At 39.1% G+C, this 72089-nt stretch overlaps 1 protein-coding gene and 1 non-coding gene across 2 annotated transcripts; both read left to right on the forward strand.

The window, feature by feature from the left end:
• Window positions 1-7189: 7189 nt before the first annotated feature.
• Window positions 7190-38915, forward strand: CD53 (CD53 molecule). Its single transcript, XM_068538123.1, has 8 exons — window positions 7190-7272; window positions 24998-25077; window positions 25969-26157; window positions 28221-28295; window positions 28870-28965; window positions 36173-36253; window positions 37299-37382; window positions 38242-38915. Exons 2-8 carry the CDS (start codon window positions 25015-25017, stop codon window positions 38311-38313), a joined length of 660 nt encoding a protein of 219 aa, XP_068394224.1. The 5' UTR covers window positions 7190-7272; window positions 24998-25014; the 3' UTR covers window positions 38314-38915.
• A 10213-nt stretch (window positions 38916-49128) lies between these two features.
• LOC137763110 (U6 spliceosomal RNA) lies at window positions 49129-49233 on the forward strand. The gene has a single exon (XR_011073676.1). It is a non-coding gene; the product is annotated as a U6 spliceosomal RNA (small nuclear RNA).
• The last annotated feature ends 22856 nt before the right edge of the window (window positions 49234-72089 follow it).

Here is a 72089-nt window from a genome sequence, read left to right on the forward strand (position 1 = left end):
GTCTCTTGCCTAAACTTTCTTCTGAAGCCTTCTTCTTTTTTTGAGTTAAGCAAAGAGATTATGTTCACCATGCGTAGGGGTTACTCAAAACCCTGGATGGGAAACAGCACATACAAGACTATGATGGGTATCTGAAAACATTCTCAGACCTTGCTTTATGAAGAGAGAATTGCCCTCTTCTTGCTCCTCTTGTAAACTAGGAAAATATTGTGTGATCATCTTAGGGTACTCCCGGTAAAAGTAAAACTTGTCAGGTTTCATTTATCCACAGGTGGCTCATTGGGAGCAAGGGTTAATGTCAGACTAGCTCTGCAGGAAATTGGATAGGAGAGCAGGCTTTTGTGTCATGGGAAAGTTTTTAATTTTAGCTCTGCCACTTTCTTGTAATGTGCTTTGGGCAAGTTACCTAAACTCACCAATTTTAGCCTTTCTCATCTGTAAAGGAGGACAAGCCATGCCCATCTCACACTGTCCCTAAGTGAGAACATGCACTGTCTGTCTGGCCCATAGCAAGTCCTCAGTAAATGGTAGCTCTTGTAACGCTTCTTCTAGGTTCCACCTTCTGTACCAAATCCCAGTCAAAACTATTATGTAGTCAAAATTCATTTTTGATATTACAAAGTAATAAATATTCAGAATGTTTAAGGCCCAGAGAGAATGTATGGATTACACAATATCTTCTTCACAAGAAGTGATCCCCTAGGGGATTAAGTGGACTTTCCCCAGGTAACACAGACTAGAATCCAGAAATTCTATATCTGAGTCCTGTCCTCTACCCTATACCATACCACCTACAAACTCAGTAGGTATTCTCCTTGCCTAGGGACACATAAGGAACATTCCTGTATATGCCAGCATCACTGTTTGGTTATACTTGGCTAGGAGAGAGTGTAGTGTGTCACAGCACATGCCAGAGCCATGGAACTTCCCCTCCAACCTCAAGCCTTACATTCCATCTCCTACAAGCCTGCAGCTCTACTCAGGTAACAAAGCCTCAGAATGTTTATGGCCAGCACAATTGCCAGCAACTGGGAGAAACTTCTCCACTACTCTTTCTGCAGGAAGCCACAGCTCTCAACCTCTCAAATGGGGAAGCGGACATGATGGGGATAGAACTAGCTTCCTATTTCCATTGAGACATGGCAATGAAACATGAAGCCTGGGGAGTCTCTTCCAAGTTAGTGAGGGCTGCAGGAATGGAAAAGCCACAGCCCTGCTCCCACAACTGAAAATAAGCCCCAACACTGGCAAAGAACCAGGGGTCTCATCTCACCCAAACCAGTGGTTTTCTGACCTTACATTTGGGCAAAGGTGCCTGAGAAGCCACCAAAGGCGAGGAAGAGGTTAAGCAGTCTCTGAGCCCCACCCTTGCACTCACTGAGCAATTCTGTTTTGATGTATCTTATTTATTCCATTTAAAACTTCATTTGAATAAAGACTTTTGCTGCTATGTGTACACACACACACAAACACACACCAATTTTTTTTACTAGACCTTTCCTTTCATTATAGCTTCCCTTATTTTCCCTGCTGGAAAAACATACAAAAACATGAAGGTCATGTTTGGATTAGTTTACGTCCCATAAAGTCAAGGACAGTTGGTGCGCCCTGACTGAGAGGACAAGACAGAGACAGTATTTAGAGAAGACCACAGCTTCTAGGATGATGATTTCTGCAGGAAATTTTGTATGTCAATTACCTGCACTGTATTTTTTAAGCCTCTGAATCTCTGTAACTGACTTCTACCAGGTTGAAGCAACACTTGCCAGTGACTTTCCCAGGTTTATCAGAGATGCCTGTCCTTGCGGGACACTGGACACCTCCAGGTAGCATGACTACACCCTGACATATTTGTGCCTTTAGGCTCAGGAGTAGGTTGGTCTGCAAAAGAAGCCTCTTGTCACTCACAGACTTAGATTCCTTCTGAGGAGAAGTGAAGGGAAGGTTACACGATGACCTGTAAGTTTCTGATTCTTGTCCCAGGGCTGTGCAGGCCTTTACTGGTAGATGAGAGGGATATAGATGTACAACCAACTAGATGGAGTCAGGAGAGAAAGTCATAGCCACTCCTGCCATCGTAGGGAGTAGCTGTGTTTTCACAGAGACCTGTCACCCTGCTCTCCCTGATCTCAGGCAGGAGGGCAAGAAAGCCCACATACAATCTTGGTGGTTTCTCACTGGTCCACACCTGCTCGAGCTCAAAGAATATGGGACCTTAGTAAGAGAGAGTCACAACTTTCAGGCAGAAATCAAGAGTCTTCAGCACAAGAGGTCCACTCCTTGTGCATGCTCCTGGGGTCTGACCACCCCGCTAACCACTGAGAGAGTGGAGGGTTGTGGTATCTGCTTAGTTCTTTCTTAGCTGAGAGACCTGAGGCAAGTCTCTTCAGCACTTTAGGTTTTAGGCTCTGAATCTGAAAAATCGGGAAGGTTGGCTAAATGTTTTCTAAGGAATATGCTGAAGATAACAAGTAACATTCATATCATACTTTAAATTTTATAAAGCTCTTTCACATAGTTTCTCATTTGGCTATAAAGTAGAAATGATCCCCACAGCACAAATGAAGAAACTAAGATTCAAAGATGTTAAATGACTTCCTTAAAGTATCTCTCTGGGGCTTCCCTGGTGGTGCAGTGGTTGAGAATCTGCCTGCCAATGCAGGGAACACAGGTTCGAGCCCTGGTCTGGGAAGATCCCATATGCCGCGGAGCAACTGGGCCCGTGAGCCACAATTACGGAGCCTGCGCGTCTGGAGCCTGTGCTCCGCAACAAGAGAGGCTGCGATAATGAGAGGCCTGCGCACCGCGATGAAGAGTGGCCCCCACTTGCCGCAACTAGAGAAAGCCCTCGCACAGAAACGAAGACCCAACACAGCCATAAATAAATAAATAAAACCCAAAAAAGTTAAAAAAAAAAAAAAGTATCTCTCTGAATGCCTTTTGGTTTCCAACCTTCTGTTATTTCCTTTACAGTGTACTCCTAGCTCTGAGTTCCATAATTCGGTTATTCTTTTCCGGGTATGTGCTATAAACCGAAAGTGTTCCCCAAATTCATATGTTGAAACATAATCCTCAATGTGATGGTATTAGTAGGTGGGGCCTTTGGGAAATAATTAGGTCATAAGGGTGGAGCACTCATGAATGGAATCAGTGTCCTTATAAAAGAGACCCCAGAGCTCTCCATCTCTCCTCTGTGCCTTGTGAGGACACAGCAAGAAAACGACCTTCTATCAACTAGGAAGCAGGCTCTCACCAGACACCAAACCTGCTGGCACCTTGATCTCAGACTTCCCAGTCTCCAGAACTATGAGAAATTAATTTCTGTTGTTTATAAGCTACCCAATCTATGGTATTTTTGTCATAGCAGACTGAACATACTAAGACAGTACTTTTTAAATTTATTTTTTATTGAGATAACATTGATTTATAACGCTATAAGTTTCAGTGTACAACACTGTATTTCTACTTCTACAGCCCGTATCACTCCTAGGGCCTAAATCAGGTAGGCATACTATATCATAGACATTACATTAAAAAGTGCCAGGCACTTCCCTGGTGGCACAGTGGTTAAGAATCCGCCTGCCAATGCAGGGGACACGGGTTTGAGCCCTGGTCTGGGAAGATCCCATAAGCCGTGGAGCAACTAAGCCCGTGGGTAACAACTGCTGAGCCTGCACTCTAGAGCCCACGAGCCACAGCTACTAAGCCCGTGTGCCACAACTACTGAAGCCCACGTGCCTAAAGCCCATGCTCTGCAACGAGAAGCCACCACAATGAGAAACCTGTGCACCACAACGAAGAGTAGCACCCCCTCGCCACAATTAGAGAAAGCCTGCGTGCAACAACGAAGACTCAACACAGCCAAAAAAAAAGAAGTGCCAAACTTTTTGGCAGTATGTCATCTGGGACAATGATGCCAGTAGGGGGCTGCTTTGGATGCAAGTTTCCCAATCCCAGTGTCACATTGGATTATGCCTTAAAAGCAAGGCAGTATCATTGTTGGTTATTATAGCTGGAATTTAAAAAAAAAATGCTCTCTACCCTCAGCTTGGGATTCTATCTGTATTCTTCTCATATTTCAATATTTTCCAATAATAAAAACAGACTCATTCATCTTAAAAAAAAAAAAAAAAAAAAAGGCCTAAATGGGAACCCAGTGATTTCTCCATGTCTATGTGAGGTTTTGTCCATTCAGGAGGCATTTTGGCAGGTACTACTGCATGATAATGCAGCATCAATATTTTGTGTTCCCACTCCTTATCTGGCCAACTTTAAGTCTCCTAAACACCCAGGTTCTGTTATCACCTATGATGCTTGATCAATAACATGAACTGAGAAAACCAAACCATGAGTCTGACCTTCTGCTATATCCTTTTTCTAATTTAGTTTTTTTCATAGTTTTTGAGCATTCTTCTGGATTATTCAACAACATGGGCTGCCCTGACATTGTCTTATTCTCCATTTTTTTTTTCTTGTTCCTCCAAATGGATTGTAAACATCTAATGGTCAGAAACAACATTAAGTTCTCAATGAAACCTTGTAGGATTGGGTCTGAGTGGGTGTACAGTTCTCTACCCTTCCCTGACTCCCAGGCCACAGCTGCCTCTGGTTGTCGAGCACCTGGATCAGCACTTGGGATGATGGAGAGGAGTACATTAAAGAAAACATTTTCTCCATCAAAATGATCATCCATTTCTGCTATGAGGAACTCTTGTCTTGAGATATTCTTCCTGATATTCCTAAAATCCTCTCTCTAATAACCACTTCTCTCTCCATAGATGTTCACTCTACTTATCTCTCTCTCCTTCTCTTACTTTCTCCTCCCTTCCAAAATCTCCAGTTCTCCTAACTTTCAGGCCTGAAGTTATTCAAACATTTATAGAGCACCTCTTATGTGCCAGACACAATTGTTCAACATACACAGAGCAACACAGAGGTTTACAGAGCTTTGAGTCTAGAGGTGAGAGAATATTCCAAAGACAAGAGGGGAGGGAGGGAGGGCGAGTGAGAGAGAGAAGGAAAGAGAACTAGAGTGATTTGTTCAAGCAATTCAAAGGAATTCAATAACCAGTATGGCAGTACAGTGGGGGTGGGAGTGGGGAAGGACTGGACAGCTGAGTGTTAGGAGTTAATAGGACCTGCTTAAAACCTATGGGAAGCCATTGAAGAGTTTTAAACTGGGGAGTGACATGATTAAATATGCATTTTTAGAAGGTGCTCTTCGGGACTGAGGCAGAAAACATCCAAGCTGATCTTGAAGGAGGCTGGTATCCAGTGACCCAGGTGAGAGACAAGGATTAGTGTAATGGCCCTGGAGTGATAAGAAGTAACTTGATTTGAAAAACATTTAGGCAAAGGTATAATTTAAAAGACTTGGTGGTTGATAGCATTGACATAACTCTTTAGGCCCAGGAGGGAGCTGCTCCTGCCCCAGGTGCCATGTCAGCAAACTGAAATTTTTTATAACTTTTGTGTCCTTGTAAATGCTTTGCTTGACTGGTCAACACATCAACTCTAGGCACTATACTTACATCCTTGTTCCTTCTCACCCCAAACAAGTTTGACTATGTGGCCCCAGTCAACCAGATATTTTTCTCTTTATCTCTTCTTTGCTCTTTATTTTCTATTCTATAAAAGCTTCCTGCTTTCTGCCCCACTTTCTGAATAGAGACTCTGAATAGAGACTGTCTACTTCAAGAAGTGTTAAATAAAATTTGCTCCTGTCACCAAAATTGTCTTCTTTAATCATTTTTTAGCAATAATATGTGGTAGTGTGGGAGAGAGTGTAGCCTAAAAGGATGCTTTGAATCTGACTTGGGCAACTGAGAGTTTAGTCAAGCTTTCCCTGAGATGGTAATGGGGGTGAGGGGGTGGAAATCAGGCTGAGTGGGAGGAAGCTGAGTTTACTAAGCTGAATTTTGGATACTGTACTTGAGGTGCCTGTGTGGCACTCAAGTGAGAGACCAGGTTGCACATAGAGATGTGCATCTTTGACACAGAGAGATAGTAATCAAACTCATCAAGAAGTCTTCCTTCAATTACTCCACTTCAGGGGACTGTCAGTGTGACAGCAGCCTCGGATGAGGGGCAGTGATTTCTCAGAGTGATGCCAGCTGAAGAGAGGAGAGTTTATAACAGCATTTCCTGAAGTATAGTTACACTGAAAAATTGTTCCCTGAGAAATACCTCACACACACACACACACACTGTTCTATGATCAAACAAGTTTGGGAAAAGCTACATATTTAGGGAATGTTAAGAGAATATTAAGGACTGACACAACACAGTCTGCAGTAAAGAACCTTTTCTTCTTTGTTTAACTCAGCTTTCCCCATGAGCCAACCCTGGCCAGAAGTTATTCCAGAGTCTTTATGTCTCAGGGCAAAGGAAGATAGCAGAATTATTATTGGATGTTACTATTAATAAACTGAAGCTGAGAGGTTGAGAGTTTCTCAGTATCTCACAGCTAACAGAAATAAAGCTGGGACTGAAACCCAGATCTTGGGACTCTAAACCTTGAGCTCCCTCTACTAACCAAATCATTTCTACTAGTGCCCGCTGGATTGTGCCTTGGAGTTTGCCCCTGACAATACCCTTACATAAGGACAGTCCAGATTTTGAGACATGGAAATCTGAAAATAGTGACCCAATCAAACTGGAGACTACAGATCTTCTGGAAGGTAGTTGGAGGGAAGGTGGAGAGAAGGTGGAGTGGCTTAAGAGACATTCCTAAGTCTCAGTCCTAGAAAACTTCTTAAAATATTGATTCTTGGGTTCCACTCCAGTCTGTCTACCTGAATGGGACTGAAGAAGTATGGTGGGGTCAGGCATACTTATTCTTGAACAGATCCACAGGTAATTCTGAGATGTCACCTTGACTGAGAAGCACTGCCCTTTTTTAGACAAAAATCAATGCCAAAATCTCCCCAGAACCCACCAGTTCTCATAGATTCCTGCCTGAACCAACTTGGACTTCGAGTTTTTCCTGAGTTGCAGAGAAGCTGGTTTAGACATTTGGGTGGGTTGTAGAGTAAGCTTCTAAAACCCACAGGGGAAGGATTGTATCTTTGAGGCTAAAGAGGGCGGGCCCAGCCCCACTTCCTCCGTCTCCTCATCTGGGCTTCCTGTCGTCACAGTGTGATCACATTTATTCCCCCTTCACTTCTCCTTTTACACAAATAGCCCCGACATCCGTGTTACCAGCCTTGTCTCGGCGCCTCGTTGATAATCACCAATTCTGCCTAAAGGACTGAGGAAAAGAGTCTGCAAAAGGTAAGATTGGTGATATTTTAATCTGGTTTGAGAGCAGAGACCTGAACCATATTATGTGGGCTAGGGTATCTTCTTAGGAGTCTCTATATACCTCTCTAGTAACTTTACAATTTCCTGAAACTTTTGCAAATATTTACTGCAGGTAGTAAAATTATGAACAAGATTCTAGTGACCCTCAAAAGGCAATCAGGCCGGAAGGAGTTTCAATTAACCGGATTCCCATTATCTGATATCTCTTTGGGTCAGGGCATTTATGTGCTTAAATTGCTTCCGAACTTGAATTTCTCTGTCTGGTCATTTCTGTTGACCAGAGCCATCTGTACAAGATGAAGCTGGGGAGATTTCCTACATGCGCTGGTCTTCAGAAGATTTGTCTTGTGATTTTAAAGTGAGCAGAGAACCAACTATTTTAAATGGCAGCTGGGAGATGCAGATCTTCTTCATTTGAGAAATTTTCAAAAGTAAAGTTAGTGACTCCCACTGTGATTCCTAGAGACACTAAACAGAAGGACTGCTATAAATCATAATACCCAGCTCAGAGTCAAGGACACAGGATATGCTCAGAACCTGTATTTTGAGAAGTAAAAGCTAGACACCACTAAGAGTTGCTTAGATTGGTTGTTTTTAAAGGGCAGGAAGACCACTGTGATCCTCAGGTTTCCCCCAAATAAAATTATCCTTAGTATTCAAAACAAGAATATTGATAAATATAATATGACATGCACCAACTTTGCATGACTTGCAAAACAAACTTGATATTGCAATGATTTCTAATTCAGGCCCCATAACTAATAACTGAGGTCTTATGGACTCAGAAAGTGATAGCTAAGCTTTGGTCCTGGCTTTCTGTAACCACTATAGTCACTGGGGGTAAGGTTACCACAGGGAACTCTAGATGAAAACTTTCTCCTTCCAATATTTGCAAGGATCTTACTGGGAATGGAGAGGAAAGTCCCCTAGAACCATACTCACCCACCTAACAATGAGGCATGGGAATGGGGAAAAGGGCTCTAGATTCCCAAAGCACCTCAGGGGTTATTGCGCTTTGAATTTAAAAAATGAAGACTAGACTTTTTAATGAATTAATTTAATAATCAGATGTTAAGTACCTCCTAGGGCCAGGCACTGTGCCTGGGAGGAAGGGGGCAAAGTAGAAGGAAGATATTTGTCCAGCAAACAATCTTGCCTTTAAGGAACTCCCTTGGGAGATAAGAAATATCAGATATGTATGCAAGGGCTTTGGAAGAGAACTGAGCAAAAGCAGAATCTTAGCTGCTGGCTAAACAAAGAAGTTTTGCTTTCTCAATCTCTACCAGAATCTGCACTATTTTGAAATTGTGGTTGAATTAGAGCAGAGGCTGAACTGAAACATGATTTCCTGTGATGTTTCCTGTGTGGGCCAATTAGAGTATTTAACCTTTAAATGAAAGGATTGGACATCTTTATACCAGCAAGGAATGATTCAAAGCCCAGCCTTTTACATCTACTACTATCTAAGTGACCTTGCATTTGGTAATTGACAAGAGACACACACTGGAAACCTCAAACTCTGTTGGTCTGTAGTTTCTTATGTCTTCAGGTTGACTTCTGACCGTGCAGAGGGCTTCAGACTAGGATCTGAGGTCTGTTTAACCTTCCTCACTCCTACTTTGTAACATGCCAGCAGCTAGGCATATGCTAAGCACTGGAGACCCAAGGATAACTGACGTGGTTAACAATTTCAAAGCATTTGTAGAGTAACATGAAGGACAGACACAGCAATACACAAATATGACACAATGTGATCTTTTCTATAATGGAGCAAGCGTGTGCACAAAATGTAGGAGTTCAGGAGTGTGCCAAAGACTCCCTGGGAGAGGTGACTGCTTGGGTACATTTTCAAGGAAGGATGAGTTTGCTATGGAGACTGGGGGTAATGGCATTTCAGACAAGACACAGTGTATGCAAACTCAAAGAAATGTGAACACCCAGGCATGCTAGAAATGAGAGTAAGCAAATGAGGTTGGACTATAACAAACCATGGTTGCAGGACCACAGGAAGTAGGAAATTTCTCCTACTTGGTTCTAGAACCCCAACACCTGAAAGTGGAAGGCAAGATCTCTAACCAGGAGGGTCCCAAGCCCAGCCCTGGACGGAGCTATGCCTGAAACCTCCACTTGACAGGCTTGATGGAATGTGGCTTGAAATGAGGGTGAGAGTCAGATTTCTTCTTCTTCAACCTAGGTTTTCCCCCTAGAATTAAGTGAAAGGTGGAGCTTTTTGCAAGGTTGCAGCCATTCTCTTTCTCTCAGCTTCTGTTTCCGGAAATGCTGTGTTGATTTAGTTAGGATGGTTTGGTTTATGTTCCTGAATTAGTCAGTCTACAGTACTTCCTGTACCGAGTGAGCGTCCAATTTGTGCAGATCACCATGGGCCTAGAGACTGGACACCTGCCTTCAGGAACCTCCAGGACCCAGCTGCCACTGCAGGTGCAGAGCACTGAAGCAGAGTAATGCAGAGACATTAGACAGCTCTGCAGAGTGGGCCTCCAGGGTGGCTGCTAGGACAGAGGAGGAGAGGATTGCAACTGGAGGTTGGGTGGTCAGTTTGGGAAGGCCATCTGGAAGTAGGCCTTCAGAAAGAGGAAGATAACGTTTTTCCAAAGCCAGTGGGTGAGCCCTCAGGCTGTCCATCTCTGTGTTGGGATATAGAGGCAATTCCTCTATTCATTTCCCATTTCACAGTAGAGTTCCTCCCCAAGCAGTAGCAACAATACATCCTAGCTATGGCCAAAAGTTGTTCAGCCACAATGATACATTTCCATAACCATTTAAAATAAATGCACTATATTCCAAGTGTTAGAATGTTGATACTTAAAGGGAACTTAGAGATTATTTAAGCTTAAATAAAATGTCCAACTCATAGTGGGAGCCCTGTTTTGCTATTATAATGTTCCAATTTGTGTATTTTTCAGGTCAGGTGACTTGTCCAAAGTCATAAAATTACTTAACTAGTTATCTAGAATGTTTCCTGAGTCTCTGTGAAATGTTCTTTTCTCCACACTACACTATACACCTTTTTCTTATAGACTTCTTTTTAAATAGGCATCATTAAACTGTGTTATTTGTTCACGTAAAGAAGTTTCCAGTGCTTTTTAACATAGGTAGACATGAAAATACAACTTAACTATAAATCCAGATGATCTGAAATCAATATGCTAACAAATCAAGTATTTAATATTTATTTAATTTGTCAAACTTTTGTTTGACATTTTATATTTCAGGAGAACTAGATTGAAGAATAAAGGTGAGAAATGATTTTGATAACTCACATCTTTTAAAATTTGTTCAAGTAAATTTGAACTCATGGCTTAATATTTACTCTATATTAGGAACAAATAGAGGCCTTAAAGAATTATCCCATGGTTTATTCTTCTAAAAATAGTTATTGTAGAATCGCAGTATTTATACCATGAGGGACTTAAATCGTAATGATTTCAAGATAGGAATCCTTCAGATCATTTACTTATGTTCAACTTTCTTTTTTATTTTTACCTTTTATTTTGACAAAAATTTGTACTTACAGAAAAGTTACAAAAACAATACCAAGAATTTCTGAACCCCCTTCATTCAGATTTCTCAAATATTAACGTTTTATCGCATTTTCTTTATCCTTCTCCAGCTTTCTCATTTGCTGACATGATATCTTTTCCCCTTAAGTGTTTTAGTGTGTATTTTCTACAAACGAAAACATCCTCTTATATATCCACTTTACAATGATCAAAATCAAGATTTTAACACTGATACAATACTATTACCACTCTATAGATTTTATTCAGATTCCACCAATTGCCCACTAATATTTTTTACAGCAAAGGGAAATCTCTGATCATACATTGTTTTTCACCGTCGTCTCTCTAGTCTCCTATCTGGAACGGTTCCTTTGTCTTTCTTTGTGTTTCATGACGTTGATATTCTTGAAGAGTACAGGCAAGTATTTTCTAGACTGTCTCTCCATTTTGGTATTTCTGATGTTTCCTTGTGACTAGATTCAGGCTCTTCCAACTTTTGATAGGAATATCACAGAAACGGCTTTCATTATCCCACAGAGAGCCTTGTCCACCGTGGGCAGAGCTTGCCTGAACACACCATGGACAGGTCTCTAGGACAGGGACCCTCCACAGCAAAATTCTACACATTTTATGCTAAGGAAAGAGAACCACTAGTCCACTGACTCTGGAACAATGGTAACTGTTTTGTGGAACTGTTCCTGATTTACAGAGAGGCCTTGTTATATAAGTCCCTGTCTCAGCTCAGCTGCTAGGAACATCTATGATTTTTCTGTTGAGTGATCATCTTCCTAAGCTCTCAAATGGAGGAAAATGAGACCCCCCAAGATCATCTGGATTTGTTTTTCCTCATTTTTTCTCTTCTCTTTGCTTCTTCCTTCTTTCTTTTATAAATCACCAGTCCCTCTCCCTTGAGAACAGCCTTGAAAGGAAATTTTCACCGGAACACAATTTCAGGGAAGAATAAGATGACAGACACATTCCTTTGACAAAGTTATGGAGAGGTGAGAGGAAACTAATGCATGAAAGTTGATGGTTTGATTTGGTTTAATTTTAGTATCACCCTTCCCCCTGTAACTGCTTATTACTCCATGAATAGACATACATGCAAAACCCACATCCTACCTCAGCCACTGCTCACAGGGGTTCAAACTGTGAAAGATGGAAGGAGTCCTCCTGGAGGCTCATCACATTGCAGTGGGGGGAGTTGAGTTGGGAAGTGGGAGGTAAGAACTCGGAGCCTGGGACAATGGAAGGAATGTAGGCTTGGGAGACTGAAAGACCTTGGCCTGTGCCCTGTCGTTGCTGATTATTAGCTGGGTGATCTTGTGCCAGTTACATAGGCTGTCTGTGTCTTGGACTTCCTGTTTGAAAAGTGGGGCTATTGACACCTAAGTTACGAGGTTGATATGAGGATTATAAATAAAATTTATTTATGAAGAGCTTGGCATTTTGCAGAGTTCAGTGAACTATATCATTTATCTAAATTTATTTTGTCAAGACGGACATAATTTGGGAGCCCTCATGGAGAACAGATTTCCTTTCCTATTTAGAAAAAACTTATGTTAATAATGGTCCCAATATTGTTCAGCAATGAATTAAAGACCTCCACAGATTCTGTGTAGGAATAAATGGGAAGCCAATAATTACCTTGCTGGATGTAAGAACATTACATGTTCTTCTATGTAAATTAGCAAATAGATCTGTATATCAAGAAATGTCTGGAAAGATGTTCACCAAAAATGTTAATGGTGGTTATCTCTGGGATGTGGAGTTTCAGAAGATTTTATGCTTTCTTCTTTGTACTCTCTTTATGGTTTAAATTTTTTCACAAGAACACACGAAACTTTTTTTAAAAGATATTTACAAAAAATGAAACAAGCAAAGGATACTAAAAAGGCCTTCTGGCACCTAATGTATTTTATTCCTGAAAATCTAGCAGAAATTTCAGAGTCACCCTTAAGAATGGACTGTTAGGGAGGCTCTGAACTTGATCTTTTCCTCAGTTTTCACTGAACCAGGCACCCTGATACTGAACCATCCAGGAAATATTATCTCATTTAACTTTCAGAACAACCTATGAGGTATGTATTAATGAATCACCATTTTAAAGATGAGGAAATTGGAAAAGTTAGAGAGATTAAGGAAGCTGATATTCTTGAAGAGTACAGGCAAGTATTTTCTAGACTGTCTGTCCATTTTGGTATTTCAGATTTCTCAAATATTAACGTTTTATCACATTTTCCACTGCTAGAATTCAAAACTAAACCTGCCCGCGTCCATTACTAGTGTTTGTCAAACTGTTTTCCATGGAACACTATGTTCTCTGAGCTGTTAATAAGTAATCTGTAATATATGAATAGGTTTGTAGTTATATAAGTAGACTTTTCTCTTAGACACCCACAATGTACGTTAGTATATATCAGTTTTCACAGAAGTCACTCATTAAAAAAACTGTTTATTATTTTATGTTTTATTTTTATTTAATCTCACTTCCAAAATTATTGACCATGGATTCCCCTCACTCCCTATGGTTTTGTTTGGGTTTTTTTGTTTGAGGAATATTTATTAACATCTCATAAATCTAATAGTCCGTGTAACACCAAAGCTGTCTTGCTGTGGCTCCAAATCTAAAAGTGGATCATATAAGGCTGGAGAGCAAGAATTGATAGTTTCTTGGAACTTCTGTCCAACTTTAGCCACTTCTAAGCTTGATTACCTTCAAGACTGTATTAGATGACCTGCAAGTATGGGTTAAAGAAAAGAAAGAGATTGAACTAGAAATCCATGAGACAGCTTATCAGCCTGAGCTCTTTGCTTGGAGGAAAATTAGTAAAGGGTGAACTTCCTCCCTGGCCTCCACGTCGGGTGTGGGAGGTGCTGCAATTAACTGCAGTTCAGTCACAGAGGTTTCCTGGAAGCTGACGTCAGGGACTTTCTTCACAGGGCCACATGAGTCACAGATTTTGACTGCAGAGGGGTGTCAGTTTTTCCAGTGGGGTTGGAAGGGGTGGGAACTCAATAACTGACCAGCTACAGTGAAGAAAGGAAAGGGGAATTCTCTCTTGATTTATGTGGCGTTCTCTCTTGATTTATGTAAAAGCTGGGTTAATTGTTGTATATGGTAAAAGTAATAATAATCTTCACAAAACGGGCGGCTTTTCTCCTTCAGTTTGGTGCAAGTCTAAGTGGAAAATCAGGAAGGAGAAAGAGGTTCTTTTTCCTGTCTGTGAAGGAAAGAATCAGTGGGGATATCTGCAGATTTGTGGGCACCTCAGTAGTTGATGCTCTGTGGACAATAGATTACAAGGTCCTGAACAGGATCTGAAGATATTGGACATGAGGTGACTCTAGGAGGCATCTGGTCCAATTTTCTTCTGGGTTGGTTATTTTCCATGTCTAAAAAATTAGTTTAATGGCACAATAAATCTCAAGCCCAAAGCTCCTCACTCTGCAGTGTCATGTTCATTCCACTACACCAGATTATTTAGAGTTAATGAGCAAAGTTCCAGTCATTTGTTCATTCAACCATCTTACTTTTTTAGTGTAATTAGGTACTGTGTTAGGCCTCGAGGATTCAAAGTTGAATCCCTCAAGAAGCTGACAGTCTAGGGAGCTGAGTCTCAGGATGATTAGTAGCTAACCTAATTAAGGGGTCAGAGGGAAAGAAAGGGGCAAATTCCAGCAAAGGACTGCTGAGCAAAGGTAAGGAAGGAAGCATGGAGAAAAGTATTCAATGTTACTTGCTAGATTTTAAAGTATAAGACTGACAACGTTGCAATGAATTTGGAGAGATGGACAGGAGCAAATTAGGAAGGACCTTTTAACATATGTATACATGCATAAAACCATAACTACAAACACTGTAAATTAACAATACTTTAATACAAAAAAATAAAATAAAATAAAGTTGTAAATTTTCCTCTAAAAAAAAAAAAAACTGAAGAGCAACAGTCAGCTCTACCCACCACCATTACCTCCCATCAGGAAACTTGCATGAGCCTCTTAGATAGCCTCATCCACCAGAGGGCAGACAGCAGAAGCAAGAAGAACTACAATCCTGCAGCCTGTGAAATTAAAACCACATTCACAGAAAGATAGACAAGATGAAAATGCAGAGGGCTATGCACAAGATGAAGGAACAAGATAAAACCCCAGAAAAACAACCAAATGAAGTGGAGATAGGCAACCTTCCAGAAAAAGAATTCAGAATAATGATAGTGAAGATGATCCAGGACCTCAGAAAAAGAATGGAGGCAAAGGTCGAGAAGATGCCAGAAATGTTTAACAAAGACCTAGAAGAATTAAAGAACAAACAAACAGAGATGAATAATACAATAACTGAAAGGAAAACTACACTAGAAGGAATCAATAGCAGAATAACTGAGGCAGAAGAATGGAGAAGTGACCTGGAAGACAGAATGGTGGAATTCACTGCTGAGAAACAGAATAAAGAAAAAAGAATGAAAAGAAATGAAGACAGCCTAAGAGACCTCTGGGACAACATTAAACACAACAACATTCACATTATAGGGGTCCCAGAAGGAGAAGAGAGAGAGAAAGGACCAGAGAAAATATGTGAAGAGATTATAGTCGAAAACTTCCCTAACATGGGAAAGGAAATAACCACCCAAGTCCAGGAAGCGCAGCAAGCCCCATACAGGATAAACCCAAGGAGAAACATGCCAAGACACATAGTAATCAAATTGGCAAAAATTAAAGACAAAGAAAAATTATTGAAAGCAGCAAGGGAAAAACGACAAATAACATACAAGGGAACTCCCATAAGGTTAACAGCTGATTTCTCAGCAGAAACTCTACAAGCCAGAAGGGAGTGGCATAATATACTTAAAGTGATGAAAAGGAAGAACCTACAACCAAGATTACTCTACCCGGCAAGGATCTCATTCAGATTCGATGGAGAAATCAAAAGCTTTACAGACAAGCAAAAGCTACGAGAATTCAGCACCACCAAACCAGTTCTACAACAAATGCTAAAGGAACTTCTCTAAGTGGGAAACACAAGAGAAGAAAAGGACCTACAAAAACAAACCCAAAATAATTAAGAAAATGATCATAGGAACATACATATCGATAATTACCTTAAACGTGAATGGATTAAAGGCTCCAACCAAAAGACACAGGCTTGCTGAATGGATGCAAAAACAAGACCCATATATATGCTGTCTACAAGAGACCCACTTCAGACCTAGGGGCACATACAGACTGAAAAGGAAGGGATGGAAAAAGATATTCCATGCAAATGGAAATCAAAAGAGAGCTGGAGTAGCAATACTCATATCAGATAAAATAGACTTTAAAATAAAGAATGTTACAAGAGACAAGGAAGGACACTACATAATGATCAAGGAGTCAATCCAAGAAGAAGATATAGCAATTATAAATATATATGCACCCAACATAGGAGCACCTCAATACATAAGGCAACTGTTAACCACTGTAAAAGAGGAAATTGACAGTAACACAATAATAGTGGGGGACTTTAACACCTCACTTACACCAATGGACAGATCATCCAAAATGAAAATAAATAAGGAAACAGAAGCTTTAAATGACACAATAGACCAGATAGATTTAATTGATATTTATAGGACATTCCATCCAAAAACAGCAGATTACACTTTCTTCTCAAGTGAGCATGGAACATTATCCAGGATAGATCACATCCTGGGTAACAAATCAAGCCTCAGTAAATTTAAGAAAATTGAAATCATATCAAGCATCTTTTCTGACCACAACACTATGAGATTAGAAATCAGTTACAGGGGAAAAAACATAAAAAACACAAACACATGGAGGCTAAAAACTATGTTACTAAATAACCAAGAGATCACTGAAGAAATCAAAGAGGAAATCAAAAAATACCTAGAGACAAATGACAATGAAAACACGATGATCCAAAACCTATGGGATACAGCAAAAGCAGTTCTAAGAGGGAAGTTTATAGCTATACAAGCCTACCTCAAGAAAAAAGAAAAATCTCAAATAAACAATCTAACCTTACACCTAACGGAACTAGAGAAAGAAGAACAAACAAAACCCAAAGTTAGCAGAAGGAAAGAAATCATAAAGATCAAAGCAGAAATAAATGAAGTAGAAACAAAGAAAACAATAGCAAAGATCAATAAAACTAAAAGCTGGTTCTTTGAGAAGCTAAACAAAATTGATAAACCATTAGCAAGACTCATCAAGAAAAAGAGGGAGAGGACTCAAATCAAAAATATCAGAAATGAAAAAGGAGAAGTTACAACAGACACCACAGGAATACAAAGCATCCTAAGACACTACTACCAGCAACTCTATGCCAATAAAATGGACAACCTGGAAGAAATGGACAAATTCTTAGAATGATATAACCCTCCAAGACTGAACCAGGAAGAAATAGAAAATATGAACAGACCAATCACAAGTAATAAAATTTAAATTGCGATTAAAAATCTTCCAACAAACCAAAGTCCAGGCCCAGATGGCTTCACAGGTGAATTCTATCAAACATTTAGAGAAGAGCTAACACTCATCCTTCTCAAACTCTTCCAAAAAATTGCAGAGGAAGGAACACTCTCAAACTCATTCTATGAGGCCACAATAACCCTGATACCAAAACCAGGCAAAGATACTACAAAAAAAGAAAATTACAGACCAATATCACTGATGAATATAGATGCAAAAATCCTCAACAAAATACTAGCAAACAGAATCCAACAACACATTAAAAGGATCATACACCATGATCAAGTGGGATTTATCCCAGCAATGCAAGGCTCTTCAATATATGCAAATCAATCAATGTGATACACCGTATTAATAAATTGAAGAATAAAAACCATATGATCATCTCAATAGATGCAGAAAAAGCTTTTGACAAAATTCAACACACATTTATGATAAAAACTTTCCAGAAAGTGGGCATAGAGGGAACCGACCTCAACATAATAAAGGGCATGGACGACAAACCCACAGCAAACATCATTCTCAATGGTGAAAAACTGAAAGCACTTCCTCTAAGATCAGGAACAAGACAAGGATATCCACTCTCACAGCTATTATTCAACATACTTTTGGAAGTCCTAGCCACAGCAATCAGAGAAGAAAAAGAAATAAAAGGAATACAAATTGGAAAAAAAGAAGTAAAACTGTCACTGTTTGCAGATGACATGATACTATACGTAGAGAATCCTAAAGATGCCACCAGAAAACTACTAGAGCTAATCCATGAATTTGGTAAAGTTGCAGGATACAAAATTAATGCACAGAAATCTCTTGCATTCCTATGCACTAATGATGACAAATCTGAAAGAGAAATTAAGGAAACACTCCCATTTACTATTGTGACAAAAAGAATAAAATACCTAGGAATAAACCTTCCTAGGGAGACAAAAGACCTATATGCAGAAAACTATAAGACACTGATGAAAGAAATTAAAGATGATACCAACAGATGGAGAGATATGCCATGTTCTTGGATTGGAAGAATCAATATTATGAAAATGACTATACTACCCAAAGCAATCTACAGATTCAGTGCAATCCCTATCAAATTACCAATGGCATTTTTTATGGAACTAGAATAAAAAATCTTAAAATGTGTATGGAGACACAAAAGACTCCGAATAGCCAAAGCAGTCTTCAGGGAAAACAACGGAGCTGGAGGAATCAGACTCCCTGACTTCAGACCATACTATAAAGTTACAGTAATCAAGACAATATGGTACTGGCACAAAAACAGAAATATAGATCAATGGAACAAGATAGAAAGCCTAGAGGTAAACCCACGCACCTATGGTCAACTAATCTATGACAAAGGAGGCAAGGATATACAATGGAGAAAAGACAGTCTTTTCAACAAGTGGTGCTGGGAAAACTGGACAGCTACATGTAAAAGAATGAAATTAGAACACTCCCTAACACCATACACAAAAATAAACTCAAAATGGATTAGAAACCTAAATGTAAGACTGGATACTATAAAACTCTTAGAGGAAAACATAGGAAGAACACTCTTTGACATAAATCACAGCAGGATCTTTTTTGATCCACCTCCTAGAGTAATGGAAATAAAAACAGAAATAAGCAAATGGGACCTAATGAAACTTCAAAGCTTTTGCACAACAAAGGAAACCATAAAAAGATGAAAAGACAACTGTCAGAATGGGAGAAAATATTTGCAAATGAATCAACGGACAAAGGATTAATCTCCAAAATATATAAACAGCTCATGTAGCTCAATATTAAAAAAACAAACAACCCAATCCAAAAATGTGCAGAGGACCTTAATACACATTTCTCCAAAGAAGACATACAGATGGCCAAGAAGCACATGAAAACCTGCTCAACATCAGTAATTATTAGAGAAATGCAAATCAAAACTACAATGAGGTATCACCTCACACCAGTTAGAATCGGCTTCATCAGAAAATCTACAACCAACAAATGCTGGAGAGGGTGTGGAGAAAAGGGAACCCTCTTGCACTGTTGGTGGGAATGTAAATTGATACAGCCACTATGGAGAACAGTATGGAGGTTCCTTAAAAAACTAAAAATAGAATTACCATATGATCCAGCAATCCCACTACTGGGCATATACCCAGAGAAAACCACAATTCAAAAATACACATGCACCCCAATGTTCATTGCAGCACTATTTACAATAGCAAGGTCATGGAAGCAACCTAAATGCCCATCAACAGACGAATGGATAAAGAAGTTGTGGTACATATATACAATGGAATATTACTCAGCCATAAAAAGGAACGAAATTGGGTCATTTGTTGAGACGTGGATGGATCTAGAGACTGTCATACAGAGTGAAGTAAGTCAGAAAGAGAAAAACAAATATCGTATATTAACACATGTATGTGGAACCTAGAAAAATGGTACAGATGAAACAGTTTGCAGGGCAGAAATTGAGACACAGATGTAGAGAACAAATGTATGGACACCAAGGGGGGAAAGTTGTGGGGGGGTGGGTGTGGTGGTGTGATGAATTGGGCGATTGGGATTGACATGTATACACTGATGTGTATAACATTGATGACTAATAAGAACCTGCTATATAAAAAAAAAGTTTTTTTTAATTAAAATAAAAAGATGCTAAGTTGTGAAAGCAATAGAAAAAGAATACAGACTGCACGCAGTAGCTACCTAAAAAAATTTTAAAAATAACCGTCACTACAGTCAAGGTAACAAACATATTCATCACTCACAAAAGATTATTCACAGTCTTTTGTGATCTCTTCTTCCTGTCCTTCCCTGCTCCCCCTCTATTTACCCCACCCCATACTCCTCTACCCCAGTCCCCAGGCAGTCATCCATCTGCTTTCTGTTGCTATAGTTTTCATTTTCTAAAATGTTATATAACTGTAATCACACATTAGGTACTCCTGTTTTGTCTCACTTCTTTCACTCACTTTAATCATTTGGAGATTCATCTATGCTCTAGAGTGTACCAACAGTTCATTCCTTTTTATTCCTGAGTAGTATACCATTATATAGTTATACCACTGTTTATTTATCCATTCACCTGTTGTTAGAGCTCTAGGTTGTAAATTAGCTTCCTGGACCTAATTCCAATATATGTGTGTGTGGCGGCTTCCCCACACTAACAAGCAATCCTTGGAGACCAGCAGAGTGTCCAAGAATTCAACTCAATTCTGACACTGTCTACCCAGAAATAGAATCAGATTCCATTAGTAAAGGGCTCAGTCCCACAAGACTTCCTTCCACTTAAGATACCAGTCCCAAGCCCAGGTTGTTACCTGTGCTTCTGACCTACATCCTATAAGTCAGAAGTTCCCATAACCTCTTTTTGAAATCTGGATAGAAGCCTTTTATCTCATATGTGATTTGGAAATATTTTCTCCTCATCTGTGGCTTGTCTTTTCATTCTCTTAACAGTATCTTTTGAAGAGCAGAAGTTTTTAAAAATTTTATGGAAGTCCAATTTATCAGTTTTTTTATGGATTTTGCTTTTGGCACCTTATCGGAGAATTCTTTGCCTAACGAGGTTGCAAATATTTTCTCCTATATTTTCTTCTGGAGTATTATAGTTGTAGGTTTTATGTTTAGGTCTATGATCTATTTTTTTTTTACTTAATTTTTGAGATATATGTATCCAAATTAATTTTTTTTGCATATTTGCAATATCCAATTGTTCCAGTATCATGTTGAAAAAATATCCTTTCTCTGTTGTATTAACTTTGTATCTTAGTTGCAAATCAGTTGTTCACATATCTCTAGTTCTCTATTCTGTTCCATTAATCTATTTGTTTATCTTCATGCCAATACTATGCCTTCTTTATTGTAACTTCATAGAAAGTAGCAAAGTCAGGTAGTGCTTGTCCTCCACCTTTGTTCTTTATCAAATTTGTTTCTGCTATTCTAAGACCTTTGCATTCCCAAGTGAATTTTAGAATCAATATTCAAACGTCTACAAAGAAGTCTGCTGTGACATTGATTGCAATTACAATGAATCTATAGATAAATTTGGGAAGGATCGACATTTTAACAGCACTGTCTCTTAGCCCATGTACATGGTATATCTCTCCATTTATTTATATCTTTCTCAATTTCTCTCAGCAATGTTTTTTTGTTTATTTATGTTTGTTTTTGTTTTTTAGTTTTCAGTGTGTAGGTGTTTCACATCTTTTGTAAGATTAATTCCTAAATATTTCATAGTTTGATGCTATTGTAAATGTATTTTTTAAAAATTGACTTCTGATTATTTGTTGCTAATGTACAGAAGTAGTATGGATTTTCTTTCTTTATTTAAGTATAGTTGATTTATAATATTGTGTTATTTCAGGTGTACAGCATAGTGATTCAGTATTTTTGCAGAATGTACTCCATTATAGGTTATTACAAGATGATGGATATAATTCCCTGTGCTATACAGTATATCCTTGCTGCTTATCTATTTTATATATAGTAATTTGTATCTGTTATCCCATACCTTTAATTTGTTCCTCCGTCTTCCCTCTCCCATTTGGTAATCACAAGTTTATTTTCTATATCTATGAATCTGTTTCTGTTCTGCATATACATTCATTTGTATTATTTTTTAGATTCCACATGCAAGCAATATCATATAGTATTTGACTTTCTCTGACTTATTTAACTATGCACAGTATTCTCTAGGTCCATCCACATTGTTGCAAATGGCAGTATTTCATTCTTTTTTATGGCTAATATATATATATATATAATATATATATTTCTTTATTCAATTCAATATCTCCTTTATTCAATCGTCTGTTGATAGGCACTTGGGTTGCTTCCATGTCTTGGCTATTTTCAATAGTGCTGCTATGAACATTAAGGTGCAATTATCTTTTTGGATTAGAGTTTTTGGTTTTTCTGGGTATATAACCATGAGTAGAACTGCTATATAATATGGTAGTTCTATTTTTAGTTTTGTGAGGAACATCCATAGTTCCTTAGTGGTTGCACCAATTTACATTCCCACCAACAGTGTACAAGGGTTCCCTTTTCTCCACATCCTCGCCAACATTTGTTATTTGTAGACTTTTTGATAACAGCCATTCTGACAGATGTGAGGTGATACCTCACTGTGGTTTTGATTTGCATTTCTCTAATAATTAGTGATGCTGAGTATCTTTTCATGTGCCTGTTAGCCATCTATCTGCATGTCTTCTTTGGAAAAATGTCTGTTCAAGTCTTCTGCCCATTTTTGATTGGATTATCTGTTTTTTGATATTGAGTTGTATGAGCTGTTTATATATTTTGGATACTAACCCCTTGTTGGTTTCATAATTTGCAAATATTTTCTCCCATACCATAGGTTGTTTTTTTATTTTGTTGATGGTTTCCTTTGCTGTGCAAAAACTTTTAACTTCAATTAGGTCTCATTTGTTTATCTTTGCTTTTATTTCTTTTGCCTTAGGAGACTGATGCAAGAAAATATTGCTATGATTTATGTTGAGAGTGTTCAGCCTATGTTCTGCTCTAGGAGTTTTATAGTTTCCGGTCTTACATTTAGGTCATTAAACCATTTTGCATTTATTTTTGTATATGGTGTAAGAGAATGTTCTAACCTCTCTATTTTACATGTGGCTGTCCAGTTTTCCCAGCACAAGTTTTTGAAGAGACTGTCTTTTCTCCATTGTGTATTCTTGCCTCTTTTGCCATATATTAATTGACCATAGGTGCATAGGTTTATTTCTGGGCTCTCTATTCAGTTCCATTGATCTATGTATCTGTTTTTGGGCCGATACCATGCTGTTTTGATTACTGTAAGTTTGCATTGATCTTATGGATAAGATCTTATAGAAAACCCCGAAAGAACTTTTTGGCCAACCCAATAGTACATGTGACGTCTGGGTTATAATCCCAGCTTTGTTCTTTTTTCTCTGTACATTGACCAAGTATCTCCCAGACTAAGGTATATCTATGGATAAATATTTGTTTAGCTAGAATTTTTAATTAATTTAACTCTTAAGATGTGAAATTTACCAGTCCTTATCTCCAAATTTTTGAGATTCCTTATGATAGCTCTTTGCACAGGCAATATCAAGTAATGAAAGATGAATTTGTCAAGTCCCAAAGAACAGTACTAACTGCCATGGAAATACAAAGATTTTCAGCTGGATTGATGAAGGAGGTGACATTCAAGTGAACACATTCAAATGAGTGTAGTCTTTTTGAGCAGCTAACCCTTGACTATGAGGCCTGGGAAATACTCAAATCCATCTAAATAAACTTGGGTTCCATTTATTGAGTACTGGTCATATATCAGTCTCTGTGGTATGATTTAACCTTTACTTCTACCCTATAATGTATAAGTATTACCCCATTTTACACAGGGATAAATTGTAACTGGAAATGTTAAGTAGGTTTACAAATCTCACACACCTGTTCAGTGGCATATGTGAAAGTTGACTTCAAGTTTGACTTCAAAGCTTATGTAATAAATCACCATACTTTTATTTTTTTTTACCTCCTAAGCATTTCCAAATAAAATTAAAATCCACCTTTATTTTAACTTGGTTTAAGTAATTATTAACAATTAAGAATAATTCTGAGGGTCAAGATAAGAAGGAAGGGAAAAGAGAAGGACAAGATAAAGAAATAGGAAAATGGTATGAGATAGATATAAGTATTTGACCTTTTTAACAGAGAAGATTACTCTATTATGTAACATAAGTAGCTCATCAGGCTTATTTATAGCCTGAATGAACCATCCCTTAAGACCATCTGATTTCTGGGTATCTTGACACTGTAACAAGGGTATGATGGATTATAAAAGCAATCTATGCACTAGAAAAAGCATAGTTCTAATGGGAGAAAAAACAATAAATTTACTTTCTTGCTTTGTATATCAGTTTTATGTGCAGTTTTAAAATATGAGTCATGCTACAGAAACTCATTACTTCTGAGAGAAAATTCAAAACTGTGTATCTGGATCTCTAGAATTGAGGACCAGACTTTGGATACTGATGTCCTCACTGAAAAACAAAATTCTATTTTTAAAAAATTCAAGCTCTCATTGTAATCTCTTTTTGTTTCTTCACTGGATATTTGTTGGTCAGTGTTATCTCTGCTGTAAGATTGACATTTTCTGGAGGATAGCTATTGCTTAGTCATGTTTATATCTCCCACAGCACCTAGAACAGAAAACACCATATATGTTTCTTCAGTAGAAGAATGAATGAGGCATAGATATGTTCCCCCCGTTTTCATGTGGAGAAGTTCATAGACCAAATGTAGTATGTATATGCATCTCAGGGTATTTAAGAAACTGGTGGATCAAGTCACTGACTTTCTCCACAGCTGATTGACCAGCCTATCCCTGATCCCAGGGCTGCCTTCAGTCCCTGAGCACTGGCCTGGTATGTGTCACTGACTCACCCTCCTCTAAGAATGGCTCTATTGCTTACTTCTAGAGTGCTTAATTCAAGGTTAAGCATCTTTAGCTTGTTGAATTGAAACAAACGTGAGTGTCCAAGATGAAACAATTGGTTCCTCAGTTCAGAGACTAAAAGAGCAAGACGTTTGGGGAAACTTTCCAGAAAAGATTCACAGCTCAAACCCAAGGTGATGCTGGAGATCTTTGAACCCTGGACATATGTGTCCTCTGATCTCTGGTGCCACTTTGCAGAGCCAGGTCACTTATGTCCTCTTTTCTTCCTTCTACTTTTTAGGTCAAGAATATCTCAGCATGGGAATGAGTAGCTTGAAATTGCTGAAGTATGTCCTGTTTTTCTTCAATTTGATCTTTTGGGTAAGTCTGTCTCTTCTGAGCATGGTTGAACTCACCTCTTCCTAGCTACACTCTACTTCTCTATCCTCTCCTGAAGAGCCTGGTGTGGAGTGGAACCCACACATGCCCAGGTCAGGTGCAGTATACCCAGCCTAAGAAGAAGGGAATGATAATTTTCTCCCCTCTTTCCATCCTGCCATAGTATAAGCCTGCAAAATTGAAAGATACCAGTGCAGTTGGGGATACTGTTCCTCTGGGAGCTTTAGGCTATTACTGCTCACTGCTGACATCTATGGGTGAGAAATCTAAGACTCTACATTCTCTGTATTGAATGGCTCTTTTTTTCTTGCTCCCCCAATGCCCAAACCTGACCCCCTGGAAAAAATAGCTGATTGAAAAGGAAGTCACCTTTTCTGGGGAGGTGTCACTATACCAGATTCAGCAATTGAATTTCAGACATAGAATAGGTTGGTACTCATGTTTCTATGAGAAGATTCTTAAAAGTTTGGCTTCTCTAGTTTTCTGCCAAGAAAGATGAACTTCTCAACCAGGGTATTCTCTTTACATGGTTGTGGTTTCCAAAGGGAAGACCATATAGAAGCAGCTGAGGGAACAAGGAGTAGAGATCTGAATCATGAGGACCTGTAAGCAAGAGTGGGAATCTGATGCATGAAGATACTGTGTTACCCATAGGAATGAGCTTTCCCTGGTATCTGATATGGGTAAGATGAGGCATGAGTGGGACATCCAGGAGATGATAACTTTTTTTCTAGGTGCATGGGGAAATCTGGGTAAAGAGTTTGTTGGGTAGAACCAATAGAAAAAGGTGATTCTAATCTCAATTAAGTGAGTATGAGGAGATATTCAAGAACCACATTTTATTTCAGAATGTTATGTGATTCTTCCTTTCAGCTCTGTGGCTGTTGCATTTTGGGCTTTGGGATCTACTTCCTGATCCATAACAACTTTGGAGTGCTCTTCCATAACCTCCCCTCTCTCACGCTGGGCAATGTGCTTGTCATCGTGGGTTCCATTATCATGGTGGTTGCCTTCCTGGGCTGCATGGGATCCATCAAGGAGAATAAGTGCCTGCTTATGTCGGTGAGTTACTCTCACAGCTGATGTGGTGTCCTAAGTGGGGTGACATGATGCCTTGGCTTAAGCCACAGGCAAGATGTTTTCTGGCAGCTCACCTATTAGTGCAGGGAAATCATAGGAACATAAAATTGGCATCTCAGGTCAGTCCACTCTGTCTAGACCAGTAGTATTTTGTTTTTGACTGGGGTCCCAGGGATGGATAAGAGAGGGCATTGCTATCCTCCTTGACATCCATGTTACACTGTTAATGACGACCTTGTCATTATAATTTGCCTTCATAACTTTTATTTCTTTTTTATTCTATAGATTTCATCATTTATTTTATTTTATTTTTAAAATTTTTATTGGAGTATAATTGATTAACAATGTTGTGTTAGTTTTGGGTGTACAGGAAAGTGAATCTGCTGTACATAAACATATATCCACTCTTTTTTTGTTTTTAGATTCTTTTCCCATGTAGGCCATTACAGAGTATTGAGTAGAGTTCCCTGTGCTATACAGCAGGTTCTTATTAGTTATCTATTGTATATATAGTAGTGTTTCTATGTCTATCCCAATTTCCCAATTTATCCCCCCCCCATTTCTTATTTATATCTGGTTGAAATCAACTGTCATCCATCTGCCTAAATCCTCCTCACATTATTATATATTTCCAGGATCTGACTCAGAGTCACTAACTGATGGAAAATATAGTCTCTAGATTCTTCTGAGTGCTGTAACCCTCCTAAAATGGCAGAGGATGCTTACCTATCTGATATCTGCACTAGATACACCTTAGTTTGAGTGACCCAACCGGGTGAAGGCCTAGGCTGCAGCCATTGAGGTCTGACATGAGAGATGCTAAAGCTTTTCACTTGCTCCCTGTCAGTTACCTATCCTAAGGAGCACCTTTAGACTTCGGTTTTTCCTGTAAGATCTATGGAGGAAGAGCTCTTCATTTCTCTGGTGTGCTCAGAACAGAGCTTGGTATAACAGTGCCACTCTATCCATAAATATGGATTCCCAATCACCTTTCTTTTTCCTCAAGTCATGTGGTTAATCTTCTTTCCATTATGGGTCAACTGTTAAACTGGAGTCAAGAGATAGAATAAGAGGGCTTCCCTGGTGACACAGTAGTTAAGAATCCACCTGCCAATGCAGGGGGCACGGCTTCGAGCCCTGGTCCGGGAAGATCCTACGTGTCGCAGAGCAACTAAGCCCGTGTGTCACAACTACTGAGCCTTCACTGTAGAGCCCCGCGAGCCATGACTACTGAAGCCCGTGCGCCTAGAGCCCGTGCTCTGCAACAAGAGAAGCCACCGCAATGAGAAACCGGCGCACAGCAACGAAGACCCAACACAGCCAAAAATAAATAAATTAATTAAAAAAGAAAAAAAAAGGGGGATAGAATAAGAAAGTCCTTGTTCTCAGATAGTTCCCAGACTAGTGGCAAAAGATGGAAGATTATAGACTTGGGAAAAAGGTTTTCAGCAGTCAAATTTTGTGTTGGGGTAAAAATTGAAGGAAAGTGAATAAGTGAAAATGTGTTTTCTGTTAATTGTGATTAGCGTAAGCACCTAGAGTTGGAGATAAATATGAGTTAAGACCATGATTAGAGCACCTTTTCTCCCCATCTGTACAGGGCTATTCTCAACCTCTACCATCACCTTCCTCCACCCCAAAATAGCCCTTTGCTTGCCGAAAGGACCAGGCCCCAAACTCTAAAGACACATGGTTTAGTTTACTAGTTTTTGCTCAGTTGTTTCAATAGGCTGATGCCAAAACTTCTTCACTGATTCAACAAATGGTATTGCCTATTCATTATGCACATGTAACTCAGTAGGCACAATGGGAAGAAGAGAACAAAGTTAGAAGACAGCTGATCTGCCCTCTAGAGTCTTGGAGTCTAGTTGTAGGAAAAGAACAAATATTCCTCACAAAACAAGAGAAAGCTTATGAAGGCTCGAACAGGCAGGAACAGAACCTGCAGCACATGTGCAGAGACATGCCTGGATGCTCCCAGGGTGAAGTAGAAGTGGGGGAGGAATGAGGATCAGTGCTGTGAGCATCTCTCTGCTTTGCCCCAGTTCTTTGTCCTGCTGCTGATTATCCTCCTTGCTGAGGTGACCTTGGCCATCCTGCTCTTCGTGTATGAACAGAAGGTAAGTTATAGAGAATAAAACTCATTGCTGTATTGCTAAGATTGGGTAGTGTGCAGTGGAGAAGAAATTGGCACAAAATAAGTCCTATAATAGAGTTAGAATCAAAGTAGAAGGATGAAGGAAAGAGGGATTAATTGCAATTGGGGAGAGAAAAAAAATCATGAAGGAGATTGCATTTGAGTGGTGTTTTGAAGGATGAATAGGAAGAACAGTAAAAAAACAAGTTTATCTTCCTCCTAGTTACCTATTTACTTTTCTCCATGTGTTTGGCAGTACAGAATATCTGTCTCAGTGCCTAAGAGAACACATGCTTTGATTGTCCATTTTCCTCCTTTGTAAAACCAGAGTTCTGGATGGACAAGAGACCACTGTGTACTTCTTCCTTCAGTGGCATCTCATCCTCAGCATTTCTTCCTATATATAAGCTCCCTCCCCTCACTTCCTAGTTCTGAGGAGACCATTTGGAAGGGAGGAGCAGATGGAACCATTTTATTAGCCTACATTAGAAAGTCCTTGTTCCTTGAACTCACTTGCTTTTTACAATGTCTTCTCTGCTGGAATGTGCCCCACCCAGCTGAATGACTATGTGGCTGAGGGTCTGACTGAGAGCATCCAGCAATATTACTCAGACAACAGCACCAAGGCGGCATGGGACTCCATCCAGTCATTTGTGAGTACAAGTGGAATCCTCCTCAGCTCAGCCCAGACATAATTTTCCAACCTCAGTCCCTGGGGACTAGACGGGTCTTCCTTTCATGAAAGTTTCAGAATCTAAGGTCCACAGCCCCTAGGTTCAGAATAATGCTTGGCTGTCACAAACAGGAGAGCACAGGAATCAGCTTGATTGGTACAAAGTTGTCTACATTCTCTCTTTTACCCTTCACCCACTCAGGCTCATTTTTAAAGCCCTACTAAGATGTAAGAAAGACCCAAACATGTTATACTGGATTCGTTTATGTATTTTCCAAAATTTTTCTGAAAACAGAAATTGTTTAATGCAAGAAATCTTTTTTGAAGTCCTGAGTATCCCAAATCATTCTTGTTATCTAGCTCACCAGCACCCCATTCCTCATGCCCTAACCCACCAACAAACATATATATTAAATTGGTATTCCTGCTTTGGTGTGTTGGGGTCAGGGAGCCAGCATGATACTGGCATAGCTTGTGCCTCAGACAATACCATTATGACCACATGGAGTCGCCTGTGGCCCTGCTATGCCTGCTTAGTGTGGAGTAAAAGAAATAACAGGAATTAAAACCCAGAGACCAGGATTGGGTGGTCTTGGAAAAGTCACTTAACCTTTCTGGATCCCCAATTCTTTCTTTTTCTTTCCTTTTTTTTTTTTTTAAAAATCCTGTTTAGAAGCCTTCTTATTATAGAATTTCTAGACTTATACAAAAGAAAAGAGAATAATAGAAAAATGAATCTCTGGGTACATATCACCAAGCTTCAATAGTCAACATGTTGCCGATGGTGTTTTAGCTAACCCTCTATGCTTTTTTTGCTAGTATTTATTAAAGCAAATAATAGATATTATATCATTTAAAATTAAATATAAAGATAAGTTCTTTTTTCACAAACACTTTATTTTTTTAGAGCAGTCTTAGGTTTACAACAGAACTGAGAGGGAGGTACAGAGATTTCCCATATACTCCCACACATGCATAGTCTCCCCCATTATCAAATCGCTCACCAGAATGGTACATTTTTTTAAATGAAGAATGAGCCTACATTGACACATAATTATCACCCAAAGTCCATAGTTAACATTAGGGTTCACTCTTGGTGTTGCACATTCTATTCATTTGAACAAATTTATAATGACATATGTGCATCATTATAATATCATACAGAGTAGTTTCCCTACCATAAAAATCCTCTGTGCTCTGCCTATTTATACCTCCTCCTACCCTCATCCTTGGCAACCACTGATCTTTTTATTGTCTCCATAGTTTTGCCTTTTCCAGAATGTCATATAGTTGAAGTCATACTGTATATAATCATTTCAAGCTGACTTCTTCCACTTACTAATATACTTTTAAGATCCCTCCATGTCTTTTCATGGCTTGATAGCTCATTTACTTTTAGTGTTAATATTCCATTTTCTGGATATACCACAGTTTACTTATTCATTCTCCTATTGAAGGACATCTTGGTTGCTTTCAAGTTTTGGCAATTATGAATAAAGCTGCTATAATCATCCATGAGCAGTTTTTTTTCTGTGGACATAACTTTTCAACTCCTTTGGATAAATACCGAGGAACATGATTGCTGGTTCATTTGGTGAAAGTATGTATAATTTGTAAAAAACCTCCAAATGTTCTTCCAAAGCATCTGTACCATTTCTCATTCCCACCAGCAATGTATGGGTGTTCCTGTTGCTCCACATCTCATGAGTATTTAGTGTCAGTGTTCCAGATTTTGACCACCTTCATAGGCGTGTACTGGTAGCTCATTGTTTTAATTTTCATTTCCTTGATGACGTATGATGTGGATTTTCATATGTTTATTTGCCATCTGTATATCTTCTTTGGTGAGGTGTCTGTTAAGGTGGTTGGTTCATTTTTTAATCAGGTTGGTTGTTTTCTTATTGTTGAGTTTTAAGAGGTTTTTTTTTTTTTTTAATATTTAGGCAACAATCCTTTATCAGATGTGTCTTTTGCAAATATTTTCTCCCAGTCTGTGGCTTGTCTTCTAATTCTCCTGATATTGTCTTTTGCAGAATATAAGTTTTTAATTTTAACTGAGTCCAGCTTATCAATTATTTCTTTCATGGGTCATACATTTGGTGTTGTTTCAAAAAATATATAATCATAACCAAGATCATGTAGGTTTTCTCCTGTATTATCTTCTAGGATTTTTATAGTTTTGTGTTTTACTTTTAGGTCTATGATCTATTTGGAGTTAATTTTTGTGAAGGGTGTAAGGTCTCAGTCTAGATTTTTTTCTTTCTTTCTTTCTTTTTTTTTTTTTTTTTGCATGTGTATGTCCAGTTATTCCAGCACCATTTGTTAAACAGACTATCTTTTTTCCATTGTATTGCCTTTGCTCCTTTGTCAAAGATCATTTGACTATATTTATGCAGGCCTGTTTCTGGGCTCTCTAAATCTATTTGTCTATTCTTTCACCAATACCATACTGTCTTGATTACTGTAGCTTTATAGTAAGTCTTGAAGCTGGGTAGCATCAGTCCTCCAAATTTGTTCTTTTTCTTCAATATTGTATTGACTATTCTGGGTCTTTTGCCTCTCTATATAAACTTTAGAATCAGTTGGTTCATATCCATAAAATAACTGGCTGGGATTTTGATTGGGGTAGCACTGAATCTATAGATCAAGTTGGGAAGAACTAATACCTTAACATTGAGTCTTCCTATCCACGAACATGGCATATCTCCCCATTTACTTGGTTCTTTGATTTTGTTCATCAGAGTTTTATGAGTTTTTTCCTCATACAGATCTGTACATATTTTGTTAGATTTATATTGAATACCTAAGTATTTCATTTTGGGGGATGCTAATGTAAATGGTATTGTGTTTTTAATTTCAAATTCCACTTATTCATTGTTGTAATATAGGAAAGCAATTGGCTTTTGTATATTAACTTTATGTTCTGCAACCTTGTTATAATTGCTTGTTAGTCCCAGGAATTTTTTATGTCAATTCTCTTCATAGATGATCATATCACCTGTGAACAAAAACAGTTTTATGTCTTCCTTCCCACTCTGTATACTCTTTCTTTCTTTCTTTTTTATATTTTTGTGTTCCCCTCTAAAGTTTTCACTGTGTACATCTCTTATTTTCCCTAATTCAGTTAACATTTTTATTACCAATATTTTGAACTCTTTATCTGTAAATTATTTCTATTGCATTATTTATTTATTCAGGGGTTTTCTTTTGCTCTTTCAGTTGAGAGCAGGTCCTCTGCCTTTTCATTTTGCTTAACTTTCTCTGCCTCTATGAATTTAGGTGAAAGAGTTACCTACTGCAGTCTTGAAGGGGTGTTGTTATGTGGGAGTGTCCCTGTATAGACTATGCATGCCCAAAGCCTTTGGTGGGAGAGCTGGATTTGATGGGGATGAAAGTCACGTCTTTCCTTAGTGTGTGCTGACAGCTATCACCTTGGTGGGGAGTGGGACTAGAGGTGGAAGGGCTAGATCTAGAGCCAGATGTAAGGTGGAACTTCCCCTCTGCTCAGTGATCACCACTGCCCTATCAGTGGCAGGGTCTGATCCAAGTTGCTGGAGCCAAAGCCCTGAGAGTCAGACCTGAACTGGCTCTGTTCCCTTAGTGTGTGTTTTCCCCTCTGCCTGCACTGGGACCCTTGACCCAGAAAGGGGAAGTGCTGAAGCAAGTGGGACCCATATGGGCTTTTGGCTCATGTCAGCTGAAGACAGACATCTGAGCTGTCTTTGATGTGCTGCTTCACAGACACCTGCAATTGTTTCCCTCATTCTGCTCAGAAGCAGCCTTGGCTGCAAATCTCCTTGTCCCTCACAGCCAATCACTGCCCCCAGCCCCTGCCTCCCCTGCCTTGTTGTGGAGCCACACCTCAGGGTAGGTGGGGTCCACATGGACTCTCAGTGTATGGCGGGCGGGAGGGAAGGTGGTAGAACAGCCTCCATCAGAGATCTAGGATGTTTCTGATGCACTGCTTGAGTAAACACCAACAATGGCAGCTGCTGCCCCACCCAGGCTCCGCCACGATACTGGGTCACCTCTGTGTCCCACGGTTTGCATCTTCTCCTTGGTCATGGCCACCCCAGCTCCAGTGTTGCACTGTGACATGGAATGAGTGGGGCCAGAGCGTTTGCTTGGCTTGGGTTAAGGCATGCGAGTAGGTGGTTGCAAGAAATCTGGCAGCTGCTAAAGCAGACATCTCTCCACCCTGCCTTGGAGGCAAGCCAGCATGCATGCGCTCCTCACGAGTGGAGTCCAGGCTTCCACAGCCCTCCTGTTAATCCAACCAGTACTCCAGTCAGACAAGGCACCTTTTCTCCCAAGCATAGGACCCCACGACTGGGGCTCCAAATTTGTGGTTCTCACCACTCACTCCCCAGGGTCGGTATCCCACCCATGCATTCTCCCTTTCACTCTGAGTCCCCTCCCAGGGGCACAGGTCCTGACCTAATCACTTTTTTTCCCTTCCTACCCAATTATATGTGTATTTTTTTTACAGCCTTGGTTGTACAGGAGTCCTTCTGCCAGTTTTTAGTTAGTTTTCAGTGAGAATTTTTCCACATGTAGATGTAATTTTGATGTGTTCATAGGGGGAGGTGAGCTTCACGTCCTCATACTCCACCATCTTGATCAATCTCTCCAGGCCACTTTTTTTTTTTTTTTTTTTTGGCTGTGTTGGGTCTTCGTATCTGTGTGAGGGCTTTCTCTAGTTGCGGCAAGCGGGAGCCACTCTTCATCGCGGTGCGCAGGCCTCTCACTATCGCGGCCTCTCTTGTTGCGGAGCACAGGCTCCAGACGCGCAGGCTCAGTAATTGTGGCTCACGGACCTAGTTGCTCTGCGGCATGTGGGATCTTCCCAGACCAGGGCTTGAACACGTGTCCTCTGCATTGACAGGCAGATTCCCAACCACTGCGCCTCCAGGGAAGCCCCAGGCCACCTTTTAATTTTGATGATTTTCTCTATTGATTTCTTGTTTTCAATTTTATTGATTTCTGCTTTAATTCTCATTTATTTTTCTTCTTACTTTGAATTTAATTTGCTCTTCTTTTTCTAGTTTTCTAAGATATACACTGAGATTATTGATTTTTTGATCTTTCTTCTTTTCTAATATTTTTATTCAGTGTATAAATTTCCCTCTAAGCACTGCTTTTGCTGCATCCCATATATTTTTATAAGTTGTGTTTCCATGTGTGTTTTCATTTTTATATATGTTTTCAAATATTTTAAAATTTCTCTTGAGATTTCTTTTCTGATCATGTGTTATTTAGAAGTGTGTTGTTTAATCTTCTAGTAAAATAATGTCTTTTTAATACACCTAAAATTTTACAATAATTCTTTAATATCATTAATAAATGTCTATAATCATTTACCTAAAAATATTATTTTTAATTGGTTTCTTCCAACCAAGATCCAAACGAGGTCCACATATTATATTTGGATAATATGTCTCTAAATCTCTTTTAATCTATGATAGTATCTCTCTGTGTTCATGCTATTTACTTGTGGAAAGAAATTAGGTTGTCTGTCCTGTAGAATTCCCCAATTTCTGGATTCGGCTATTTGCTTCTCAAAGTATTTTAGCAACAGGGAGTCTGTGTCTCCCATACTTGTGAATCTGGAGGCTTGATAAAGGTTCTATTTGTGGTGAGACTAGCATAGATATTGCCTACAGCATCACATAAGAAGGCACAGAATATCTGATTGTCCTACTTTTTGTGATCTTAAGACTTGTTGGTGAGTGTCAGAGGACAGAGGGAACAAAAACTGCCCAACGAACTGAGAAGGCATCTTGAGACCAAAAAGTGAAGCATGCAGCTCCATATAATCAATGGATCAGCTTATTATAGGGTAACTTACAGAGTGGGATTGGGAGTAGGCAGATGATTTGGAGGCATTTGCAGATGCATTCCACACTGTCAAGGGGCCATTGGGATGGTCTTATAGGTAACCTAGGGTATGGGCGTAGATACTTGGAAACAGGACGTGCATTCCTAAGTCAAGATTAGCCATCTTACATTCCATCACTTCAATATGTTCTTCCTCTTGTTGTATTTTCTTTGACATAATGTCCTAAGTTGCAGAACATGCCATCCAGACCGTCCTCTCTAGTGCCAGCGCCTCTTTAGTCTTCTCTAGTTCCCAGGTGAACTGTAATTCCTTTTCTGTGCTAATATTTAGAGTCCATAACAAAGGCCATGCAACAGCTGCAATAGCTTGCTCACTTTTTTTCACCCCACTTTCACTTTGCTACCTCTTCGGTTAATACATCTAGTATGCCCTTTGGTGTTTTCAGGGTATCCTTCTACTCTTGCACCAGCCTGAAGTGTTCCATAAATATAGCCAGATCACCCCACATGGAAATGGCTGGCCAACCTGGGGTTTCCCCCACAGACAACAAGCTTTTCCCTGTTTGGCCCCTTCACCCATTCCTGCATTATTTTCAGTCTCCTGCCTGGCTTGCCAATTGTCCAAGGACGGAGGGAAAGAAAAGTGCCCAGTGAACTGAGGAGGCATCTTGAGACCAAAAAACAAGGCAGGCAGCTCCATATAATCACTGGATCAGTTTATTATAGGGTAACTTACTCACAGGGTAGTATTAGGATCTGGAGGACAAGGATCAGGAAGCATTTGCAGCTACACTCCACACTGCCAAGGAGCCATCGGGACAATTTTATAGTTAACTTAGTGTATGGAGGTAGATGCTTGGAAACAGGACATACATTCCTAAGTCAGAATGAATGGTAACTAGTCTTGTGGGCACTGGGAGTACATCAGCAAAGGTTATCATCGTTGTTTGGGGACTAACAGAGCATAGAGGCCACAATATCTATTAATTACAAAGCTCTTTATGACATAGAAGTGATTTACTGTACCCTGGGTAGGGTCAGCGGTAGGACAGGAGAAACTGTAAGGGCCCAAGATAGCATCAGCTATGCTAACAGCCATACAATGGGTCTAGGTGTGGTCAGCCTGATCCCTCCATTATAAAGTCTCCTGTGTGCCTAATTTTTTATTTGTAAAATGTGAATAAATTAAATATGCCCTCTCTACTTCAAGAAGTTTTGTGTGAAGGAAATGGTATCACAGGTTTGAAAGTACTTAGTTTTAAGGAGCCATAGTAGTCAGGCCAATTCTGGCCCATGGTTTTCTTTCTGTTATCTTACTAACCATCACTTGTTTGGGGTTTGGCTTTCAGCTGCAATGTTGCGGTGTAAATGGCACGAGTGATTGGATGGGCAGCCCACCAGCATCTTGCCCCTCAGACCCACAAGTTAAGGTAATTTATTTTTAGAAATTTTCTGCTATTGGCCACTGTGATTAAACTTTTAATTACCTTAGAAACTCCAGTCGTACAGGACCTAGTCCTCCCAGCCAGAAACAGGAAACCTTAAACAAAAGAGAGACCAGGGAAACAACCCATATAACTAGACAAATAAGAAAAACAAACAAAAAAAGAGTAAGTTCATCTAGATTAGAGATGCCATGAAGAATCTTGCTACTCTAAACTATTACATTAGAGGGGAAATTTTATGTGATAGTGGCAGAAGACTATGTCTAGATTTTTCTTGAGCAAGAATTAGGTCTTCTTATGGTTGAAAGTGAAATTGTAAGGTTGAAGCAGAAAAGCTTCTCTCTCTACCTGTTTCCCTGCTCTCCTTCCTTGGAGATGGCAGCATCCAACCCTTTAGCAGAATGAATCATAAGTGAAGGAGTGAGGAGCTGGGGAAGAGAGAGTTGATGGAACTTCTGACTAGACCCAGAGAAGAAGCCCAAATCAACTTTCAACTAGACTAAGTCCCTAAGGTCCTGTTACCCCATGTTACTCACTTGAGGTTGTTTGGAAATCTCTGGAATTTGGGAGGGTCTGTGAAGAAAGACTGGGACACCTACCAACCAGCAACTGCCCTGCAGCTTGGCAAGCCTATTATATGTTTACTGGCTTTTGAAGCAGAAGCTGAAATGCAACCAGTCCTAGGATTGCATAACCTATATTCCCATTTGTCAATCCCAAGACACTAGTGAATATTCAAAAAACACAAAGACTTATGTTGTTGACCTGCCTCTTAGGATCTAGTTTAACTCAGTGTGTAAAGATCTAAGACTTCTACTTTAGATGACACTGTAATGATAACAATACCAGAAAAGTCTCTAGTAATATTTTCTATTTTATGCTCATTTCTTCATCCATATAAAAGAATTAAAATATAATGCCTGGCCTAAGTCTCTTGGCATAAGGCAAAATACAAACTGTCTTCCCAAATAAGCCTCCTGATAAAGTTGAGTAATATAGTAGTGTCATTTGTACTTGTAATTTTTTCTAGGGTTGCTATGTAAAAGCAAAACTGTGGTTTCACTCCAATTTCCTGTATATCGGAATCATCACTATCTGTGTATGTGTGATCCAGGTAAGAGCTTAACCAGAGGACTACTTTGAGGATTTAATGAGATAAGTCATGTAATTTTTAGAACGGTACCAGGTACATAAATATGAGCTCCCCCAGTCAAGTAGAAAATGATGTTATTACCAGTTTAAGGCATACAGAAAATATGCTGTAAGATCTATCTGGTTAATTTATCCCTAAGGGAAATGAGTGTTTCATTGTCAAATTAAAAACCACCAAGCAGAACCTTACTTTGGTCCCTCACAGAGCTGGTCTGGAAAAGCCTGTGATGAATAAAGCATTCCACTTGAAAAATTGGCCTTGTGTGCTAAGCAGGAGTTGGTGATGAAAACTGTAATCAATTTCCTCATTGCTTCTCTGCTTAGTTTGACAAGTCAAGGGTGAATGGGGGGTAGTTTTTTGTTTTTTTTATTATGTGATATTTCTACCATTTTTATACCCAAGTGTCTTGAGTGTATCACAGATTAGCTAAGACCTAATCAAGACGCTCAGAGAGAAATGATTTTTCTCTGCTTGGAAACCAAAGAGGCCTAAGGCAAGGGTAGAGATCACTCACTGCACAAAGTGTTGACCTGTGCAGAGCTTGATTATACCAGCAGCAGGACTTCTGTGATTTCTTAAGGAGACAAAAGATGTCCCAATACTTTATACTCTACTGTCTTGCCATCATTACCCCCACTTGTCTCCCCACTGCCATTCTAAAGCTAAAGGAGAAAACTCCTGAGAAAGAATTAGAAGTGATAGTAGGAAGGGTAGTCTCAGTGTGATGGACAATTTCTTTTTCTCTGGGACTGATCCCAGGGACTGTGGGTGAGATGTTTCCACCTGTAAAGACCTCACATTTTCCCAACTCTTCCCTCAGGTATTGGGGATGTCCTTTGCACTGACGTTGAATTGCCAGATTGACAAAACCAGCCAGGTCCTAGGATTATGACCTGCGGCTGCCTTGTGCTGGAGAGACTTGTTTCATCACTGGAAATCCAAAACCACTTGTAACATGAAGCCCTAAATGACCACCTCCTGAACTGGTGTCTTTGTCCCCCTCCCATCTCTTCCCTGTTGAGTCCCTGTCTCATACAACCAGAGAAGAGGGTGTTGGTCAGGCACTTCCCATCTCAGATAGCAAGACAATCCTTTACCATTCATGGCAGCAGCCTTGTCACTCATTAATAACTGAGCATTTATCAGACATGAAAGTCCAAGAGAACCTGTGGTACTAATGGCTCAAGATCAAAGGATGGGTCTGCAGCTTGAGTTTTTGCATCTTCCCATTGTCAAACAAGTCTCTGGCCTCTAAATCATGCCCAGCCCACTCTCCAAAGTCAATCAAAAGATAAGCTTAAGGGAGCTCTAGGGCCAGGTTCACTGGATCGTTGTCACAATCCTCTGTTTCCTTTTGGCTGGGGGCCTTGGCTACAGGAATGACAGAGTACCCTTTCTCCAAAGGTTAGGTTTCATTTCAATTTCTTTATTAAAGGGTCTTATTGATTCATCTAAGTCTTTCCAAAATAAACTATCCAATGACTCACATCCTGATTTCTGCCAATCTCTTAGCCTTTGATTTACATAACTATGAAGGAATTCAGCAGGATAGGTATTTCTGGTGGTTTAGGTGATAATCACATTCAAAAGAGTTCTGGTGTTATTTCTCTTTCAGATAAGGTTTTGTTAATGTACTATTTTAATTCTTCAATAAATAAAATAGCTTATGCTCTGTCAATCACTACATTCTCATTCCTTTGTCTCAAATATAATTTCCATGACTCAGCCTGATTGCCCTGCCAGCAAGTTAGGGATATTAGTTATCTATTGCTACATAATGAATTACTCCAAAACTTGTCACTGAGAACAATGAACATTTATTATCTGACAGTTTTTGTTGATCATGAATCTGGGAGCAGCTTTACTGAGTGATTCTGGCTCGTGATCTCTCACATGACTACAATCAGCTGCAGTCATCTCAAGTCTCAACTAGAAAAGGACACACTTCCAAGTTCTCATATGGCTCCTGATAGGCATCAGTTCTTTGCCACATGCACCTTTCCATAGCACTGCCTTATGACATGGAGGCTCATTCTCCCCATAGTAAGGTATTCAAGAGACAGCATGAAATACAGCACCCAAAACAAGCCATACACTCCTTTTATAACCTAACTCAGAAGTGCCATCACATCAGTCCTGCTGTATACTATTCCTTAGAAGTAAGTTGAAAAGTTCACACTCAAGGGGAGGAAATTACACAAGTGTGTAGATACTATGGGGTGGAGATCACTGGGGGCTATCTTAGAGGTGGTCAACTAAACCATGGTGGTTGGGTCAGGAGAAGCTAAATTTAATTGTCTATATGATAACCATACTTTGAAAGCAAAAGATCAGACCACATCTAATACAGAGTCAAATGTAGAGAAGTTAAAGAAAGGGGTGAGAGAATTGGTTTCTATTCTCAAAGATTTGTGTAGGATCTCCAACTTCCTTTTAGGAAAATTGATCAAATTCATAGCAGTTTATAGGGAAATCTATATCTTTTGTACTTTCCTGAGGCAAAGGAGCAGAGGGGACATTCTAATGATTATCACAAGTATCAAACATGTCTCACATTCAACATGCACAAAATAAAACTTATTGTATCTTCCAAGCCTGTTTCTCTTCTTTGTTCCCCCATATCAGTGAGTGATAAGACCACCTTCTGGTTGCCCTAGCCAGAAACCTGGGCTGTGTCCTAACTCTAGCCTGCCCTTCCCTCCCAACATCCATTCAGTCATAAAGTTCTAAGAATTCAGCTGCAAAATACCTAATTCATCCACTCTCCCCATTTCATTTCTTACCTATATTCCCTCAGTTGTCTGCTATCTGTTCTCCTAGTACCCACTATTGACCCCATCTAAGCTATTCTCCATACAGTAGCCAAAATAATATTTCTAAAACGTAAATATAATAAGGAGACTTTCGAACTCTGGGTCAAGATGGCAGAGTAGGAGAAAGTGGAGTTTGCATCTCCTCACAGGTACAGCAGGGGTGCATCAGAACAGTTCTCACAGAGCACCTGCTAGGCATTAATGGGGAACCTTGGACACCTGGGGGACAGGAGGGGTTCCTGTGCAGCTGGGTGGGACATGGAAGGGAAGGAGGGAGGGAAGGTGGGAGGGAAGAGTGATGGAGACGGAACAGGGCTGGCACCCCTAGGGGGAGGGGCTGGGGGAGAGGAGAGGTTTCAGCACTCAGGGGGACCCACTAGTGGCAGGGGGATCAGCAGAGACGGGGGGACCTTCAAGGGGCGGGGGGTCAGAGGGGTGCCCTGCAAAGGTCTGTGGGGGGAGAGAGAGGTGGGGCCTGTGTGTGGTCTGTGCTAGGCCCCTACGCACGCCAGCCTGGGTTGTGTGTCCCATGGTGGGGAGAAGGGCTGGGTGCTGGACAGTGGGGTTTGGAGGGTGGACCCAGGGAGGGGACAGTTGTGGGAGGTGGGGAGATGACCTGGGGTGGCAGGGGGGAAGGGTTCCACAGCCAGGAAGGTTGGTGGAGGAGGCCCAGGCCACCAGGGAAGTGGGGCGCAATTGTTGAGTGGTGCGCAGAGGGAAAAGCCACCATTGCAACACCCTTCCCTGTCCACCAGCCTGGCCTCCTTGGGCAGTGGCAGGGGCACACACCTGAGCAGGCTCACCTGCCCCTCAAACCAGGGTTCCCCACCACCACTCGGGCACCAGCAAGCCTGCTAGGGTGCTGGGCCTGAGCCCTAACCTCATGGAGGTCTCTTCAGGCCATATAGGTCCCATGCCTGAGCCCTGCCCCTGCTGAGGCCTCCTCTGGCTTCTTGGGTCCCAACGGACCCAAGTACAACACCCCCCAGGGCTTCTGGGGGCTGCTCGGGTCCTGGTGGACCTGAGCACTGTCCCCCACAAAGCCTACAAAGGCTGCACAGGTCCTGGTGGCCCATGTGCCGCCCCTGACAAAGCCCTTCCTAGGGCTGCAAGGGTCCAGGCAGGCCGAGCACCACCATTCTCCAAAGCCTCCTCAAGCCATGATGGCCCCTGTGGACACACCCATGGAAGCCTGCCCCCAAGCTGGCTTGCACGAGCATATGTGCTCTGAGCCATCTTCAGGAGCAGACACTGGTGAAAGAAACACACACAGAGGTGGGGCAGACACAGTGGGTCCAGATAGCTACCTAAAGGTGTTGGAGGCCCTCTTAGGGAGGCAGGGGTTGGATGTAGCTCACTGTGGGGACAATGAAATTGATAGCAGAGGCACCAGGGAATTTTAATTTAAAAAAATTTTTTAAGTTAAAAAAAATTTTTTTTGCTGTTGTGTTTTGTTGTTTCATTTTTATTTTTATTTTTTCTAATATATTTTTTATTTTTCTAATTTTATTTTATTTCTTATTCTTTGTTATTGTTCTGCTCTTTTTTGTTTGTTGTCTATTTTTCTTTTTTGTTCCTTTTTGCTGCACCTCTTGGCTTGTGGGATCGTAGTTTCCAGGCTGGAGGTTGGGCCTGAACACCTGTGGTGGGAGCATTGGACTAACAGAGAACTTCAGACACCAGGGAACAATAACCTCTGTGAGCTCTCACAGAGATCCTCATCTTGGCACCAAGATCCAGCTCCACCCAACTGCCTGCAAACTCCAGTGCTGGATGCCTCAAGCCAAACAAGCAGCAAGACAGGAACATAGCCCCACCCATCAACAAAAATGAGATGACAGAGAAATATGTTACAGATAGAGGAACAAGATAAAAGCCTGCAAGACCAAATAAATGAAGAGGAAATAGGCAATCTACCTGAAAAAGAATTCAGAGTAATGATAGTAAAGATGATCCAAAATCTCAGAAATAGAATGGAGGAATGGGTCAAGAAAATACAAGAAATGTTTAACAAGGACCTAGAAGAACTAAAGGACAAACAATCAGTGATGAACAACACAATAACTGAAATGAAAAATACAAAAGAAGGAATCAATAGCAGAATAATTGAGGGAGAAGAATGAATGAGTGAGCTGGAAGATAGAATGGTGGAAATAACTGCCTAGGAGCAGAATAAAGAAAAAAGAATAAAAAGAAAGGAGGACAGTCACAGAGACTTCTGCAACAACATTAAATGCACCAACATTCGAATTATAGGGGTCCCAGAAGAAGAAGAAAGAGAGAAAAGACCTGAGAAAATACTTGAAGAGATTATAGTCGAAAACTTCCCTAACATGGGAAAGGAAATAGCCACCCAAGTCCAGGAAGTGCAGAGAATCCCACACAGGATAAATCCAAGGAGAAACATGTCGAGACACCTATTAATCAAACCAACAAAAATTAAATTCAAAGAAATATTGAAAGCAGCATGGGAAAAGCAACAAATAACAGACAAGGGAAACCCCATAAAGTTATCAACTGATATTTTCAGCAGAAACTCTGCAATCCAGAATAGAGTGGCAGGATATATTTAAAGTGATGAAAGGGAAGAACCTACAACCAAGATTACTCTACCCAGCAAGGATCTCATTCAGATTCGACAGAGAAATCAAAAGCTTTACAGACAAGCAAAAGCTAAGAGAATTCAGCACCACCAAACCAGCTATACAACAAATGCTAAAGGAACTTCTGTAAGTGGGAAACACAAGAGAAGAAAAGGACTTACAAAAATAAACCCAAAACAATTAAGAAAATGGTACTAGGAACATACATATCGATAATTACCTTAAATGTGAATGGATTAAATACTCCAACCAAAAGACACAGGCTAGCTGAATGGATACAAACACAAGACCCATATATATGCTGTGTACAAGAGTCCCACTTCAGACCTAAGGACACATACAGACTGAAAGTGAAGGGATGGAAAAAAGATATTCCATGCAAATAGAAATCAAAAGAAAGCTGGAGTAGCAATTCTCATATCAGACAAAATAGACTTTAAAATAAAGACTATTACAAGAGACAAAGAAGGACACTACATAATGATCAAGGGATCAATCCAAGAAGAAGATATAACAATTTTAAATATATATGCACCCAACATAGGAGCACCTCAATACATAAGGCAACTGCTAAAAGCTATAAAAGAGGAGATCAACAGTAACACAATAATAGTGGGGGACTTTAACACCTCACTTACACCAATGGAAAGATCATCCAAACAGAATATGAATAAGGAAGCAGAAGCTTTAAACGACACAATAGACCAGATAGATTTAATTGATATTTAGAGGCCATTCCATCTGAAAACAGCAGATAACACTTTTTCTCAAGTGCACATGGACCATTCTCCAGGATAGATCACACCTTGGGTCACAAATCCAGCCTCGGTAAATTTAAGAAAATTGAAATCTTGTCAAGCATCTTTACTGACCACAACGCTATGAGATTAAAAATCAATTACAGGGGAAAAAACGCATAAAAAACACAAACACTTGGAGGTTAAACAATACGTTACTAAATAACCAAGAGATCACTGAAGAAATCAAAGAGGAAATCAAAAAATACCTAGAGACAAATGGCAAAGAAAACACAACCATCCAAAACCTCTGGGATGCAGCAAAAGCAGTCCTAAGAGGGAAGTCGATAGCAATACAATCCTACCTCAGGATATGAGAAAAATCTCAAATAAACAATCTAACCTTACACCTAAAGGAACTAGAGAAAGAAGAACAAAAAAAAAAAACCCCAAAGTTAATAGAAGGAAAGAAATCATAAAAATTAGTGGAGAAATAAATGAAATAGAAACAAAGCAAACAATAGCAAAGATCAAAGAAATTAGAAGCTGGTTCTTTGAGAAGATAAACAAAATTGATAAACCTTTAACAAGACTCATCAAGAAAGAAAAGGGAGATGACTCAGAAAAATAGAATTAGAAATGAAAAAGGAGAAGTAACAACTGACACTGTGAAATACAAAGGATCATGAGAGATTACTACAAGCAACTATATGCCAATAAAATGGACAACCTGGAAGAAATGGACAAATTCTCAGAAAAGCACAAACTTCGAAGACTGAACCAGGAAGAAATAGAAAATATAAACAGACCAATCACAAGCCCTGAAATTGAAACTGTGATTAAAAATCTTCCAACAAACAAAAGTTCAGGACCAGATGGCTTCACAGGAGAATTCTATCAAACATTTAGAGAAGACCTAACACCTATCCTTCTCAAACTCTTCTAAAATATAGCAGAGGGAGGAACACTCCCAAACTCAAACTACGAGGCCACCATCACCCTGATATCAAAACCAGACAAAGATACTACAAAAAAAGAAAATTACAGACCAATATCACTGATGAATATAGATGCAAAAATCCTCAACAAAATACTAGCAAACAGAATCCAACAGCACATTAGAAGGATCATACACCATGAACAAGTGGGGTTTATCCCAGGAATGCAAGGATTCTTCACTATATGCAAATCAAACAACGTATACACCATATTAACAAATTGAAGGATAAAAACCATATGATAATCTCAATAGATGCAGAAAAAGCTTTTGACAAAATTCAACACCCATTTATGATAAAAACTCACCAGAATGTGGGCATAGTGGGAACCTACCTCAACATAATAAAGGCCATATATGATAAACCCACAGCAATCATCATTCTCAATGGTGAAAAATTGAAAGCATTTCCTCTAAGATCAGGAACAAGACAAGGATGCCCGCTCTTGACACTATCATTCAACATAGTTTTGGAAGTCCTAGCCACGGCAATCAGAGAAGAAAAAGAAATAAAAGGAATACAAATTGGAAAAGAACTAAAATGTCACTGTTTGCAGATGACATGATACTATACATAGAAAATCCTAAAGATGCCACCAGAAAACTACTGATGCTAATCAATGAATTTGGTAAAGTTGCAGGATACAAAATTAATGCACAGAAATCACTTGCATCCCTATACACTAGCAATGAATTAGCAGAAATAGAAATTAAGGAAACAATCCCATTTACCATTGCAACAAAAAGAATAAAATACCTAGGAATAAAACTACCTGAGGAAACAAAAGACCTGTATGCAGAAAACTATAAGATACTGATGAAAGAAATCAAAGATGACACAAACAGATGGAGAGATATACCATGTTCTTAGATTGGAAGAAACAAGTTTGTCAAAATGATTCTATTTCCCAAAGCAGTCTACAGATTCAATGCAATCCCTATCAAATTACCAGTGGTATTTTTCACAGAACTAGAACAAAAAATTTTACACTTTGTATGGAAACACAAAAGACCCCAAATAGCCAAAGCAATCTTGAGAAAAAAACAAAACAGAACAAAACAAACAGACAAACATGGAGGTGAAAGAATCAGACTCCTTGACTTCAGACAGTACTACAAAACCATAGGAATCAAAACAGTATGCTACTGGCACAAAAACAGAAATATAGATCAATGGAACAGGATAGAAAGCCCAGAGATAAACCCACATACCTATGCTCACCTAATCTATGATAAAAGAGGCAAGAATATACAATGGAGAAAAGACAGCCTCTTCAATAAGTGGTGCTGGGAAAACTGGACAGCTACATGTAAAAGAATGAAATTAGAACACTCCCTAACACCATACACAAAAATAAACTCAAAATGGATTAAAGACCTGAACGTAAGACCAGACACTACAGAACTCTTAGGGGAAAACATAGGCAGAACACTCTTTGACATAAATTACAAGATCTTTTTGACCACCTCCTAGAGTAATGAAAATAAAAACAATAATAAACAAATGGGACCTAATGAAACTTAAAATCTTTTGCACAGCAAAGGAAACCATAAACGAGATGAAAAAACAACCCTCAGAATGGGAGAATGTATATGCAAACGAAGCAACTGACAAGGGATTAATATCCAAAATATACAAATAGCACGTGCAGTTCAATTTCAAAAAAACAAACAACCCAGTCAAAAAATGGGCAGAAGACCTAAATAGACATTTCTCCAAAGAAGATATACAGATTGCCAACAAACACATGAAAGGATGCTCAACATCACTAATCATTAGAGAAATGCAAATCAAAGCTACAATCAAAGCTACAATCACCTCACACTGGTCAGAATGGCCATCATCAAAAAACCTACAATCAATAAATGCTGGAGAGGGTGTGGAGAAAAGGGAACCCTCTTGCACTGTGGGTGGGAATGTAAATGGATGCAGCCACTATGGAGAACAGTATGGAGGTTCCTTAAAAAACTAAAAATAGAACTGCCATATGACCCAGCAATCCCACTACTGGGTGTATACCCAGGGAAAACCATAATTCCAAAAGATGTATGCACCCCAATATTCATTGCAGCTCTATTTACAATTGCCAGGACATGGAAGCAACCTAAATGTCCATCAACAGTGGAATGGATAAAGAAGATGTGGTACATATATACAATGGAATATTATTCAGCCATAAAAAGGAATAAAATTGTGCTATATGCAGAGACATGGATGGACCTAGATACTGTCATACAGGGTGAAGTAAGTCAGCAAGAGAAAAACAAATATCGTATATTAACACATATATGTGGAATGTAGAAAAATAGTACAGATGAACCTATTCGCAAAGCAGAAATAGAGACAGAGACATAAAGAACAAACGTATCGACACCAAGGGAGGAAAGGGGGTGGGTGGGATAAATTGGGAGATTGAGATTGATATATATACACTACTATGTATAAAATAGATAACTAATGAGAACCTACTGTATAGCACAGGGGGGGAAAAAAGAAGATACAATCTGTTTGTAAGACATATATTAAGGTAACCTTAAAAATGCATTTTAATATACAGTAGTTGTAGACAAACACTGTTTGATTCCACTTATACAAGGTACCTAGAATAGTCAAATTCATAGAGTCAGAAAGTACATTGAATGATGCCAGGGGCCAAGGAGTGAGGGGTGGATTGGGGAGGGGGAATGGGGAGTTAGTGTTTAATGAGGACAAAGTTTCAGTTTAGGAAGTTGAAAAATTCTGGAGATGAATGATGGTGAGATTTGCACAACTATGTGAATGTACTTAGTGCCACAGAACTGTACAGTTAAATATGGTTAAAATCATGTGTTTTATATTATGTGACTTTTACCACAATAAAAAAAAACTTTAAAAAAAATCAGGAGACTTTCCTGCTTGAAACCCTTCAATAACTATGTTTCTCTTAGAATAAAGTCTAGATTCCTTATTATGCCTACCAGGCTCTACATGATATGCTTTACTCTTAGGTCTTCAACCTCACCCCCTGCCATTACCACTCTTTTATTCTATGCTTTAGTTATGTTAAAATTTATTTAGTTGCTCTAAGCTTTATCAGTACTAAACTTTTCCCACTCATCCACTGATCCACTTTGTCTGGATAATTCTTACCCTCTGCTTTCTCTAAGAAAGTTTTCCTTAATACTGTAAAGTTTAGTATTGAAATTGAGCAGAACCCTGTGGGGCTCCTGGGCTCAAAAGCCTTTCTGTCTCCTGTTTCTTGACTCCGGCCTCCATGACCTTCCCTGGGTTCCAAAGGGCAGAGTCCAACAGTTGTTAATCTGGGAAAGGAAGGGATGCAAAGACAAGGGAGGGGCAGCTAGGAAACAATAGTGCAGTCTTAAGGCATGGTCCTGGTTCCACCTCAAGGGATGCACATAACAATGTCTTTAAGCTCTTTAACATGTCATCATTCTTCATACCAGAGAAAGACCACCTGTGGCTACATTAAAGGAACCAGAGAAACTGATCAAGAAGATTACCTGAGATCAGATTAGAGGAGTGGAGGCCCTGCATACACCCGAATCTTATCAGCAAACTCACCCTTGAACCATTGCTATAAAACTCCTCATCAAATCCTCCCCTGTTGGGACACATAGTTGTTGGGGCAGGAGACTACTATGTCCACCTTTGCCTGGCAAAGCAATAAAGCTATTCGTTTCTACTTCACCCAAAACTCTGTCTCCAAGATTCGATTTCGCACTGGTGCACAGAGGCTGAGCTTTCGGCATCAATATCTATTGAGATTTTATCAAGTATGAGATAGTGTGCTAAGAGCTTTACATACGTATTCCTATTTAAATCTTGACAAAATGTCTCTTGTGTTTACCTCCATAACACACTCATAGAAATTTCATAGTTCTTATCACATTTTCTTTTGTCAACTATTTGTCTATATTAATTATATTGGCCTGATCACATTAGAAAAAGAGAGGGGAGGGCTTCCCTGGTGGTGCAGTGGTTGAGAATCTTCCTGCTAATGCAGGGGACATGGGTTCGAGACCTGGTCTGGGAAGATCCCACATGCTGCCGAGCAACTAAGCCTGTGCGCCACAACTACTGAGCCTGCGCGTCTGGAGCCTGTGCTCTGCAATGGGAGAGGCTGCGACAGTGAGAGGCCTGTGCACCGCAATGAAGAGTGGCCCCCACTTGCTGCAACTAGAGAAAGCCCTTGCACAGAAACGAAGACCCAACACACCAAAAATAAATTAATTAATTAGTTTAAAAAAAGAAAAAGAGAGGGGAAATGTACAAATTAACTATAAATAAAAATTGGGCCATAACCACAGATATAGTTAAAATTTTACAGCCCTTGAGATAATATGGTTAAAAAAATTAGGCCAATCAATTTTTTAAATGTAGGTGGTGGAGATAATTTTCTAAAATAATAGAAATCATCCAAATTGATTCAAAAAGAAAAAGAGGATTTCTGTTTCTGATAAGACAACAGACAATATTACTAGACTAAACTTCCTATTGTAAATAACTAAGATGCTAGATAAAAACTTTAAAATGTTTTATTAAGAGCACTGTTGAATGTTTGATTCAGCAGCACATATGCTAAAATTGGAATGATACAGAGAAGATTAGCATGGCCCCTGCACAAGGATAATACACAAATTTGCGAAGCGTTCCATATTTTAAAAAGAAAAAGCACTTTTGAGCTGTAAAGAAAGTAAGAAATTCTCAATCCAGGGATATAGTGATGGTGTGAACCAGAGAGGTAAAATGAATTTGAGGGCCTTTGCCAAACTAGATGAACTTGGGTATCAGTTTTCATAGTCTCATGGCACATGGAGTACAGGAGGAAAATTTTGTGATCTGCTCAAAATAGGGAGTATAAGAAGAGATCTTTCCCCCTTTAAGTCAAAGACCCCGAGCGGTTTCACCTTAGTGTAAGAGAGAACTAGAAATACTGCTCACTTTCACCAAAGATTACCCGAAAATCTGTCTGAAACTTGGCAGTTTAGCAGAGGAAGGCAACAGCCCTAAAAAACTGAATTCATAATCTGGCTTAAGGTGTGCGATTAAATTTGCACTTAAGGTGCAAATTTATAGTGTCTGAATCATTCTTAAACTCTCAAACTAAAAAATTAATATAGTTCCAAATAAAATATTATCCTTAGCTCTGGCAGAAACAAAATGCACACACTTTCTGAAGGAACCCACATAATACCAGGTCTCCATGAATCTAAAAAAACAAATTTTCAATGAAATTGAACTACTCACAGACAAAATTCACTAAACACATGAGAAAACAAGGCACTCTTAACCAAGAGAAACAACAAAATAGGAAAGGACGCATGAAACTTCAGATATTGCAGTAACTTGACACAAAATATAGATAGTCATGTTTTTATATATTTACAAAAAAAAAATGTGCAGAGAAGAATCTAAAAGACTAAGCATTTTGAATAATGAAAATTTAATAATTGAAAATTTAAAAACATAAATGAATACGTTTAACAGCAGATTTGATTCAACTAAGATAGATTAATAAACAGGAAGATTTATACAAGTAGATTAATCAGAATGTAGCTGCAGTGTGTTGAATTGTGTCCCCAAAAAAGATATGTTCAAATCCTTGGCACTGGGACTTCCCTGGTGGTCCAGTGGTAAAGAATCTGCCTTAAAATGCAGGGGACATGGGGTCAATCCTTGGTCAGGGAACTAAGATCCCACATACCATGAGGCAACTAAGCCTGCGTGCCACTACCACTGAGCTTGCACACCTCAACTAGAGAGCCTGAGTGCCACAAACTACAGAGCCCACATGCTCTGGAACCCGTGCACCACTACAGAGCCCACGCACCTGGAGCCTGCACGCCACGCTAGAGAAGAGAAAACCCACACGCCACAACTAGAGAGAAGCCCATGTGCTGCAATGAAAGATCCCGCATGCCTCAATGAAGATCCCGTGCACTGCAACTAAGACCCAACGCAGCCAAAAATAAATAAATAAATAATAAATAAATCTTAAAAAAAAAATCCTTGGCACCTATGAATATGACCTTATTCAGAAATAGGGTTTTTGCAGATGTGATTAAGTTAACAATCTTGAGATGAGTTCATCCTAATTTTAGGGTGGGCTCTAAATCCAATGTCTGTTTTCTCTGTAAGAGAAAGGAGAGGAAGATTTGAAACACAGATACAGATGAGAAGACCCATAAGGAAAGACCATGTAAAGTCAGAGGCAAGGAATGGAGTGATGGGTCTACAGGCCAAGGAACACCAAGAATTGCCAAAAACCACAAGAAGTAAGAGAGTGACATGGAACAGATTCTTCCCTAGAGCATCCAGAAGGAACAAATCCTGAAGACACCTTGATTTTGGACTTCTGGACTTCAGAACCATGAGAAAATAAATTTATGTGGTTTGAAGGCACCAAGTTCATGGTAGTTTGTTCCAGCAGCTCTAGCAAATGAACACAGTATCACACAGAAAGAGTGAAAAATATAAAAGTTAAGAAATGATGAGGACTGAGTTAGAGAGTCTAATGTAAGTGTAACTGGAATTCCAGAGAGAGGAGATACAAAGCATGGTAGACACAATACTTGAAGTGATAACAGCTGAGAATATTCCAGAAATGATGAAAAATACAACTAATAAATAAGAAGTCCAATGAATTATTTTCATGAGGGAAAATAGAAACTCAAACCTAGACATAGCATGATGACGCCCAGTAAAAATAAAGAAAAGAATTTTTAAAAAGCCATAGAAATTGTGGTTCTAGTAATGGGCAAACAGAAGTATAATATTAGAACACCAAAGTTGCCTATGTCCAAAGGTATGAACTAATGCCACAAGTACTTGCATTTTGATTTTTTGGGGGTGGAGAAAAAGTCTTGTGGGAGACCTTTATATTGAACCACACCCTCAGTCATAGCAAACAAGAGGTTGACCCACTATATTTCCTTCAAACTCTGATTAATTGTGGAATGGACTGCTGTGGTTTTGAACCAAGTAGGAAAGGAAAAAGAACAGAAAAACAAAAAGAAACATACTTGTGTGGTTATAACAGCAGATCAATTCTCTCATGCTGTTGCACACTAAGAAAGCAAGGTCTAAGTGAACTAATGACTCGCAGAACTTAAATTTGGTTTGAAGTTGTCCCAACTAAACATGCCCAGAGACCTAAGAGAGGTGAATCAAAAACCTATATTGAGGAGAGAAAATCAATCTTATGCCTCAGGAAATGTCCCAAAATAATTTTTCAAGGACAATGGCTAGCAAGCAATCAAAGTTTCTGAGCCAAAAAAGAGAGCAACAATATAACATGAGCAAGAACCAACATAAACCAGAGTCAGCAGAGACAGAGTTCAGATGTTGAAATTTTCAGACACATGTTTTAAATCAACTGTGTTTACCGTGTTGTAAAAGTAAATCTGAAGTCAGGGAGCCTGATTCCTCCAGCTCCATTTTTCGTTCTCAAGATTGCTTTGGCTATTCGGGGTCTTTTGTGTTTCCATACAAATTGTGAAATTTTTTGTTCTAGTTCTGTGAAAAATGCCTGTGGTAGTTTGATAGGGATTGCATCGAATCTGTAGATTGCTTTGGGTAGTAGAGTCATTTTCACAATGTTGATTCTTCCAATCCAAGAACATGGTATTTCTCTCCATCTATTTGTATCATCTTTAATTTCTTTCATCAGTGTCTTATACTTTTCTGCATACAGGTCTTTTGTCTCCTTAGGTAGGTTTATTCCTAGATATTTTATTCTTTTTCTTGCAATGGTGAATGAGAGTGTTTTCTTAATTTCACTTTCAGATTTTTCATCATTAGTGTATAGGAAGGCAAGAGATTTCTGTGCATTAATTTTGTATCCTGCTACTTTACCAAATTCATTGATTAGCTCTAGCAGTTTTCTGGCAGCACCTTTAGGATTCTCTATGTATAGTATCATGTCATCAGCAAACAGTGACAGCTTTACTTCTTCTTTTCCAATTTGGATTCCTTTTATTTCTTTTTCTTCTCTGATTGCTGTGGCTAAACTTCCCAAACTATGTTGAATAATAGTGGTGAGAGTGGGCAACCTTGTCTTGTTCCTGATCTTAGTGGAAATGGTTTCAATTTTTCAAGATTGAGGACAATGTTGGCTGTGGGTTTGTCATATATGGCCTTTATTATGTTGAGGAAAGTTCCCTCTATGCCTACTTTCTGGAGGACTTTTATCATAAATGGGTGTTGAATTTTGTCAAAAGCTTTCTCTGCATCTATTGAGATGATCATATGGTTTTTGTCCTTCAATTTGTTAATATGGTGTATCACGTTGATTGATTTGCGTATATTGAAGAATCCTTGCATTCCTGGAATAAACCCCACTTGATCATGGTGTATAATCCTTTTAATGTGCTGTTGGATTCTGTTTGCTAGTATTCTGTTGAGGATTTTTGCATCTATGTTCATCAGTGATATTGGCCTGTAGTTTTCTTTCTTTGTGACATCTTTGTCTGGTTTTGGTATCAGGGTGATGGTGGCCTCGTAGAATGAGTTGGGGAGTACAAAGCTACAGTAATCAAGACAGTTTGGTACTGGCACAAAACAGAAATATAGATCAATAGAACAGGATAGAAAGCCCAGAGATAAACCCATGCACACATGGTCACCTTATCTTTGATAAAGGAGGCAAGCATATACAGTGGAGAAAAGACAGCCTCTTCAATAAGTGATGCTGGGAAAACTGGACAGGTACATGTAAGAGTATGAAATTAGAACACTCCCTGACACCATACACAAAAATAAACTCAAAATGGATTAAAGACCTAAACATAAGGACAGACACTATCAAACTCTTAGAGGAAAACATATGCAGAACACTCTATGACATATATCAAAGCAAGATCCTTTTTGACCCAGCTCCTAGAGAAATGGAAATAAAAACATAAACAAACAAATGGAACCTAATGAAACTTAAAAGCTTTTGCACAACAAAGGAAGCCATAAACAAGACCAAACGACAACCCTCAGAATGGGAGAAAATATTTGCAAATGAAGCAACTGACCAAGGATTAATCTCCTAAATTTACAAGCAGCTCATGCAGCTCAATAACAAAAAAACAAACAACCCAATCCAAAAATGGTCAGAAGACCTAAATAGACATTCTCCAAAGAAGATATACAGATTGCCAACAAACACATGAAAGAATGCTGAACACCATTAATCATTAGAGAAATTGAAATCAAAACTACAATGAGGTATCATCTCACACCGGTCAGAATGGCTATCATCAAAAAATCTAGAAACAATAAATGCTGGAGAGGGTGTGGAGAAAAGAGAACACACTTGCACTGTTGGTGGGAATGTAAATTGATACAGCCACTATGCAGAACAGTATGAAGGTTTCTTATAAAACTAAAAATAGAACTACCATACGACCCAGCAATCCCACTACTGGGCATATACCCTGAGAAAACCATAATTCAAACAGAGTCATGTACCAAAATGTTCATTGCAGCTCTATTTACAATAGCCAGTACATGGAAGCAACCTAAGTGTCCATCATCAGATGAATGGATAAAGAAGATGTGGCACATATATACAATGGAATATTACTCAGCAATAAAAGGAAACAAAATGGAGTTATTTGTAGTGAGGTGGATGGAGTTAGAGTCTGTCATACAGAGTGAAGTAAGTCAGAAAGAGAAAAACAAATACAGTATGCTAACACATATATATGGAGTCTAAATTTTAAAAAATGGTTCTGAGGAACCTAGGGGCAGGACAGGAATAAAAATGCAGATGTAGAGAATGGACTTGAGGACACGGGGAGGGGGAAGGGTAAGCTGTGACAAAGTGGGAGAGTGGCATGGACATATATTCACTACCAAACGTGGAATGGATAGCTAGTGGGAAGCAACCGCATAGCACAGGAAGATTAGCTCGGTGCTTTGTGACCATCTGGAGGGGTGGGATAGGGAGGGTGGGAGGGAGGGAGATGCAAGAGGGAGGAGATATGGGAACATATGTATGTGTGTAGCTGATTCACTTTGTTATAGGGCAGAGGCTGGCACACCATTGTAAAGCAATTATACTCCAATAAAGATGTTTAAAAAAAAAGTCACAAATGTTAAAATTTCTACCAGAAATAAGAAACTATGAAAAAATCACAGACTTTAAAAAGAACCAAATAACATCTAGAAATGAAAAAAGCAATAACTGAAATTAAAAACCTCAACAGATGTATGTGGTAACAGATTGAATACAAACAAAAGACAGAATTTGTGACCAGGAAGATAGAAGAGAAAAATATATTGAGAATGCAGCATAGATATATATAAATGTAGAAAATGTACAGAGGACAAGAGATACATAAAATACAGTTTGAGTTCATTTGATTTTAGTCCTGGAATGAATAGAGAGAAATGAGCCAAAGGAAATATTTGAAGAGAATATATCTAAGAATTGATGAAAGTCTCCAATGTATAGATTGAAAACGTCCATTTAATTTCAAGGATAAGTAAAAATAAATCCACAGTCATGACTATCATATGAAAACTGAAGAAAACCAAAGACAGAAAAATCTTGACAGTAGCCAAAGAAAGATTATTTCTGAAGAAATGACAGATTGACCATTGATCAGTAGTAAATCTCTCCGAAGACAGTGGACTTCAAAGTGCTGAGTTTGAAATAAGAATATTCTTAGAGAAATAACAGTCAAGAGAATTTGTCATCAGCAGATATTCACTAAAGAAAATTCTAAAGGATAAATTTCAGGCATAAAGAAAGTGATCCTAGATGGAAGATCTGAAATACAAATAGAATCAAGGAGAGAAAAATAGTAGTAAATAGGTGGGTAAATGTAAATGACCATTGATTCTGTAGAATAATTATAATAATGTATTGTTGGGGTGGAAAAAGAGATAGATTTAAAACACTAGACAACAACAAGTCAAGAAGAGGATAAATGGAGTTAAAATGTTCATTGTATATCTAGGAGGTAGATAAATATTTTTTAAATTGAGACTTTGAAAAGTAAAGTGTGCATGTTATAATTTCTAGGGTAGGCACCATAAGAGGAGAAATAACATTTTAAAACTTCCAAGAGAATATAATAATGATAAAATAATATTTAGTCAATTAAAGCAAAGTCAAGAAAAAAAAATAAAACAGAGTGAACATATATGATAAATGTAAAGAACAAAATAAGAGGGTAGAAAGAAACCCTAATTTATAAGTAATTAAATTGAATGTATATAAATGATATTAACTAGTCAAAGGACAAATTATCATACTGAATTTTTTAACATTAAACTATATATTGTTTACAAGAGAAATATCTAAAATTTCAAAGGAATGAAAATATATAAGATATGTCCTTTGCTCATAATCCATTTAGACTGGAAATCTACTAAAGAAAGACAAAAAAGCACTTCCATTCATTTAGAATTTAAGAAGTACACTTCCTAGAAACCCATGGAACAGAGAAGAAATATAAATTAAATATAAATTTTCTAATATAAATTAGAATATATTTTGAACTGAATGATAACACTAATACTATATATCATGATCTATGGGAAGACACTGCAATTTGGAGAGAATTTACAGCCTTAAATGCATATATTAGAAAAAAAGAAAAGATGAGAATTAATGAGCTAACATCTCAAGAAGTTAGAAAAAGAGAAGCAAAATAATTAAACGTAAACATTTTTTTAAAGCAGAAGGAAGAAAATTAAACAAAGGAGCAGAAATTAAAAAATAAAAAACAAGCATAAGCAAAGTCCAAAGTATGTTCTTTGAAAAGACAAACTTCTGGAGGTGAGACTTAGGGGTGGGGTGGGGAGAAAGGAGAAAGAGAGGTGGGGGTGGGGAGAGAGAGAGAGAGAGAAAACCAGAGAGAAAAAGCAAATACCAGGAATGGAATGGGGGACATCATTACAGATGCTGCAATGACATTAAACAGATAATAAGAGCATCATCTATTAGAATAAGCTAGATAATTCTACAGTAGCAGAAAACAACACAGATTTATTTCTTGCTTGTGTTACATATTTATTGTTGGGAGAGGGCCACTTCTCACTGAAGTCACTCAGACACCCTGGCTAATGGGGTTAATGGAGTTGAAATTTATGCCCACAAAAAAACCTGTGCACAAGTTTATAGCAATTTTATTCATAATTGCAAAAACTTGGAAGCAAGCAAGATGTCCTTCAGTAGGTGAATGGATAAACACACTGTGGTAAATCCAGGCAATAGAATATTATTCAGTGCTAAAAAGAAATTAGAATGTTATTCAATGCTAAAAAGAAATTAGCTATCAAGTCATGAAAAGACATGGAGGAATCTTACATGCATATTACAAAGTGAAAGAAGCCAATCTGAAAGCTACATATTATATGATTCCAACTATATGACATTCTGGAGAAGGAAAATCTATGGAGATAATAAAAAAGATTAGTGATCACCAGGGGTTGGGGGGAAGGAGGATGAATAGGCAGAGTAAAGAGTATTTTTACGGCAGTGAAACCATTATGTATGATACTATAATGGCTGATACATGTCATTATACATTTGCCAAAACCCATAGAATGTTCACCAAAGTGAACACTTACGTAAATTATGGGCTTTGGATGATCATGATTTGTCAATGTAGGTGCATCAAGTTTAACAAATGTACAACTGTGGAGAAGGATGCCGACAGTGGGGGGAAGATGTGTATGTATGGGGACATGAGGTATATGGAAACTCTGTACTTTCTGCTAAATTTTTCTGTGAATCTAAAACTGCTCTAAAAAATAAAGTTTGCAATCTAAAAAATGAAAGTGAAATAAAGACAATTTGAGGCAAAAATAATACAGGCATTTATCACCAGAAAAACCTCATTAAAAGAAATTCTAGATTGGGAGTCAACAAGATGGTGATATAGGATGCTCCTGAGTTTCCCTCCTCCCACGGATGCAATGAATGTACAGTTACACACATAAAAATTCCCTCTGAAAGAGATCCAGAAACTAGCTGAGTGTTTTCTACACAACAGACGAATGAGAAAATACTGACACTGAAATGGGTAGGAAAGACTGAGACACTCTCTTACACCATAAACCCCACCTTTAGCACAGTGCCATACAGTTGGGAGGGAACACCCAAATCCCAGATTCTTTTCAAAGAGTGAAGAGTTTGGACCCCACAAAAGCTTGGACCCCAACTTTTGAGACTCCCATCAGAGGGACAGGTTCCCAAAACACCTAGCTCTGAAACCCAGTGGGGCTTGTGTCCAAGAGACCCACGATACAATGGCAAACCAAAAAAAGCAATTCCTAATGGGTGCATGAGAACTCACCATGCCTCTCCCTCCAGGGCTCAGCACAGAGGAAGCAGGTAAAATCACGCATCTCCCAGTATTTCCTTGAAATAAGGTTATCGGAATACTTTGAAATCTACTGTCTGAGGGCCAGCCTTCCAGTTTTGCAGGTACTAGGGACTGGCTGCAATTCTCCCCAAAGACCAGGGAAGATGGCAGACATCCATCCTACCTTCTCCCTTCAGCCCATTCCAAATTATTAGTATCTGACTGGAAGGAAATTGTACACATGTGTGCAACCCAGTTTTTAGAGCTTCCACAAAAGTGGTATGTCTCCAGATTGCCTGGCTCTGATAACCAAAGAGATTTCCTTCAAAAGTCCCACAGGACTCATACAGCATATAAAGAAACAATTCTTAACAGGCTATCCCCCAAGGCTTAGTGCAAAGGGAGCAGGCAAAATCATACATCTCCAAGTCTTTCTCTGAAAGAGGTTTATTTGCATACTTTAAAAACTACTGTCTGAAGGCCAGACTTCTAATTTAGCAGGCACTAGGGACTGACTGCAATCTTCCCCAGAGACCAAGAAAGCTTATGTACACCCTGATCCAATAACAAGATTAAGTTGACAGTGTCTTCCTGAAAGGAGCTTGTACACACATATAGTGCCCCAGGATTTGCAGGTCCCATATGAGGGATGGGTCACTGGATCACTTGGCTCTATAGCCAGTGGTGCTTGCATTCATGAGTCTCACAGGACTGTAAAAAATATAGAAACACTTTCTTAACAGGTGTAGGAGCATCTCCTTCTCCATGGGTATACACCAAGGATCAGTACAGAAGGAACAGGCAAAATGACCATCTCCCAGTTTCTCCCTTGGAGGAGCTTAAATGCATACTTTCCCAGCTGCTACCTGAGGATCCAGGTTCTAATCAACCTGCATATAGGTGCTGATTGAAATCCTCCCTTTTGGGACACTGAGATGTCTTGGCATACGCTAAACTACTGGGAGCCACTGAAAATGAAGAAGGAGACTTGGACAGTCACAGAAGTTTGAAAGACAGCTAGGAGCTCAGGCCAAACCATCAATGAGGTTCAATCTCTTATAAAAGACCACTCTATCAAGATGGGGAGGGCTTCCCTGGTGGCGCAGTGGTTGAGAATCTGCCTGCCAATGCAGGGGACACGGGTTCGAGCCCTGGTCTGGGAAGATCCCACATGCCGCGGAGCAACTAAGCCCGTGTGCCACAACTGCTGAGCCTGCGCGTCTGGAGCCTGTGCACCGCAACAAGAGAGGCTGCGATAGTGAGAGGCCCGTGCACCGCGATGAAGAGTGGCCCCCGCTTGCCGCAACTAGAGAAAGCCCTCGCACAGAAACGAAGACCCAACACAGCCAATAAATAAATAAATAAATAAGTGAAATTCTTAAAAAAAAAAAAATTGAAAAAGTTTAAAAAAAAAACAAAGATGGGGAGAGGTGGCTGTTTTATCTAATGCACAGAAACCAACACAGTCAAGGAAGATGAAGAAACAGAGGAGTAAGTACCAAACAAAAAAGCAAGATAAATCTCCAGAAACAGATCTTAATGAATTGGAGATAAGTGACTTACCTGATAGAGAGTTCAAAATAATAGTCATAAAGATGCTCAGTGATATCAGAAGAGTAATGCAAGAACAAAGGGAGAACTTTAATGAAGAGATAGAAAATATTACAAAGCACCAAAAAGAAACCATAGAGATGAAAAATATAACTAAACTGAAAATTTCACTAGAAGGGTTCAATAGCAGACTAGACCAAGTAGAAGAAAGAATTCTAAGGCAGTGGAATTCATCCAATCAGATGAGTAAATAAAAAAGAATAAAAAAAAGTGAATATAGCCTGATGATGATAGAAGACATCATCAAGCCAACCAATATATGCATTATAGAGGTCCCACAAGGAGACAAGAGAGAGAAAGGGAGCAGAAAGCTTATTTTCAAAAAATAATGGCTGAAAACTGCCCTAACCTGGAGAAAGATAAAGATATCCAAGTTCAGGAATCCCAGAGAGGGACCCAAATAAATAAACCCAAAGAACCATACCAAGAAACATTATAATTAACTTGTCAAAAGTTAAAAACAAGGAGAGAGGGCTTCCCTGGTGGTGCAGTGGTTAAGAATCTGCCTGCTAATGCAGGGGACGCGGGTTCGAGCCCTGGTCTGGGAAGATCCCACATGCCGCAGAGCAACTGGGCCCGTGAGCCACAACTACTGAGCCTGCGTGCCTGGAGCCTGTGTGCTGCAACAAGAGAGGCCACGAAAGTGAGAGGCCCACGCACCGCGATGAAGAGTGGTCCCCACTTGCCGCAATTAGAGGAAGCCCTCGCACAGAAACGAAGACCCAACACAGCCAAAATAAATAAATAAATAATAATTAAAAAAAAAACCAAGGAGAGAATCTTAAACAACCAGAGAAAAGCAACTTATAATTTACAGGGGAACCCCCATAAACTTTCAGCAAATATTTAAGCAGAAACTTTGCAGGCAGGAAGATATATTCAAAGTGTTGAACAAAAATCTGCCAACCAAGAATACACTACCTGGCAAAGTGTGCCTTTAGAACTGAAGGAAAGATAAAGAGTTTTCCAGACAAGCAAAAGCTTACGAAATTAATTACCATTAGACTGACCTAACAAGAAATGTTACAGAACACCTCCAAGTTGAAACAAAAGGGCTGTAATTAATAACAGAAAAATATATGAAAGTATAAAACAACAGTATTAAAAACAGCTATAATTACATCAATTTGTTAATGGATACACATTGTAAAAAGATATAAATTAGTGATATCAAAACCAAGTGTGGAGAGAGGGAGTGTAAAAATGTAGAGCATTTGTATGCATTCAAAGACAAGTGATCAGCTTAAAAGAGACTGTTATAAATATAATATATTTTATATGTCTCAAAATAACCACAAAGTTAAAACTTATAGTAGATACACAGAAGATAAAGGAATCAAAAAATACCACTACAAAAAAATGGCAATAGTAAGTCCACGCCTATCAATAATTACTTTAAATGTAAATGGACTAAATTTTCCAATCAAAACACACAGAGTGACTACATGGATTCAAAAAACCCGAAAAACAAAAACCAAGACTCAACTATATGCTGTGTACCAGAGATGTACCTCAGCTTTAAGGGCACACATAACTGAAAGTGAAGCGATGGAAAAAAGATATTTGATGCAAATGGAAATCAAAAGAAATCAGGCGTAGCTATACTTATATCAGACAAAATACACTTTAAGCTAATGACTGTAACAGGAGACACAGAAGGTTTTTCTATAATGAAAAAGGGATCAATTCACCAAAGGGTATATAAAAGTAGTAAATATTTCTGAACCAAATATAGAAGCACCTAAATATATAAAGAAAATATTAACAGATCTGAAGAGATAAATTGACAGCAATACAATAATAGTAGAGAACTTAAATACCACAGTTCAATAATGGATAGATCATCCTGACAGAAAATCCATACAGAAATATTCAATTTTAACTACACATTAGATCAGATGGTCATATCAGACACTTAAAGAACATTCCATCCAACAGTAGTACAATACACATTTTTCTCAAGCTCACATGAAACATTCTCCAAGACAGATCATAATTTAGGCCACAAAAGTCTTAATAAATTTAAGAATATTGATATTATATCCAGCATCTGTTCCTACCACAATGGTATGAAATTAGAAATCAAATACAAAAAGAAAACTAGAAAATTCACAAATATGTGGAGAATAAACAACATGCTCCTGAACAACCAAGGGTCAAAGAAGAAATCGAAATAAAAATTAAAAAAAAGACTTGAGACAAATAAAAATGGAAACACAACATACCAAAACTTATGGGATGGCGCAAAAGCAGTTCTAAGGGGAAAGTTTAGAGCGATAAATGCCTACATTAAGAAAAAAGGATGATCTGACATAAACTAACTGTAAACCTCGAGGAACTAGAATAATAAGAAGAAACTAAACCCCAAGTTAGTAGAAGGAAAGAAATAAAAGATCAGAGTGGAAATAAATAGAGACTAAAAAGAAAATAGAAAAAACATCAATGAAACCAAGAGCTGTTTTTTTTAAAAGAAAAAGAAAATATACAAACCTTTAGTTATATTTACCAAGAAAAAAAGAGAAAGGATTCAAATAAATAAAATTGGAAATGGAAGAAGAGTCATTACAACTGAGACCACAGAAATACAAAGAATCATAAAAACAAGTATATGCTTGTTTATTGAACAATCTAGAAGAAAGCAATAAATTCCTAGAAACATAAAACCTTCAAAGATTGAATCATGAAGAATTTGAAAATCTGAGCAGTCCAATTACTAGTAAAGAGCTTGAGTCAGTAATCAAAAAACTCCCAAGAAAGAAAAGTTTATAATCAGAAGCCTTCACTGATAAACCCTACCAAACATTTGAAGAACTAATATACATCCTTCTCAAACTTTTCCAAAAAATAAAAGAGGGAGGGACACTTCCAAACTCTTTTTATGAGGTCATCATTACCCTGATACCTAAGCTAGGCAAGGACACTACAAGAAAAGAGAATTATAGTCCAAAATCCCTGACAAACGTCGATGCAAATATCCTCAACAAAATATTAACAAATCAAATTCAACACTACATTAAAAAGATCATACACCATAACCAAGTGGGATTTATTCCAGGGAAACAAGGATGATTTAACATCTGCAAATAAATCAATGTGATATACCGCATTAACAAACTGAAAAATAAAAATTATATGATCATCTTAACAGATGCAGAAAAAACATTTGACGAAATTCAGCAACATTTCATGATAAAACTCTTAACCAATTGACTATAGGGGAATGTATCACAAAGTAATAAAGTCCATATATTACAAGCCCACAGCTAACATCATACTCAACAGTGAAATGTTGAATTCGTTTCCTCTAAGATCTGGAACAAGACGAGGATGCCCACTCTTGCTACTTTTACTCAACATAGTAGTGAAATTCCTAGCCAGAGCAATCAGGCAAGAAAAATAAATAAAGGACATCTAAATAAGAAAGGAGCACATAAAATTACTTCTATCTGCAGATGACATAATATTATGTACAGAAAACTCTGAAAACCCCACCAAAAACATGTTAGGACTAATAAACGAGTTCAGTAAAGTTGCGGGATAAAAATTAATATAAAAAAGTAAATTGTTTCTATACACCAACATTGAACTATCAGAAAGAGAAACTGAGAACAATCCTATTTACCATAGCATCCGAAAGAATAAAATACTTAGAAATATATTTAACCAAGGAGTCCTAAGTTCTATATACTGAAAGCTAAAAGAAACTGAAGAAAACCCAAAGTAATGGAAAGATGTTCTTGTTCATGGATTGGAAGAATATCGTTAAATGTCCATACTGGGGACTTCCCTGGTGGTGCAGTGGTTAAGAATCCAACTGCCAATGCAGGGGATGGGGGTTCGAGCCATGGTCTGGAAGATCTCACATGCTGTGGAACAACTAAGCCCATGCACAACAACTACTGAGCCTGCTCTCTAGAGCCCACCTGCCACAACTACTGAAGCCTGCACACCTTAGAGTCCGTGCTCAACAACAAGAGAAGCCACCACAATGAGAAGCCCGTGCACCACAACGAAGAGTAGCCCCCACTCACCGCAACTAGAGAAAGCCCGTGCACAGCAACAAAGACCCAACGTAGCCAAAAAAGAAAAAAGAAAAAGTCCATATTGCCCAAAGCAATCTACAGATTCAACATAGTTCCTATAAATTCCAATGACATTTTTCTCATAAATAAGAAAAACAACCCTAAAATTTATATGGAACCACAAAATACCCCAAATAGCCAAAGCAATCTTGAGAAAGAAGAACAAAGCTGGAGGCATCACATTTCCTGATTTCAAACTATTTTACAGGGACTTCCCTGGTGTTCCAGTGGGTAAGACTCCACACTCCCAATGCAGCAGGCTCAGGTTCAATCCCTGGTTGGGGAACTAGATCCCACATGCATGCTGCAGCTAAGAGTTTGCATGCTGCATTTAAGGGGTCCACATGCCGCAACAAATATCCCGCACATCTCAACTAAGACCAAGTGTAGGCAAAATAAAAATAAATAAATATTGAAAAAAAAACTATTTTACAAAGCATGGTCATCAAAACAGAATGATTTTGGCATAAAAAATACATATAGACCAATGGATCAGAATAGAGAGCCCAGAAATAAACCTATGGACATGTGGTCAATTAACTTACAACAAAGGAGCCAAAAATATGCAAAGGAGAAACAACAGTCTCTTCAATAAATTGTGTTGAGAAAACTGGTCAGCTACATGCAAAAGAGAAGAATTTGACCCCTGGCTTACACCATACAAAAAATTGAACTAAAAATGGATTAAAGAGTTGAACATAAGATCTGAAACCGTAAAACTCTTAGATGAAAACAGAGACTGTAAGCTCCTTGACATTGGCTTTGATAATTATTCTTTTTGGATTTGACACAAAAAGAACAAACAAAAGCAAAAATAAACAAGTAGTACTACATCAAACTAAAAAGCTTCTTCTCAGCAAGGGAAACCATCAAAAAAGAGAAAGGCAACCTATGGAATGGGAGAAAATATTTGTAAACCACATATTAGAAAATAGGCTCATCTCCAAAATATGCAAGGAACTCATACAACTCAGAAAAAAAATTAAAGAGGGGGCAAAGGACCTGAACAGACATTTTTTCCCAAGAAGAAATACAAATACAACAGGTACATGAAAAAAGTGCCTAACATCAGTAATCATCAGGGAAATTCATATCAAAACCACAGTGATCAAGAGAGACCTTCAAGATGGCAGAGGAGTGAGACATGGAGATAGCCTTCCTTCCCACAAATACATCAGAAATACATCTACATGTGGAACAACTTCTACAGAACATCTACTGAACACTGGCAGAAGACCTCAGACTTCCCAAAAGGCAAGAAACTCCCCACGTACCTGGGTAGGGCAAAAGAAAAAAAGGAAAAACAGAGACAAAAGAATACTGACAGGACCTGCACCACAGGGAGGGAGTTGTGAAGGAGGAAAAGTTTCCACACACGAGGAAGCCCCTTCACTGGTGGAGACTGGGGTGGGGATGTGGGGCAGTGGTGGTGAGAGGGAAGCTTCGGAGCCACGGAGGAGAGCGCAGCAACAGTGGTGCAGAGGGCAAAGCGGAGAGATTCCCGCACAGAGGATCGGGGCGACCAGCACTCACTAGCTTGAGAGGCTTGTTTGCTCACCCGCTGTGGCAGGTGGGGGATGGGAGCTGAGGCTCGGGCTTCTGAGGTTGGATCCCAGGGAGAGGACTGGGGTTGGCTGCTTGAACACAGCCTGAAGGGGGCTAGTGTACCACAGCTAGCTGGCAGGGTGTCCAGGAAAAAGTCTGGACCTGCCTAAGAGGCAAGAGACCATTGTTTCGGGGTGCGAGAGGAGAGGGGATTCAGAGCAATGCCTAAATGAGCTCCAGAGACAGGCACGAGCCGCGGCTATCAGTGTGGACACCAGAGATGGGTATGAAACGCTAAGGCTGCTGCTGCAACCACCAAGAAGCCTGTGTGCAAGCACAGGTCACTACCCACACCGCCCCTCACAGAAGCCTGTGCAGCCCGCCACTGCCAGGGTCCCGTGAGGTAGGGACAAATTCCCCGGGAGAACACACGGCACCTCAGGCTGTTGCAACATCACACCAGCCTCTGCCTCTGCAGGCTCGCCCCACATTCCGTATCCCTTCCCCTCCCCTGCCTGAGTGAGCCAGAGCCCCCTAATCAGCTGCTACTTTAATCCTGTCCTCTCTGAGTGAAGAAGAGACACCCTCAGGTGACCTACATGCAGAGGCAGGGCCAAATCTAAAGCTGAAACCCAGGAGCTGTGCGAACAAAGAAGAGAAAGGGAGATCTCTCCCAGCAGCCTCAGGAGCAGCAGATTAAATCTCCACCATCAACTTGATGTACCCTGCATCACTGGAATACCTGAATAAACAATGAATCATCCCAAAATTGAGGCGGTGGACTTTGGGAGCAACAATATATATATATTTTTCCTTTTTCTCATTTTGTGAGTATGTATGTGTATACTTCTTTGTGTGATTTTGTCTGTATAACTTTGCTTTTACCATTTGTCCTAGGGTTCTGTCTGTCTGTTTTTTTGCTTGTTTGTTTGTTTGTTTTTTAGTATAGTTTTTAGTGCTTGTTGTCATTGGTGGATTTGTTTTTTGGTTTGGTTGCTCTCTTCTTTCTTTTTTTCTTTCTTTTTTTTCTTTTTTTTATTACTTTTTATTTTTAAAATTATTTTAAAATTTTATTTCCATAACTTTATTTTATTTTATTTTATTTAGTTCTTGCTTTCTTTTTTTCTCCCTTTTCTTCTGAGCCATGTGACTGACAGGGACTTGGTACTACAGCCGGCTGTCAGGCCTGTGCCTCTGAGGTGGGAGAGCTGAGTTCAGGACATTGGTCCACTAGAGACCTCCCGGCTCCATGTAATATCAAACAGCAAAAGCTCTCCCAGAGATTTCCATCTCAACACTAAGGCCCAGCTCCACTCAATGACCAGCAAGCTACAGTGCTGGACACCCGATGCCAAACAACTAGCAAGAGAGGAACACAGCCCCACCCATTAGCAGAGAGGCTGCCTAAAATCATAATAAGGTCAGAGACATCCCCAAACACACCACCAGACGTGGTCCTGCCCACCAGAAAGACAAGATACAGCCTCATCTTCCAGAACACAGGCACTAGTCTCCTCCACCAGGAAGCCTACAAAAGCCACTGAACCAACCTTAGCCACTGGGGGCAGACACCAAAAACAACAGGAACTATGAACCCGCAGACTGCAAAAAGGAGACCCCAAACACAGTAAGTGAAGCAAAATGAGAAGACAGGGAAACATACAGCAGATGAAGGAGCAAGGTAAAAACCCACCAGATGAAACAAATGAAGAGGCAATAGGCAGTCTACCTGAAAAAGAATTCACAGTAATGATAGTAAAGATGATCCAAAATATTGGAAATACAATGGAAAAAATACAAGAAACGTTTAACAAGGACTTATAAGAACTAAAGAGCAAACAAACAATGATGACCAACACAATAAATGAAATTAATTAAAACTTCTCTGGAAGGAATCAAAAGCAGAATAACTGAGGCAGAAGAACGGATAAGTAACCTGGAAGATAAAATAGTGGAAATAACTACTGTAGAGCAGAATAAAGAAAAAAGAATGAAAAGACTTGAGGACAGTCTCAGAGACTTCTGGGACAAGATTAAATGCACCAACATTCGAATTATAGGGGTCCCAGAAGAAGAAGAGAAAAAGAAAGGGACTGAGAAAATATTTGACGAGATTATAGTTGAAAACTTCCCTAATATGGGAAAGGAAAAAGATAATCAAGTCCAGGAAGTGCAGAGAGTCCCATACAGGATAAATCCAAGGAGAAACACCAAAGACACGTATTAATCAAACTATCAAACATTAAATACAAAGAAAAAATATTAAAAGCAGCAAGGGAAAAACAAGAAATAACATACAAGGGAATTCCCATAAGGTTAACAGCTGATCTTTCAGCAGAAGCTCTGCAAGCCAGGAGGGAGTGGCAGGACATATTTAAAGTGATGAAAGGGAAAATCCTACAACTAAGATTACTCTACCCAGCAAGGACCTCATTCAGATTTGATGGAGAAATTAAAATCTTTATAGAGAAGCAAAAGCTAAGAGAATTCATCACCACAAACCCAGCTCTACAACAAATGCTAAAGGAACTTCTCTGGCAGGAAAAACAAAAGAAGGAAAAGACCTACAATAACAAACCCAAAACAATTAAGAAAATGGTAATAGGAACATACATATCAATAACTACCTTAAATGTAGATGGATTGAATGCTCCAACCAAAAGATACAGACTGGCTGAATGGAAACAAAAATAAGACCCAGATATATGCTGTCTACCAGAGACTCACTTCAGGCCTAGGGACATATACAGAAGTGAAAGTGAGGGGATGGAAAAAGATATTCCATGCAAAAGAAAATCAAAAGAAAGCTGGAGTAACAATTCTCATATCAGACAAAATAGACTTTAAAATAAAGACTATTATAAGAGACAAAGAAGGACACTACATAATGATCAAGGGATCAATCCAAGAAGAAGATATAACAACTGTAAATATTTATGCACTCAACATAGGAGCACCTCAATACATAAGGCAAATACTAACAGCCATAAAAGGGGAAATCGAAGGTAACACAATCATAGTAGGGGACTTTAACACCCCAATTTCATCAATGGACATATCATCCAAAATGAAAATAAATAAGGAAACACTAGCTTTAAATGATACATTAAACAAGATGGACTTAATTGATATTTATAGGACATTCCATCCCAAAACAACAGAATACACTTTCTTCTCAAGTTCTCATGGAACACTCCCCAGAATAGATCATATCTTAGGTCACAAATCAAGCCTTGGTAAATTTAAGAAAATTGAAATCGTATCAAGTACCTCTTCCGACCATAACGCTATGAGACTAGATATCAATTACAGGGAAAAATGTGTAAAAAATACAAATACATGGAGGCTAAACAATACACTACTTAATAACCAAGAGATCACTGAAGAAATCAAAGAGGAAATCAAAAAATACCTAGAAACAAATGACAGTGAAAACAAGACGACCCAAAACTTATGGGAGGCAGCAAAAGCAGTTCTAAAGGGAAGTTTATAGCAATACAATCCTACTTCAAGAAACAAGAAACATCTCAAATAAACAACCTAACCTTACACCTAAAGCAAATAGAAAAACAAAAGAACAACAAAAAAACCCCAAAGTTAGCAGAAGGAAAGAAATCATAAAGATCAGATCAGAAATAAATGAAAAAGAAATGAAGGAAACAATAACAAAGATAAATAAAACTAAAAGCTGGTTCTTTTAGAAGATAAACAAAATTGATAAACCATTAGACAGACTCATCAAAAAAAAAAAAAGAGAGAAGACTCAAATCAATAGAATTAGAAATGAAAAGGGAGAAGTAACAACTGAAACTTCAGAAATACAAAGGATCATGAGCGATTACTACAAGCAAATATATGCCAATAAAATGGACAACCTGAAAGAAATGGAGAAATTCTTAGAAATGGACAAACTCACAACCTTCCGAGACTGAAGCAGGAAGAAATAGAAAATATAAACAGACCAATCACAAGCACTGAAATTGAAACTGTGATTAAAAATCTTCCAACAAACAAAAGTCCAGGACCAGATGGCTTCACAGCCAAGTTCTATCAAACATTTAAAGAAGAGCTAAAACCTATTCTTCTCAAACTCTTCCAAAATATATCAAAGGGAGGAACACTCCCAAACTCATTCTATAAGGCCACCATCACCCTGATACCATAACCAGACAAAGATGTCACAAAGAAAGAAAACTACGGGCCAGTAACACTGATGAACATAGATGCAAAAATCCTCAACAAAATACGAGCAAACAGAATCCAACAACACATTAAAAGGATCATACTCCATGATCAAGTGGGGTTTATTCCAGGAATGCAAGGATTCGCAAGTGTACCCAAATCAATCAACGTGATACACCATATTAACAAACTGAAGGATAAAAACCATATGATAATCTCAATAGATGCAGAAAAAGCTTTTGACAAAATTTAACACCGATTTATGACAAAAATCCTCCAGAAATTAGGCATAGAGGGAACTTACCTCAACATAATAAAGGCCATATATGACAAACCCACAGCCAACATCATTCTCAATGGTGAAAAACTGAAACCATTTCCAATAAGATCAGGAACAAGACAAGGTTGCCCACTCCCACCACTATTATTCAACATTGTTTTGGAAGTTTTAGCCACAGCAATCAGAGAAGAAAAAGAAATAAAAGGAATCAAAATCAGAAAGATGAAGTAAAGCTGTCACTGTTTGCAGATGACATGATACTATACATAGAGAATTCTAAAGATGCTACCAGAAAACTATTAGAGCTAATCAATGAATTTGGTAAAGTAGCAGGATACAAAATTAATGCACAGAAATCTCTTGTAATCCTATACACTAATGATGAAAAATCTGAAAGAGAAATTAAGGAAACACTCCCATTTACCATTGCAACAAAAAGAATAAAATATCTAGGAATAAACCTACCTAAGGAGACAAAAGACCTGTATGCAGAAAATTATAAGACACTGATGAAAGAAAATAAAGATGATACAAATAGATGGAGAGATACACCATGTTCTTGGATTGGATGAATCACCATTGTGAAAATGACTATACTATCCAAAGCAATGTACAGGTTCAATGCAATCTCTATCAAACTACCACTGGCATTTTTCACAGAACTAGAACAAAAAATTTCACAATTTGTATGGAAACACAAAAGACCCCGAATAGCCAACACAATCTTGAGAAAGAAAAACGGAGCTGGAGGAATCAGGCTCCCAGACTTCAGACTATACTACAAAGCTACAGTAATCAAGACAGTATGGTACTGGCACAAGAACAGAAATAGAGATCAATGAAACAGAATAGAAAGCCCAGAGATAAACCTGCACATATATGGTCACCTTATCTTTGATAGAGGAGGCAAGAATATACAGTGGAGAAAAGACAGCCTCTTCAATAAGTGGTGCTGGGAAAACTGGACAGCTACATGTAAAAGAATGAAATTAGAACACTCCCTAACACCATACACAAAAATAAACTCAAAATGGATTAAAGACCTAAATGTAAGGCCAGACACTTTCAAACTCTTAGAGGAAAATATAGGCAGAACAATCTATGACATAAATCACAGCAAGATCCTTTTTGATCCACCTCCTAGAGAAATGGAAATAAAAACAAAAATAAACAAATGGGACCTAATGAAACTTAAAAGCTTTTGAACAGCAAAGGAAACCATAAACAAGATGAAAAGACATCTCTCAGAATGGGAGAAAATATTTGCAAATGAAGCAACTGACAAAGGATTAATCTCCAAAATTTACAAGCAGCTCATGCAGCTCAATATCATAAACAGAAACAACTGAATCCAAAAATGGTACATAGACCTAAATAGACATTTCTCCAAAGAAGATATACAGATTGTCAACAAGCACATGAAAGAATGCTCAACACAACTAATCATTAGAGAAATGCAAATCAAAACTACAATGAGCTATCACCTCAGACCAGTCAGAATGGTCATCATCAAAAAATCTACAAGCAATGCTGGAGAGGGTGTGGAGAAAAGGGAACCCTCTTGCACTTAGGTGGGAATGTAAATTGATACAGGCACTATGGAGAACAGTATGGAGGTTCCTTAAAAAACTAAAAATAGAGGGGGCAAGATGGTGGAAGAGTAAGACGTGGAGATCACCTTCCTTCCCACAGATACAGTAGAAATACATCTACACGTGGAACTGCTCCTACAGAACACCCACTGAACGCTGGCAGAAGACGTCAGACTTCCCAAAAGGCAAGAAAATCCCCACGTACTTGGATAGGGCAAAAGAAAAAAGAAATAACAGAGACAAAAGAATAGGGACGAGACCTGCACCAGTGGGAGGGAGCTGTGAAGGAGGAAAGGTTTCCACACACTAGGAAGCCCCTTCGTGGGCAGAGACTGTGGGTGGCAGAGGGGGGATGCTTCAGAGCCACGGAGGAGAGCGCAGCCACAGGGGTGCGGAGGGCAAAGCGGAGAGATTCCCGCACAGAGGATCGGTGCTGAGTAGCACTCACCAGCCCGAGAGGCTTGTCTGCTCAGCCGCCGGGGCGGGCGGGGGCTGGGAGCTGAGGCTCGGGCTTCGGTGCTAGCCGGGAGGGAGTCCGGGAAAAAGTCTGCAGCTACCGAAGAGGCAAGAGACTTTTTCTTGCCTATTTGTTTCGCAGCGCGCAAGGAGAGGGGATTCAGAGCGCCGCCTAAACGAACTCCAGAGACGGGTGCGAGCCGCGACTATCAGTGCGGACCCCAGAGGCGGGCAGGAGACGCTAAGGCTGCTGCTGCCGCCACCAAGAAGCCTGTGTGTGAGCACAGGTCACTCTCCACACCGCCCCTCCTGGGAGCCTGTGCAGCCCGCCACTGCCAGGCTCCCGTGATCCGGGGACAACTTCCCCGGGAGAACGCACGGTGCGCCTCAGGCTGGTGCAACGTCACGACGCCTCTGACGCCGCAGGCTCGTCCTGCATCCGTACCCCTCCCTCCCCCCATC

Source organism: Eschrichtius robustus, chromosome 3 (assembly GCF_028021215.1).
Source record: "Eschrichtius robustus isolate mEscRob2 chromosome 3, mEscRob2.pri, whole genome shotgun sequence".
Lineage (NCBI taxonomy): Eukaryota > Metazoa > Chordata > Mammalia > Artiodactyla > Eschrichtiidae > Eschrichtius > Eschrichtius robustus.

Excerpts from the sequence above, each read along its gene's own strand:
- CD53 (XM_068538123.1), top strand. The coding sequence starts at position 25,015 with ATGGGAATGAGTAGCTTGAAATTGCTGAAGTATGTCCTGTTTTTCTTC. Across the intron at positions 36,254-37,298 it reads CCTCAGACCCACAAGTTAAG|GGTTGCTATGTAAAAGCAAA; the intron begins GTAATTTATTTT and ends AATTTTTTCTAG. Across the intron at positions 37,383-38,241 it reads TCTGTGTATGTGTGATCCAG|GTATTGGGGATGTCCTTTGC; the intron begins GTAAGAGCTTAA and ends CTCTTCCCTCAG.